General features: G+C 35.6%; 5 non-coding genes across 5 annotated transcripts; 1 reads left to right on the forward strand and 4 right to left on the reverse strand.

The window, feature by feature from the left end:
- Positions 1 to 4,803: 4,803 nt before the first annotated feature.
- On the reverse strand, positions 4,804 to 4,910 carry LOC121210733 (small nucleolar RNA R71). Its single transcript, XR_005905846.1, has one exon. It is a non-coding gene; the product is annotated as a small nucleolar RNA R71 (small nucleolar RNA).
- A 15,911-nt stretch (positions 4,911 to 20,821) lies between these two features.
- On the reverse strand, positions 20,822 to 20,928 carry LOC121210455 (small nucleolar RNA R71). Its single transcript, XR_005905572.1, has one exon. It is a non-coding gene; the product is annotated as a small nucleolar RNA R71 (small nucleolar RNA).
- Positions 20,929 to 24,701: 3,773 nt separating this feature from the next.
- On the reverse strand, positions 24,702 to 24,807 carry LOC121210486 (small nucleolar RNA R71). Its single transcript, XR_005905603.1, has one exon. It is a non-coding gene; the product is annotated as a small nucleolar RNA R71 (small nucleolar RNA).
- Positions 24,808 to 34,033: 9,226 nt separating this feature from the next.
- Positions 34,034 to 34,140, forward strand: LOC121210771 (small nucleolar RNA R71). Its single transcript, XR_005905887.1, has one exon. It is a non-coding gene; the product is annotated as a small nucleolar RNA R71 (small nucleolar RNA).
- A 2,713-nt stretch (positions 34,141 to 36,853) lies between these two features.
- Positions 36,854 to 36,960, reverse strand: LOC121210441 (small nucleolar RNA R71). The gene has a single exon (XR_005905557.1). It is a non-coding gene; the product is annotated as a small nucleolar RNA R71 (small nucleolar RNA).
- Between the last annotated feature and the right edge of the window lie 35,129 nt (positions 36,961 to 72,089).

Consider the following 72,089-nt stretch of genomic DNA (forward strand, 5'->3'; position numbering starts at 1 on the left):
CATTTTACACATATTCTTCGGGAGGGCTATATCAGGATAAGATCACCCGTCTGAGCTAGATCCTTTTTACCGTCAATTCCTTTTCAGATATCCATCGAAATTTCCTTTCATTCAACTGGGATTTCTTCCCCTTTTAATCAAATATATCAATGTTTCATAAATTTTCATACAATGAACTTTCAAATCATATTCACATCAATAACATACATTTCAAGCATTTAAGAATATAATTCAAGTTACACGAACTTACCTCATTGCTTGTTTGTGTTTATAATTTCATTAATTCGATATCTTTTCTTTTCCACGATCAAGTCTCGTATTTGAGTCGTCCAAATTCTTATAAATAAATTTGATAATCATTTTCATTCGTTTCATATTTTAATGCATTTAATTAATACTCTAGGCAAAATTATCATTTTGCCCCTAAACTTTTAATTAATGACGATTTCATCCTTAGGGTTAGGAAAATAAAATTCTTGCAATTTAATCCTTACTTCCAGCTATTATTCTCATACATATTGATAACAGTCCATGAATTCTATAAAATATCAGAATTTTCCATAATTTCAACACTTTTCAATTTAATTCCTAAAATATGTTTTCCCCCGATCTTGAACTAAATTAATAATTTCATTCAATTTTGTAATTTAAATAATAAAATAATCCATTTCATGCAATTTGGTCATTTCTGACATTTTTACAAAATTGCCCATAAAGTTTTACTTTTATTCAATTTAGTCCCTGAGCCTAAAACATGCAAATTAGCCATGCTAGATGAATATTCATACATATTTTTCCTCCTCTCCATTCCACATCCTTAGTGTATATAACACACTTGTAAGTAACATTATCTATAATTTTTATTATTTACTTTTATGAATATTCAAGTTGTCCATCTGTTTCATATTCACTAAATTATTTATATCTGGAGCTATAGAACTCCAATTTAAGATCCAATGATTTTCCCTAAAACTAGACTCATATAAATTCTTACCATAAAATTTTCAGAATTTTTAGTTTAGCCAATAAGTACAGTTTATTCTTTAAAGTTACCCCTGTTTTGCTGTCTGACAGTTCTGACCCTTCTTTACTAAAAATTAATTATCTCATCATACAGGATTCAAATGATGTTCCAATTTTTTATTTAAAATAGACTCATTCAGGATTCTAAAAATATAAATTTAAGCCTATAATTATTTTTATCCAATTTTTTATGATTTTCCAAAGTCAGAATAGGGGAACCCGAAATCATTCTGACCTTGTCTCACAAAATTTATTATATCTCATGTTTTACAATTCCATTTCTTACATAATTTCTTCTATAAGAAACTAGACTCAATAAGATTTAATTTCATATTTTATTCATCCTAAAATTATATTTATAAAATTTTTGATGATTTTTCAAATTTAGACTACTGCTGCTGTCCAAAACTGTATTAGTGCAAGATATTAATTACCATGTTTATAACACCCTTATTTTCTTTTTCTACACTATTTCTCATCACTTTCTCTTATTTTCTCTTCACTAACATATCAAGAACATAGGACCTTATGTAAGAAAACTATACTATAACATTATTTCCATGCTTTCTCAATAATAACAACTTAAAAATATATTAAAATCTTGATGTACTTACCTTTTTCTATTGATTCCAATCTTTAATTTGATTTTCTCTCTCCTCCAGCTTCTATTCCTTGAATCCAATTTGACATTCTAACTCCCCATAGTCTCCTTAACATTTTTCTCTCTTGGTAGCTATAGAAATTCTTTTGATTTCTAGGTGAAAATGGTGAATTTTTGGTGGAAGGACCAATTTGTAAAGAAAAGAAAACTTTTTTTCTTTTCTTCTCTTCTAACGTTTGCATGCATGGAAAGATGATGAGAATTCTTCACCTTTCCTTCCTCATATACTAAATAAATAATAATAATAAAATAATAAATATCTTATTAAAATATTAATAAAATAATATTTATCTAATTAATTAATTTAAAATATCATCAACATAATCATTACATTCTAGAATTCTCTCTCTTACTAATTGACCATTTTGCCCTTCATGATCTTTTAGAATTCCATCCTTGAGCCATCACTTAATTTGGTAAACTTGCCATTTAGTCCCTCATAATTTTTCACCTATTCAATTTGGTCCTAATTCATCCATTTTCCTTAGTTTCTAGATCATTCTACCCTTAAAATATTTACACTATTGGTCCTTCAAATTTTTTATATTTACACTTTAACCCCTTAAATTTTGGATATTTACTCTTGTGCAACAAGACTTTTTTCATCTTTATAATTTAGTCCTTTCTTGAATTAATATATCATAATATACTTCCCAAGGTTGACACAACTCAAAATTTTCCTTTTTGTCACTTTATTTTCTTATTTTACTATATCGAGGATAATATCTTACTGCAAAAATTTTCGGGGTATTACACCTCAAGTCATAGAGACTTGGTCCAAATTAAAAAATTTTCAATTTCAACCTTAAATTTCTTATTATGGGCCTAGGAGCGCCAAATCGACCGTTAAAAACTAATCGAAACCATTCTGGGTCCTTAAACCAACCTTAAGAAATTTGCCTTAAAATAGGGCACAGGCCCGTGTGAAAGGGTAACACGCCTGTGTGACCATTTCGACATGGTCATGCTAGTGGTCCATGTGGCTCACACGGCCTAAGCACCTTGGGGCACGCCCGTGTCCCTGATAAACCGTAATTTATTCATATTTTTATCCCATGCTTAGCACATTTTATGGATGATTTTTCCTTAAAATTGGTGAATTCAATGCTCCTAATGCCTTAATTTCAAGTTTTATACTTAGGTGAGCATAGGAGAGTGAAAGGAACGAGAAACAGGCCAAAAACGGAGAAAATTCGCCAACGTACGAAATCAACACGGCCTGGACCTCCTACACAGGTAGGCCACACGGCCGTGTCAATTTGGCAGAATCAAAGCACGACTCACACAAATGGACCACATGCCCGTGCCTATTTAACAAGCTTGACCACGGCCTGAAGTAATCACACACGGCGTGTCAGACTGGCCTGTCCCTGCTGAGCCCAAGTTTAGTCCAATTCGGAAAAGGCCAATTTTGAGGGTTCTTAGGCATTCTAAAGCCTATAAATACACCTTAGAGGAGGAGGAAAAAGGGACGCACAGGGAAGGAGGCAGGGAACTGCTCAAAGAAAGCCAATTGATCCATCTCAGAAGTCAGATTCATCATCAAAACTAAAGATCTCCCTTCAATTTCCCTTCAGGAGTTTTGGGTTTTTCTTTATGTTTTGTATTCATTATTCTTCTAAGATGTTTACCTTTTTAGTTATGAACTAAAACCCCTAAATACCTAAGATGAATGAAACCTAAGACAGATCTTGTTATTATTATCTGAATTGTATGATAAATATTTGGCTTGTTCTTAATTATGTGTTCTTAATTCTTGTCTTGATATTCTAGGATATTGATTCAAGTTAAGCTCTTATTCAGAGGAGGAATAGACCCTGTCTAAGAGTACATTGTCATAATTAAACGGAGTTGATTGCGCACCTAGAGATAGGGTGACAAGATTTTGCCGGATTAAGGTGAAACCTAATAAGGGGATCCATAGATCGAGTTAATGCAACCCTGGGGAGTTAATTAGAAAGAGATTTCAATTATTCAACCTAGGGTTAGACGTTGTTAGTCTCGAGAGGGATAATAATATAACTTAGGGATTTCTATGGATCAAGTCAAATGAATAAAACGTCAGATTCAGAGTCAAATAAAAAGTGAAGTCTAGGTGGATTTTTCCTTAGGTATTGTCTTGATTCAATCGTTTTTCCAAAAAGTAATTCCCCAATTCTATTTTCTGTGATTTCTTAGTTTAGTTAATTAGTTAGTTAAAACAAAACCCACTATTCTTAGGCTAGATAATAAAAAGATAGTCATTACTAGTACTTTTAGTTCTTTTTGGGTTCGACAATCCAATCTTGCTAAAACTATACTCCTGTTCGATAGGTACACTTGCCTTCATCGGGATAATAGTTAGTTTCAAGAACGATTCATTATAAATATTTAAAACTTGTCACGAATATCACGTATCAAGTTTTTGGCACCGTTGCCGGGGAACTAAGATATTAGGAACACTCAATTTTTATTACTTTAGCCATTTTACTTTTATTGCAATTTAAATTTTTCTTTTCTTTTCTAATTCTTCATTTATTTTCTTCTGGCAGGTTTTTTTATAGTTTATGACTAGAAGAAACCCGTCAGAACCATTACTTTTTGACAGTGAGATCGATCGCACAGTTTACAGAAACCAAACAGAAATAAGGCAAAGCTTAAGATACATAGAGAACGAGCAAGAGGACAATATTCAAACCCCAACCGAGGAGATGGCTAAAAACCAAGAAAATCCGCTATCTCCTGCAATTGCTCTTAATCAAAATCCTGCTCTGCGCACTTTGTATGATTATGCTAAACCTAAATTAATAGGAACTGACTGAAGTATAGTTAGACCTGCTATTTCTGCAAACAATTTTAAATTGAAACCTAACACAATTCAAATGATACAACAGTTTGTTTAGTTTGATGGTTTGCAGGACGAGGATCCCAACACTCACTTGGCAAATTTCCTAGAATTTTGTGATACATTTAAAATCAATGGCGTTTCTGATGATGCTATACGTCTTCGGTTGTTTCCCCTTTCATTAAGGAATAAGGTTAAACAATGGTTGAACTCGTTACCACGAGGGTGAATCACTACGTGGGAACAAATGATCGAAAAATTTTTATTAAAATATTTTCCACCTTCTAAAATAGCCAAATTACGTAATGATATCTCTTCTTTTGTGCAAATGGATTTAGAAACACTCTACGATGCATGGGAGAAATATAAGGACCTTTTGCGAAGATGCCCTCACCATGGGTTACCACTTTGGCTACAGGTTCAAACATTATCCTTCGACTCGGCAAATGATTGATGCAGCCGCCGGAGGAACTATCAATAATAAAACACCTGAGGTGGCTTACGAATTTATTGAGGAAATGTCACTAAATAACTATCAGTGGCAAGTTATGAGAACAAAGCCAACGAAAACAGTTGGTGTTTTCAACCTCAACGCGGTTACTATACTATCTAACCAAGTAGAACTCTTAAATAAAAAGATTGACGGTTTGTATGGTTCTACTCAGGCACATCAGTGATGAGGTGCGGTTCGAATGGAGGAAGAGCATGCACAGAATATCAACCCTTCAACCCTAGCATCAAGGAGGAACAAGTCCAATATGTGGGTAACAATAACTCTAGATCCCAAAATAACCCATATAGTAACACTTATAATGCAGGTTAGAGGAACCATCCCAATTTATCGTGAGACGGTCAAGGAAATCAAAGGCCACAACATCCTCTGGGCTTTCAACAACCACCTTACCAGCAAGAAAAGAAGCCAAACCTTGAGGAGATGTTAACCAAATTCATCTCGGTGTCAGAAACTCGTTTTCAGAATACTGAGACAGCACTCAAAAATCAACAAGCATCGATCCAAGGGCTCGAAACTCAAATTGGACAGCTTGCCAAGTTGATTTCTGAATGACCACAAGGTAGCTTGCCAAGCAATACAGAATCTTACCCAAGGGAGCAACTCAACGTGATTACTGGTCAAGATGAGGAAGGGTTAGTCACACCTGAACCAGAACCAAGGTAAAAAACTGAGATAAGCAAAAGTAAAAGTGAGGTAAACCACAATGAGCAAAAATCGGTAAGTACAGAATACAAACCTCGTGTGCCATACCCTAATGCTACAAGGAAAGACCGTTCAGATGAACAATTCAGTAAATTCCTTAAACTCTTAAAAAAATTACATATTAACTTACCGTTTATTGAAGCTCTATTGCAGATGCCAAGCGCAATGAAATTTTTAAAGGAGCTTTTAGCAAATAAGCGGAAGTTGGAGGAGGCTTCACATGTGAAGCTAAACGCAATTTGCTCAGCTATTCTACAGAATAAACTACCCAACAAATTGAAAGATCCAGGGAGTTTTACAATTCCTTGCTTACTTGGTAGTTTAGATGTTAATAATGCATTAGCTGATTTAGGGGCTAGTATTAACATCATGCCTTACAAAATGTTTAAACAACTAGGTCTTGGGAAACTCAAACAGACTAGGATGAGCATTCAATTAGCAGATAAAACTATAAGATTTCCTAAGGGAATTATTGAAGATGTGCTAGTTAAAATTGATAAATTTATATTTCCCGTTGACTTCATTGTTCTAGACATAGAGGAGGATAACAATACCCCTTTGATTTTAGGAAGACCCTTTTTAGCAACTGCTAGAACGATTATTGATGTTGGCACAGGTGAGCTCACACTTCATGTGGGAGACGAAACAATCACCCTTTAAGCTCACAATTCCGGCAACACATAAAAAATATAAGGTGATTGTCTAAACCATTCTACTAAAACTGACAATATGGTGCAACCTACTTTGCAGGAAATGAGTTTGAAGGAAGTACATGAGCCATTTTCAGGCAATAGTAGAGGACCTATTCGTGAAGAACGAAGGCTACAAATCTAGGAGCTAGATTAATGGCGGACACATAAACCAAGAACACACGATAAACCAAAACTATGCCAGAACAAGTTTAACACCTTTCCAAATCAACTTAAGGTTGGAGATAAAGTTTTATTAGATGCCACAGATCCTCACATTATCACTGCCAAAACGAATGAAGAAATCTCTCTTACGGTACTTAGCATTATCCTATTTGGTACAGTCGAGGTAAATTATCCCAAGTTTGACACTTTTAAGGTAAACAATACCTTCCTAAAACCTTATTTTGATGAGATTCACAGCAGGAATGAGGAGTATAAACTCCTCGAACCACCACGACCATTCAATGGAAAGGTAAGTCGAGCTTAGACTATAAATAAGTGCTTTTCAAGAGGCAACCCGAGCAATAACAATATTAATTTCTTTAAATTTTAGTTTTAACATCTAATATACTAACCGACTCATGGAAATGTAGGCTTTCGAAAGCACACACGGCGAAGAACACGGGCGTACGACACGCCCGTGCCAAGCAATCGTGGGCGAACTTGCCAATTTAACACGGGCGTGCGCCTTCCTAGACGGGCGTGGGAGAAGCGAACGAAGATCAACACAGCTGTGCAACATGGCTGTGTACACCAATGCCCCTAATTTCGAAAAACACGAAACACACGGGCTGAGCTTAGAGCACACGGGCGTTCCCCACGGCCGTGTGCCCCAATTTCTCTATAAACACCTATTTTTTATTTTATTTTATTATTATCTCTATATTTTGAAATTATTCTTTTTTATTTTATTTCCTTTTAATACTATTTCATCCTAAGTTTTTACAATTTCTATTCTCCGGCTATTTCATTACGAGTAATTATGCTTCAGTATACCTCTTAAAGAATTCCTGATTTGCGCACAATCAGAAAGAGCTCCAAAGCTTACTATTATTTAGGAACTTGAAACTCCACTGGGAAAGAACTTATGGACTAATGAACCTCTACCACCGCCGGAGTATCCTCTTCCACCCTCATGCCGATTATTCTCCAAAACTCCGGTTTAAGGAAATTCATTCATCACTTAGGAAGTCTTACTTCTCTCCCTATCTTATATTTATATTCTTTTCTATATATCTATCTTTGTACATTGAGGGCAATGTACATCTTAAGTGTGGGGGGTATTCATTTCACTATCAGAAAAATCCCTGAATGATTGCCTTGTTCTCTTGAAAAGCTCTCATATCATATTTACGATAAATTTTGATTGATTTATGACTTTTATTGATATATCTTGAATTAAAACATAGGCATTTATGCATTGATTGTTTAAACTTTAAGACATTAGGGAATCAAGCATGATAAATTGATTTTTGAAGAATTAAAAACTTTTAGGTTGTTTCCCTAAGTTTAGGTATTATCTTGAGTTGGAATTCACAAGTTTAAACATCAAAAAGCCATAATTTTTGTGAGATCTTGAGCCTTTAGAGCATCTATTATTTCTTTCATGCTCACTTTCATTATGAGTGCGTCGGTATTGCATTGCTATTCTAGAACTTGCTTGATTATGCATGTCAAGACCACACCATTTGATTTGATATCTCAAAATGATAAAGGCACTTAGGTTTAACCCACTCACTCCATAAAAGCCTACCTTCACAATTGACCCTTAGTGAACCCCCTTGAGCCTAACAACCCATTCATTGATTTACCCTCAATATTAACCCATAACTCATTATTGTTGAAACCCCCTAAATTAATTTGATCCATATTTTTTTCGATATTTGAGTTGGAATAATTGCTTAGCTATGTTTTATTATATTTTGTAATTACTTGTTCTAAAAAAAATATACATGTATACATATTAGTAGTAGTGATCTTCTGAGCTAAAGAAGTTAAATTCCATATTCTGAGAAAAAAGGCTCTGTTGTACGCAATTGATGACTAGTCATTTTTCTAGCTAGGCAATTTTTCAATTCAATCTCGATTTTAACCCTTTCTTTCAGCTTGTGACCACATCCTCTAACCAAAGCCGCGTTACAACCCTCTAAAGACCTTTTGATTGATGTTTTATCTCAATTTATAGTGGTGGAGATTTGATTTTCATGCAAGCCTATGGTAATGACTTTTCATTATTGACTATTGAGTGCTTCATTTATTATCCTTAAACACCTTGAGTGATTTGAGTGAATCTTTAGTGAGGATGTGAAACTCTGTGACATTTTGAATCAAAGGTAATTACTTAAATGAGGGGAGACACCTATGTTTTCATGATAAAATGCTCAACTTGGAATGTTTAAAACTTTGATGTTCTTTCAGTTGAATTTTCAATGTATGATTACCTATGGATTATTTTGAGATATTATCGATAAAAATTATAAGTTGAGAAGAATTTATTTTGATTATGAGTTGAGAATTTTGCTTGAGGACAAGCAAATGCTAACCGTAATTCATACATATTTTTATCCCATGCTTAGCACATTTTATGGATGATTTTTCCTTAAAATTGGTGAATTTGAAGCTCCTAATGCTTTAATTTCATGTTTTATACTTAGGTGAGAATAGGAGAGTGATAGGAATGAGAAACGGGCCAAAAATGGAAAAAATGGGCCAACGTACGAAATCAACACGGCCTGGACCTCCTCACACGGGCAGACCACATGGCCGTGTCAATTTGGCAGAATCGAAGCACGACTCACACAGGTGGACCACATACCTGTGCCTATTTAATAGGCTTGACCACGGCCTGAAGTAATCGCACACAGGCGTGTCACACGGGCGTGTCCCTGCCGAGCCCAAGTTTAGTCCAATTCGAAAAAGGCTAATTTTGAGTGTTCTTAGGCATTCCAAAGCCTATAAATACACCCTAGAGGAGGAGGAAAAAGGGACACACAGAGAAGAAGGCAGGGAATTGCTCAAGGAAAGCCAATTGATCCATCTTAGAAAGTCGGATTCATCATCAAGACTAATTTCCCTTCAGGAGTTTTGGGTTTTTCTTTATGTTTTGTATTCATTATTCTTCTGAGATGTTTACCTTTTTAGTTATGAACTAAAACCCCTAAATAGCTAAGGGGAATGAAACCTAAGACAGATCTTGTTATTATTATCTGAATTGTATGATAAATATTTGGCTTGTTCTTAATTATGTGTTCTTAATTCTTGTCTTGATATTTCAGGATATTGATTCAAGTTAAGCTCTTATTCAGATGAGGAATAGACCCTGTCTAAGAGTACATTTGTCATAATTAAGCGGAGTTGATTGCGCGCCTAAAGATAGGGTGACAATATTTTGTCAGATTAGGGTGAAACCTAATAAAGGGATCCATAGATCGAGTTAATGCAACCCTAGGGAGTTAATTAGAAAGAGATTTCAATTATTCAACCTAGGGTTAGACGTTGTTAGTCTCGAGAGGGATAATAATATAACTTAGGGATTTCTACGAATCAAGTCAAATGAATAAATCGTCCGATTCAAAGTCAAATAACAAGTGAAGTCTAGGTGGATTTGTCCTTAGGTATTGTCTTGATTCAATTAATTTTTCAAAAAGTAATTCCTCAATTCTATTTTCTGTGATTTCTTAGTTTTGTTAATTAGTTAGTTAAAACAAACCCCAATATTCTTAGGCTAGATAATAAAAAGACACTCATTACTAGTACTTTTAGTTCTTTTAGGTTTGACAATCCGGTCTTGCTAAAACTATACTACTGTTCGATAGGTACACTTGCCTTCATCATGATAACAGTTAGTTTCAAGAATGATTCATTATAAATATTTAAAACCTGTCATGAATATCACGTATCAGTCCCACACCTGTGTAGAAATAAATTTAAATTCACACCTACAGGGGTTTTCAAACGGCCAAACACACGCCCGTGTCAATATCCCGTGTCCCTCACACGGCCACGACACGCCCATGTCTTAACCCGTGTGCAAAAACTGGGTATTTTGTTTCTAACGTCAGCATTCCTAAATTGTCACACGGCCAAGGCACATGCCCGTGTACTAGACCATGTCCTCCACACGGCCGTGTCTCTGCCCGAATGTTTATTATCATGCATACTGACTTGAAATTTTTACGTGCAGGGGTCACACGGCCGGACCTTACGCCCATTGGGTTGACCGTGTGTCACACACGGCCTAGACACACGCTCGTGTGTCTACCCGTGTGGACAACATAAGGCTATTTACCAAACCTCATTGCCACCATTGCATACCTATTTTCACGTAAATACCAGCCAATACCAAAACAAGCATAATTTCTAAAATCAAATCAGCCACAATAGACATTCATTCAACCATGTAGATGCCACTTTTATAAACTCAAAATAAATATTAGCCATCATTCATGACTTAATACTAAGTGTGGGATCTATCCCAAACCAACACATTTGGCCAAATTTCCAAGACTCAAAAAAATAAGTTCTAATCCTATACATGCCATATTCAAAAATATAAATCCAACTATACCGAATGTTTCGGCTAAAAGTGTGATAGATGTCTCTGACTTTCGATGATTCTTGAACTAGTTAGGCGGCACTAAAAGAAATGGAAAGGAAAGGGAGTAAGCATAAAGCTTAGTAAGTTGCACATAAATAAATATTCAAAAATAAGTCTACAATTTACCAACAACTTATGATACCAAAGTGGGCATAAGCATGACTTACTCTTTACTTCATACAAATCACATAGCATATACATTGAGTTCACATCTTATACATATGTATCACTTAGGTATCTGTAATACTCATAATACGGTTATACTTTTCTCATTAACTTAAATTTATAACTCTTGTCATTGAACCATTCGGAACACTACCGGATATTCCATAGGCCTCAATCATGGGTAAAGTGCCGATGCCATGTCCTAGACATGGTTTTACACTAGCTATCATCTTCGAGGCTGATGCCATGTCCCAGACATGGTCTTACACTGACACATCGCATAGCCAATGCATGTCCCAGACATGTCTTATACTGGCTTACGTCCCGAGGCTGATGCATGTCCGAGACATGTCTTACACAACTCAATACCGATGCCATGTCCCAGACATAGTCTTGCACTGGCTCTTATAATGTGGCCGATGCATGTCCTAGACATGTCTTACACTAGCTCACACAAATGACCCAAGTGATACGACATGAATATACGGTTTACTTCCTAAGGTCCCAACGAGAATTCTACTATCTCAATGATCACTAAACATTCTCCATCTCAAAATTAAGCAATTCATGTCACATCTATTCAATGATAATTTAAATATGGATAGTAGCAATGTAGTTATATTATTTACATACAACTTACCTCGGATTTTAAAATGTAGCGACTATACAATTTAGTCGATTTTCTTGGCTTTCCCCCGGTCTTGGTTTGAATTTGAAATTTTTTATCTATATTAGAAAAATACACTCGTTTAGTCATTAATTACAATTAGGCAATTGAAAATTCACATTTTCGATAAAATGACCATTTTGCCCCTAGACTTTGGCAAAATGACCATTTTTCCCCTATGCCTGAAAATTGATTTTTATCAAATTTCTTCGCCTCTTAAGCTTAGCTGAACTCTTTTTACTCTTATATCAACCTACAATTCCCACTATTTCACACACTTATCACTTATTTTGCAACTTATGCAAAATAGTCCCTTTAGGTGTTTTCATGCTAACACCTTTTACAAAAGTTGTTTATAAGACAACCAAGACTCATTTTCTGTAACACCCCCTACCCGTATCCATTACCGGAATAGGGTACGAGACATTACCGGAGTTTACTGAACATTTTCAGATAATTCTGAGTCATTTATTATTCATATTTTAGAAATAATCATAACGTCTCTCTATTGGGCCCTCGAAGCCCTAAACATACATTAGAAACCAACCGGAATTAAATCGGGATTATAAAAAAAATTTCGCAAAATCTTAAATTTTATTTTCATCTAAGTACTTACTATTTCAATGCTCCTTATAATTAAACATGTTACCATTCAATCAATAGTTTGGCACTTGTCTAAGCGTCAAACAACATCATTGTTAGTATACTTGCACACATTTTATCTAAATTCAACATTAATATACTTATTTTCTCTACATATTGCACTTGAGTTTAATAATAGTCTCAACTTACATAATTTCCTTGTATCAACATATCAAAGATAATCATATATGTACATGTCATGAAACATATCATGCTCTTACCGTTTCTTCATAAGCATATATCATTCATTTCATTATATCAATATTTCATGCTCCATCATTTCCATATATTTTATGTATATTTATTCCGGTAATAGTTTATATCAAACTTGAAATAAATTATATTCCATGTACTTATACTTATTTCGTTTATTTATTTTCATAATTATTTCATACAACTATTTTGTACATATATTTCCATATGACCAGTTCTTGTAAACATTTCACACAACCATTTCATATAACCATTCGTCATCTGATAAGTATTACCTGAATTGTTCAATAGATGTCATAGCGTCTCCCATCCACGGTCTTATTTATCTTTGACATGATGCCATAGTGTCTTTCAACTATGGTCTTACTCATTCATTTTCTGTCATGTTGCCATGGTATCTTTCAACCATGGTCTAATTCTTTTCATGTCACGTTGCCATGGTATCTTTCAACCATGGTCTTACATATTTCATATCAGGTTGCCATGGTATCTTTCAACCATGGTCTTACACATTTCATATCAGAGAGCACACTCCCGCGAACCTCATCCTTACAGTGGGATTACCAGTCCAGGCTAAATCCCCTGTAATATAAACTCATAGAGTATTGTCGGGATTACTAGTCCAGGCTAAATCCCCTGCAATGACAATTACTCTAATGAGCTTGGATCTGAATTACCAGTCCAGGCTAAATTCAGACCCTAATTCGGATTACCTGTCTGGGCTAAATCCATTTTACACGTATTCTTCGGGAGGGCTGTATTAGAATAGGATCACCCGTCCGGGTTAGATCTTTTTTTTTACCGTCAATTCCTTTTCAGAGATCCATCGAATTTTCCTTTCATTCAACCGGGCTTTATTTTCAATTTATATCGAGTATTAGCAATATTTCATCAATTATCATGAATTGAACATTCAAATCATATTTTCATCACATAACCACATATTTCAAGTATTTAAAATACAATTCAAGTTACACAAACTTACCTCATTGCTTGTTTGTGTTTATAATTTCATTAATCCGATATCTTTTATTCTCCACGATCAAGTCTCATTTTTGAGTTGTCCGGATCTTTATAAATAAACTTGATCATCATTTTCATTCATTTCATATTCTAATGCATTTAATTAATGCTCTAGGAAAAATTACCATTTTGCCCCTAAACTTTTAATTAATGACGATTTCATCCTTAGGGTCAGGAAAATAAAATTCTTGCAATTTAATCCTTATCTCTAGATATTATTCTCATACGTATTGATAACAATCCATGAATTCTATAAAATATCAAAATTTTCCATAATTTCAACACTTTTCAATTTAATCCCTAAAACATGTTTTCCCCCAATCTTGAACTAAATTAATAATTTCATTCAATTTTGTAATTTAAATAATAAAATAATCCATTTCATGCAATTTGGTAATTTTTGACATTTTTACAAAATTACCCATAGAGTTTTACTTTTATTCAATTTAGTCTCTGAGCCTAAAACATGCAAATTAGCCATGCTAGATGAATATTCATACATATTTTTCCTCTTCCTCCTCTCCATTCCACATCCTTAGTGTATATAACACACTTGTAAGTAACACTATCTATAATTTTTATTATTTACTTTTATGAATATTCAAGTTGTCCATCTGTATCATAGTCACTAAATTATTTATAACTCGGTCTACGGAACTCCAAATTAAGATCCATTAATTTTTCCTGAAACTAGACTCATATATCTTCTCACCATAAAATTTTCAGAATTTTTAGTTTAGCCATTAGGTACAGTTTATTCTTTAAATTCACCCATATTCTGCTATCTGACAGTTCCGACCCTTCTTCACTAAAAATTAATTATCTCACAGTACAGAACTCGGATAATATTCCCGTTGATTTCTCCTCAAAATAGACTCATTATGAATTCTAAAAATATAACTTTAAGCCTTAATTATTTTTCTTAAATTTTTGGTGATTTTTCAAAGTCAGAATAGGGGAACTCAAATTCATTCTGACCTTGTCTCACAAAATTCATTATATCTCATAATTTACAATTCAATTGCTTACACTGTTTCTTCTATAAGAAACTAGACTCAATAAGATTTAATTCCATATTTTATTAATCCTCTAATTCAGTTTCTAAAATTTTTTGTGATTTTTCAAACTTATACTACTGCTGCTGTCCAAAATAGTCTTAGTGCAAAATGTTGATTTTCTACTTTTAATTTCAATTTAATCCTAACTAAATTCACTTACTTTTCTATCTTAATTCATACTTTATTTCTACTCAAATTTTAACTAAACTCATACTTAACTATTAAATTTCCAGCATATTTTCCTAATTTTGAAATTTCATCAATTTAGTCCCTACAACATAAAACTTATGAATTAATTTACAATTCAATCCTTATTTCATTTCTAACTTGAAATCCTATCAATCTAACCCCTAATTCATCTTTTTATTCAACATGAACAATATTTAAAAATCTAATAACTTTCAAAATATTCACTTAATTTCATCAAAACCTTGTCCCAAAGCTTCCAAAACATCAAAATTAAGTAAAAAGGGCTAAATTGACTTACCTATTTAACTTTCAAGCCTTGAAATCCCAGTTTTTCCCTTTTTCCTTCTTTCTTTTTTTTTCCTTCCTTTTTTCTTTCCCCTGCTCTCTGTTTCGATACTAATCGATAGGGCCTCATTGGTAAGTGCTACAAGATCTCGTGCATTGGAACCCACGGTTATGGACCCGAATCCATTAGTATGGAACATTTTCTTTTCCAAGTGAAATCCCCTAGTATATGAAAGAGTGAAAAAGTGCTTTCGTTGTTGTGGAATAAGAAGCTTTCGTATCTTAATACATGTATTTAATTTATTCGGGGCTATTAGAGTGGGATCCACTTTTTGGGGAATATGAGTCGAAGCAATAACAAGTATATATAATAATAACTTAATAATAGCTATAATAAAATATCTATTTAATATCCAATATCTATTTTATATTTGTATACACATATATTATTACATTTGTCTTTCTTTAATCTATTTATTATATAAATATATTTTACTTAATAATAATATATAATTTAATAATATACTTATATAATAAGTAAATATACATGTATTTTACAAATATATGTATATTAGTATCACACATGTCACTATACATACCATACATTTGTCAACTTTTTATTTATTTATCATATAATATTAATTTAATAATAATAAATACATTAATATTTACTTAAATAATAAGCAAATAAATATATGTATTACAAATGTGTGTATTATATTTATTATACTTGTATTTTATTTTTTCCATACACTTGGCACTCTTTTTGGTTTATTTACTTATTTAGTCCTTTAAATTTTTTTATTCTATAATTAAATTTTCACACTTCATTCAATTTAATCCTTTTATCTAATTATCATTTATTTAAGCTAATTTGCTTCATTAAACTTTAATTAATCACTCTATTAACTTCGTAAATATTTTTAATAAATATTTACAAATCTATTTTTCAGAAACGGAGACCCAAAAATACACTTTTTTGATAACTGTAAAAATTCGGGTCATTACATTTTCTTCCATAAAAACTCAGAAAACAACATAAATTATTTCATGGAAAACCCTAAACTCTTGATCATTTTTCAAGATAGCACCCTCATTTGAAAACTCATGCTTCAAGGGTCTCAAAAGTACAAAAATATTTTAAAAAAGCCGTTAGGATCACTTACTTGAGTGCTTCAAATTGCTGCAAATTTTTGAAGCTTAAAACCCCAAAAATGGCTGATATTTTCAGCTAAGAAGAAATGGTAAATAGGGTGATATCATTTCCTTTTTCTATTTTCTATTTTAGTCAAAATTGGTCACCTTATCCCACCAAAAATTGAAAATTTTGACCACACATGTCTCCTATGGCCGGCCACCCTATTTCTAGGGGTCTAATTGACCTTTAAATGCCCCCAATTTAGTTTCTCTAGCTATTTAACACATTTAGCTATCAATTTAGGACTTTTACACTTTATGCGATTTAGTCCTTTTTTTCACAATCTGGCTCACAAACGCTAAAATTGACTCACCAAATTTTTCATGTACTAATATAAACATGCTATGAATCTAAAATAATAATAAAATAATTTCTCTAACTTTGGATTTGTAGTGCCGAGACTACTATTCCGACTAGGCCCTAAATCAGACTATTACACCAAGTCACACGTTCTTTCAAAACCACCGATACTATGTATTCCACCAGTGATATACGGTGTCTCGAAGCAAGGATATGGCACATTTTAAACATTCATCTGGGGTACAAGATAGCTCATCAAACACGCGGATAGTATTATCAAGCCAGAATTTAGCTCGCTCAGCATAATCATCATCAGTAGCTCTGAATTCTTTATCCCCGTGTTTTTTGATTTTATCAACAGTAGGTATATGTAATCTCAACGAATGACTCACTTGAGGTATAGCAGGTACCGAAGAAGGATTAATGGAGGGTGGAGGTTGTTGTGCATCCGGATTAGTCCGGATATACTAAGTAAACCAGTCGTTCATCATTTGGTAAAGGCTTGTTTAGCCTCACTCCCTTGGTTACTCGAACTCGGTCGAGAATCAACCGGCGTTGTCCCTTGCGTGGGAGTAGGTGCTATACTCTCGACATCATCAACTATGGCTTTATTGGGATCCATTTACTACACGAAAACACATTCTCAAATGTTAGAAGTCGTCACACTATCGCAATATAAAATATGACATGTATAGCTAGACTCACGCGAGCTACGTTAGTCCTAGAATTGACTAAATCGTAGCTTTGATACCAATCAAAAGTAAGACCCCTACCCGTATTTGTCGCCAGAATGGGGTTATGAGATTTTAGCAGTCGAGACACAAATTTCGAAAAATCATATAAATACACTTGCACAAACTTTTAAACCAATCAAATATTAATATAAATAACCGATTTAATTTTTTTGCGAATCATTTCTAAAAGGAAATTCAAAATTCGTATACAAACAACTTCAATACTAATCTTGTTTGACCGAATAATAAACTTATTAATCAATCAACTTATGACCAACATTTAAGGACTAACCTATACACTACTCAACATCCATTTTTAATCAAGTATGACATTTAAACATCACATAAAACTCATATAATCTTCATAATTTACTAATGCACAAGTCACTATTCATTTGGTCATTTTTCAATGCATTAGCCGATTAAAAATATGTATAACAAATATGCTTTAACAATTGTCCACTTTCAATTTTATTCAATCACTATACAAGTCAATGCATTCCAAAGAACTAAACCAATATATATATATATATATCAAACATAATTTGTCTAAAATTTTAACATACCATAACCAAATATAAACATGCTAATATCACCTATCAAGCAATATAACAAAGATCATATATTTGACTAAGTACATAAATATACATATTTCTAAGATTTATGTCATATCAAACTTATTACATCATATACATATATATATGTCGAATCATGTTAAATACATATACTATACATTTACCAAAACACAACTCAAGACCAACTTGCTTCTTATCAATTCGGTAATAATATTAACCATGAAAATCATATAAGTTCTAAATACTTTAAAATAAGCCAATACGTCTCTTATAAAGCCAATATACATATAAACATCATTGTCATTTTACTACATTAGTAAACCAAATCAATAAACCATTCATAAAGACAAATCATACCATATAACATGCACATCAAAATGAACTCCAACCATGTTTGGATATAACCTAATCATCTTTAATACCAATTCAAATAATAATTCCTTAACTAAACATACCAATCAAATTCACATACATGTTTATCTATGCATGAACTATAACTGAATTATCCAAACATAATACCATACCGATTCAATCAAAAATCACCAACCATTCTCAATATGTAAAACACATATAAACTTGACTAAAGTTTCTTATACTCTCATAGCATATTATCCATTTTTGCATGGCTTAATATATACATAACTTCGATCTTAACAAAATATAACCTAGTGATAAACCGTAATTTATACATATTTTTATCCCATGCTTAGCATATTTATGGATGGTTTCTCCTTAGAACAGGTGAATTCGATGCTCCTAATCCTTTAATTTCATGTTTTATACTTAGGTGAGCATAGGAGAGTAAAAAGAGCGAGAAAGGGGCCGAAAACGGAGACAATAGACCCAAGTGGGAAATCAACACAGCCTGGACTTTCTCACACGGGCGTGTCACATGGCTGTGTTCCCTGGCAGGATTGAAGCACGACTTACACGGGTCTACTACACGCCCGTGCCTGTTCAACAGCCTTGGCCACGGGCTGGAGTAATCGCACACGGGCGTGTCACATGAGTGTATCCCTACCGAGCCCAAGTATAACCCTATTCGAAAAAGGCCAATTTTGGGGGCTCTTAGGCATTCTAAAGCATATTTAAACACCTGAGGAGGCACTTAGAAGGGGGACGCAGAGTAGGAAGTAAGGAATTACTCAAGGAAAGCTGATTGATCCATCTCAGAAGCTGGATTCATCATCAAGACTGAATATCTCCCTTCAAGTTCCTTCAGGAGTTTTGGGTTTTCTTATGTTTTGTTATCTTTATGCTTTTGAGATGTTTTCTTCAATAAGTATGAACTAAACCCCCTAAATACCTAGTGGGAATGAAACCTAAGATGGATCTTGTTATTATTATCTAAATTGTATGATAAATATTTGACTTGTTCTTAATTATTTATTCTTAATTCTTGTTTTGATATTCCAGGATATTGATCCAAGTTAAGCTCTTATTTAGAGGAGGAATAGACCCTGTTTAAGAGTAAATTTGTCATAATTAAGCGGACTTGATTGCACGCCTAAAGATAAGGTGATAAGATTTTGCTGGATTAGGGTGAAACCTAATAAAGGAATCCATAGATCGAGTTAATACAATTCTAGGGTGTTAATTAGAAAGAGATTTCAATTATTCAACCTAGGTTAGATGTTATTAGTCTCAAGAGAGATAATAATATAACTTAGGGATTTCTACGGATCAAGTCAAATGAATAAATCGTCTGATTTAAAGTCAAATAACAAGTGAAGTCTAGGAGGATTTTTCCTTAGGTATTGTCTTAATCAATCGAATTTTCCCAAAAGTATTTTCCCAAATTTTCTTTCTGTGCATTCTTAGTTAGTAATTAGTTTAGATAACCAAACCTCTTAATTTTTAGGCTAGATAATAAAAAAGAAGTAACTACTAGTACTCGTAGTTCTTTTGGGTTTGACAATTCGGTCTTGCTGAACTATGCTATTGTTCGATAGGTACACTTGCCTTAATCGTGATAATAAGTTAATCTCAAGAACGATCCTTTCATAAATCTTTAAAACCTGTGATGAATATCACGTACCAAGTTTTTGGCGTCATTGCCGGGGAACTAGGATATTAAGAACACCTGATTTTTATTACTTTAGCCATTTTAATTTTATTGCAATTTAAATTTTTATTTTCTTTTCTAATTCTTCATTTATTTTTCTTCTGACAGGTTTTTCTAGTTTATGACCAGAAAAAACCCGTCAGGACCGTTACTGTTTGATAGTGAGATCAATCACACAGTTTGCAGAAATCGAAGAGAAATAAGGCAAAACTTACAATACACTGAGGAAGAGCACGAGGACGATACTTCAACCACAACCGAGGAGATGGCTGAAAACCAAGAAAATCTGCTACCTCCTGCGATTGTTGTTAATCAAAATCCTACTCCGCGCACTATGTATGATTATGCTAAACCTTCTTTAACAGGAACTGAATCGAGCATAATTAGACCTGCTGTAGCTGCCAATACTTTTGAACTGAAACCTAACACAATTCAAATGATACAAAAATTTGTTCAGTTTGATGGTTTGTAGGATGAAGATCCCAACGCTCACTTGGCAAACTTTTTGGAACTATGTGATACATTTAAAATTAATGGTGTTTCTGATGACGCCATTCTCCTTCAGTTATTCCCTTTTTCGTTGAGGAATAAGGCTAAACAGTGGTTGGATTCATTACCACGGGGGTCAATCACTACTTGGGAACAAATGATCGAGAAATTTTTATTAAAATATTTTTCGCCAGCTAAAATGGCTAAATTACGTAATGATATCTCTTCTTTTGTGCAGATAGATTTAGAAACACTCTACGATGCATGGGAGAGATACAAGGACCTCTTGAGAAGATGCCCTCACCATGGGTTACCACTCTGGCTATAGGTCCAAACGTTTCACAATAGCTTGAACTCTTCGACTCGACAGATGGTTGACGGAACTGCTGGCGGAACCATAAATAATAAGACACCTGAAGATGCCTATGAATTTATAGAGGAGATGTCACTGAATAACTATCAGTGGCAAGTCATGAGGACAAAGCCAACGAAAACAGTCGGCGTTTATAACGTCGATTCAGTCACCATGCTCTCTAATCAGGTAGAACTCTTGAATAAGAAAATTGATGGTTTTCTTAGTTCTTCACAGGTTCACCCAGTAATGTAGTGCGAAGCGAGTGGAGGTGGATCAAGCAGTTCAGAATACATGGGTAACAATTCTCGATCTCAAAACATTTCTTATAGCAATACTTACAATGCAGGTTAGAGGAACCACTCAAATTTTTCATGGGAAGGCCAAGGGAATCAAAGACCACCACCTCAGGCTTCAAACAACCACCCTACCAACAATAGAAAAGGCTGAACCTTGAAGAGATGCTAACAAAATTCATCTCAGTGTTAGAAACTCATTTTTAGAATACCGAGACAGCACTTAAAAATCAACAAGTGTCAATCTAAGGGCTCGAAACTCAGACTAGACAGCTCGCCAAGCTGATTTTCGAATGACCACAAGGTAGCCTGCCAAGTAACACTGAATCTAACCCAATGGAGCAACTCAACCCGATTACCATTCAAGATGAGGAAGGGTTAGTTGAAAAACCAAGGCCAGAAACGGTGGTAAGCAAAGGTAAGAATGAGGTAGGCCAAGATGACCCAAAGCCGATGAGTACAAAATATAAACCTTGTGTGTCATACCCCAATGCGACAAGGAAAGACCGATCAGACGAACAATTTGGTAAATTCCTTAAACTTTTAAAGAAACTACATATTAACTTACCGTTTATTGAAGCCCTTTCCCAGGTGCCAAACGTAGTCAATTTTTTAAAGGAGTTTTTAACAAATAAACGAAAGTTGGATGAGGCGTCGCATGTGGAGTTGAATGCAGTTTGCTCAACCATATTACAGAATAAGCTACCCAACAAATTGAAAGATCCAGGGAGTTTTACGATTCCTTGTTTAATTGGTAGTTTAGATGTTCATCATGTATTGGCTGACTTAGGGGCAAGCATTAATGTTATGCCTTATAAAATGTTTAAACAGCTAGGTCTTGGGAAACCCAAAGAAACTAGGATGAGCATTCAATTGGCTGATAAAACCATTAGATTTCCTAAGGGTATCATTTAAGATGTTCTTGTTAAGATCGATAAATTTATATACCCAGTAGACTTTATTGTTCTAGACATGGAAGAGGATGGTAACGCACCTTTAATTTTAGGATGACCCTTTTTAACGACTGCTAGAACCATTATTGATGTTGGTACAGGTGAACTCACACTTCGTGTGAGAGATGAAACAATCACCCTTCAAGCTCGTAATTCGAGTAACACATCAAAAATTGAAAGTGGTTGTATAAATCATTCTACTAGTACTGATCACGTGGTGAAACCTTCTGTGCAGGAAACAGTTTCGAAGAACGTATATAAGCCGTGTTCAAACAACAACAAGGGACCTATCTATGAAGAACGAAGGCTACAAATTGATGAGCTAGATGAATGGCGGACACAGAAATCGAGAACAACCGATAAGTCAAAACTGAGCCAGGACAAGCTCAATACTTGATAAATCGTAATTTATACATATTTCTATCCCATGCTTAATACATTTTATAGATGATTTTTCCTTAAAATTGGTGAATTCGATGCTCCTAATGTCTTAAATTCATATTTTATACTTAGGTGAGCATAGGAGAGTGAGAGGAATGAGAAACGGGCCAAAAATGGAGAAAATGGGCCAAAGTACGAAATCAACCCAGCCTGGACCTCCTCACACGGGCAGACCACACGACCGTGTCAATTTGACAGAATCAAAGCACGACTCACACGAGTGGACCACATGTCTGTGCCTATTTAACAGGTTTGACCACGGCCTGAAGTAATCGCACACAGGCGTGTTCCTATCGAGCCCAAATTGAGTCCAATTCGGAAAAGGCAAATTTTGAAGGTTCTTAAGCATTCTAAAGCCTATAAATACACCCTAGAGGAGGAGGAATAGACACACAGGGAAGGACGCATGGAATTGCTCAAAGAAAACTGATTGATCCATCTCAGAAGTCAGATTCATCATCAAGACTAAAGATCTCCCCACAATTTTCGTTCAGGAGTTTTGGGTTTTTCTTTATGTTTTGTATTCATTATTCTTCTGAGATGTTTACCTTTTTAGTTATGAACTAAAACCCCTAAATACCTAAGGGGAATGAAACCTAAGACATACCTTGTTATTGTTATCTGAATTGTATGATAAATATTTGACTTGCTCTTAATTATGTGTTCTTAATTCTTGTCTTGATATTCCAGGATATTGATTCAAGTTAAGCTCTTATTCAGAGGAGGAATAGACCCTGTCTAAGAGTACATTTGTCATAATTAAGCGGAGTTGATTGTGAGCCTAGAGATAGGGTGACAAGATTTTTCTAGATTAGGGTGAAACCTAATAAGGGGATCCATAGATCAAGTTAATACAACCTTAGGGAGTTAATCAGAAAGAGATTTCAATTATTCAACCTAGGGTTAGACTTTGTTAGTCTCGAGAGGGATAATAATATAACTTAGGGATTTCTCCAGATCAAGTCAAACGAATAAATCGTCTGATTCAGAGTCAAATAACAAGTGAAGTCTAGGTGGATTTTTCCTTAGGTATTGTCTTAATTCAATCGTTTTTCCAAAAGTAATTCTCCAATTCTATTTCCTGAAAATTCTTAGTTTAGTTAATTAGTTAGTTAAAACAAACCCCATTATTCTTAGGCTAGATAATAAAAAGACAGTCATTACTAGTACTTTTAATTCCTTTGGGTTCGACAATTCGGTCTTGCTCAAGCTATACTACTGTTCGATAGGTACACTTACCTTCATCGTGATAATAGTTAGTTTCAAGAAAGATTCATTATAAATATTTAAAATCTGTCATGAATATCACGTATCAAGTTTTTGGCGCCGTTGCTGGGGAGTTAAGATATTAGGAACACTCGATTTTTATTACTTTAGCCATTTACTTTTACTGTAATTTAAATTTTATTCTAATTTTTATTATTACTAATTCTTCTTTTTCCCTTTTTTCTGGCAGATTTTTATAGTTTATGACTAGAAGAAACCCGTCAGGACCATTACTTTTTGACAGTGAGATCGATCGTACAGTTCGCAGAAACCAAAGAGAAATAAGGCTAAGCTTAAGATACACAGAGAACGAGCAAGAGGACGATCTTCAAACCACAACCGAGGAGATGGCTGAAAACCAAGAAAATTCGCTACCTTCTGTAATTGCTGTTAATCAAAATCCTGCTCCGCGCACTATGTATGATTATGCTAAGCCTAATTTAACAGGAACTGAGTCAAGTATAGTTAGACCTGCTATTGCTGCAAATAATTTTGAACTGAAACCTAACACAATTCAAATGATACAACAGTTTATTCAGTTTGATGGTTTGGAGGACGAGGATCCCAACCCTCATTTGGCAAATTTCCTAGAATTTTACGATACCTTTAAAATTAATAGCGTTTCTGATGACGCCATTCGCCTTCGGTTGTTTCCCTTTTCGTTAAAGAATAAGGCTAAACAATGGTTGAACTCGTTACCACGAGAGTCAATCACTACTTGGGAACAAATGACTGAAAAATTTTTATTAAAATATTTTCCACCGGCTAAAACAACCAAATTACATAATGATATCTCTTCTTTTGTGTAGATGGATTTAGAAACACTCTACGATGCATGGGAGAGATACAAGGACTTTTTAAGAAGGTGCCCTCACCATGGGTTACCGCTTTGGCTACAAGTTCAAATGTTCCATAATGGCCTAAATCCTTCGACTCGACAAATGATTGATGCAGCCACTGGAGGAACTATCAATAATAAGACACCTAAGGCAGCTTACAAATTTATTGAGGAAATGTCACTAAATAACTATCAGTGGCAAGTTATGAGAACAAAACCGACAAAAGCAGCCGGTGTTTTCAACCTCGACGCATACTATACTATCTAACCAAGTAGAACTCTTAAATAAAAAGATTGACAGTTTGTGTACTTCTCCTCAGGTACATCCAGTGATGAGGTGCGATTCGAATGGAGGAGGAGCATGCACAGAATATCAACCCTTCAACCCTAGCATCGAGTAGGAACAAGTCCAATATATAGGTAACAATAAATCTAGATCCCAAAATAACCCATATAGTAACACTTATAATGCAGGTTGGAGGAACCATCCCAATTTCTCGTGGGGCAGTCAAGGATCAAAGGCCACAACATCCTCCGGGTTTTCAACAACCACCCTACCAACAGGAGAAGAAGCCGAACCTTGAATAGATGCTCTCAAAGTTTCTATCGGTGCCAGAAACTCGTTTTCAGAATTCTGAGACATCACTTAAGAATCAACAAACTTCGATCCAAGGGCTCAAAACTTAGATTTGACAGCTCGCTAAGTTAATTTCCGAACGACCACAAGGTAGCCTGCTGATCGCGTGATTTCATGATAGGTTTTAAATATTTATAATTAATCGTTCTTGAAACTAACTATTATCGTGATGCAGGAAAGTGTGCATATCGAACAGTAGTATAGTTTTAGCAAGACCGGATTGTCGAACCCAAATGAACTAAAAGTACTAGTAATGATTGTCTTTTTATTATCTAGCCTAAGAATAAAGAAGTTTTGTTTTAACTAACTAATTATCTAAACTAAGAATACACAGAGAATAGAATCGGGGGATTACATTTGGAAAGCGATTGAATTGAGATAATACCTAAGGAAAAATCCACTTAGATTGTACTTGTTATTTTGGCTCTGAATCAGACGATTTATTCATTTAACTTGTTCCATAGAGATCCCTAAGTTATGTTATTATCCCTATTCAAGACTAATAATGTCTAATCCCTAGATTGAATGATTGAAACTTTTCTCTAATCAACACCCTAGGGTTGCATTAACTCGATCTACGGATCCCCTTATTAGGTTTCATCCTAATCTGGCAAAATCTTGTCACCCTATGTCTAGGCGCGCAAACAACTCCTCTTAATTATGACAAATGTACTCTTAGACAGGGTCTATTCCTCCTCTAAATAAGAGCTTATCTTGAATCAGTATCATGGGATATCAAAACAAGAATTAAGAAGACATAATTAAGAATAAGTTAAATATTTATCATACAATTTAGAAAATAATAACAAGATTCGTCTTAGGTTTCATCCCCCTTAGGTATTTAGGGGATTTAGTTCATAACTAAAAAGGAAAACATCTCAGAAGAATAACGAATACAAAACATAAAGAAAACCCAAAACTCCTGAAGGGAAATTGAGGGGAGATCTTCAGTCTTGATGGAGACTACGACTTCTGAGATGGATCAATCGGCTTCCTTCAAGTAATTCATTCCTTCCTCTTCGTGTCTTCCTTTACTTTCCTCCTCTAGGGTGTATTTATAGGCTTTAGAATGCCAAGAAACCCTCAAAATTGGTCTTTTCTAAATTGGACTCAACTTGGGCTCGGCAGGGACACGCCCGTGTGACACGCCCGTGAGAGTCGTGCTTCGAATCTGCCAAATTGACACGGCCGTGTAGTCTACCCGTGTGAGGAGGTCCAGGCCGTGTTGAATTCGTACTTTGGCCCATTTTTCTCTATTTTTGGCCCGTTTCTCATTCCTTTCACTCTCCTATGCTCTTCTAAGTATAAAACATGAAATTAAAGCATTCGGAGCATCGAATTCACCGATTCTAATGCGAAATCATCCATAAAATGCGTTAACATGGGGTGAAAATATGTATAAATTACGGTTTATCAAATACCCCCACACTTAAGCATTTACTTCTCCTTAAGCAAAATTCTCAACTCATAATCAACATAAATCTTTCTCAACTTATAATCTCTATCTAAAATATCTCAAAATAATCCATAGGTAATCATACATTGAGAATTCAACTAAAAGATCATAAAAGTTTCAAACATTCCAAGTTGAGTATTTAATCATGCAAACATAGGTGTCTCCCCTCCTCTAAGTAATTACCTTTGATTCAGAATAATACAGAGTTTTACATCCTCACTAATGATTCACTCAAATCACTCGAGGTGTTTAAGGACAATAAATGAAGCACTCAATAGTCAATAATGAAAAATTATTACCATAGGCTTGCATGAAAATCAAATCTCCACCACTATAAATTGAGATGATACATCAATCAAAAGGTCTTTAGAGGATTGTAACGAGGCTTGGTTAGGGGGTGTGGTCTCAAGCTGAAAGAAAAGGTTAGAATCGAGATTGAATTAAAAATTTGCCTAACTAGAAAAATAGCTGGTCATCAATTGCGTACAACAGAACTTTTCTTAGAATATGGAATTTTAACTTCTTTAGCTCAGAAGATTACTACTATTAAGATGTATACACTTTTTTTTTAAGAACAAGTTAAATACAAAGTAGAATAAAACTTAGCTAAGCAACTATTTCAAGTCCAATCTCGATAAAAAATTGGGGACCAAATTAATTTAAGGGATTTCAACAATAATGGGTTAAGGGTTAATATTAAGGGTAATACAAGAACTAGCTTGTTAGCTCAACGGGGTTTACTAAGGGTTAATCGTGGAGGTAGGCTTTTCATGGCATGAGTGGGTTAATCCTAAGTGCCTTAATCATTTTGACATATCATATCAAATCAAATGGTGTAGTCTTGACATGCATAATCAAGCAAGTTCTAGAATAACAGTTCAATACTGACGCACTCAAAGCAATAATAAAAGTGAGCATGAAAGAATTAATAGATGCTCAAAAGGCTTAAAAATCTCACAAAAATTTTGGCTTTTTGATGTTTAGAACTTGTGAATTCCAAATCAAAGTAATACCTAAACTTTGGGGAAACAACCTAAGGTTTTAAATTCTTAAAAATCAACTTATCATGCTTGATTCTCTAATGTCTTAAAGTTTAAACAATCAATGCATAAATGCCTATGTTTTAATTCAAGATATATCAATCAAAATCATAGATCAATCAACATTTATCCTAAGTATGATATGAGAGCTTTTCAAGAGAACAAGGTAGTCATTCAAGGATTTTTCTGATATTGAATAAATACCCCCACACTTAAGATGTACATTGCCCTCAATGTACAAAGATAGATATAAGAATATAAAAATAAGATAGGGAGAGAAGTGAAACTTCCTGAGTGAAAAATGGATGAAATTCCTGGATTAGCGAGAGTGAGTTGTTGGAAATAAAGCTGGAGGACAAACATGATTCTGAAGAACAAAAGGAGAATTGGGGGAATAATTTGGTAGTAATCATAAAGATAAGTCGTGTTTAAAAACAAAAGAATCTTCAAAAATTAATGAAGAAAAATAAAAGAAGATAGATAATTTAATTTTTTCAAGTGGCACGGCCAGTTCACACGCCCGTGTGGATTGTGTCCAGCCCGTGTTTGTCACGAAGTGAGATATCGTCACATGGCCTTCGGGCACGCCTGTGTGTCTAGGCCGTGTGGCTATATGATCATGTTACATGACCGTGTGTGATGTGGTTCACTTCTCCCACGGTCGTGTAGCTATGCGCATACCCATGTTATTTTCCACAAAGTGGTGACGAAAGGTATAACTTGTACAAATCTTTCCAGTTTGAAATTTGATCGAATGGGTCAACAGAATCGTTTGATTAGTTCTGCTAATGATTCCAACCAAAATCTGGTTTTTTGGCACAACAATAACTTGTATTCTCAAATGATAGCGGCAAGATTTGCAGTCATTGTGGAAATTCCATTTTCCTTACGATTAATATCTTACTCACAAGGGGCAGAAGTCGTAAAATCTCATAATTTACAATCAACTCATTCAATATTTCCTTATTCGAACCCTCAGTAAACAAGATTCTACATAGCAGTTCCAATGCTACGTCTTGAACCACTCGGCCATCTCTCCTACATAATTATTATGGTCGATACCCCGAGCGAATAGCGAGTTATTTATATTAGATTGTTCGATAGGTACGAACAATATCAATTCTAACTAGGAAACTTGCTATAAAAATAGAAAAATTTTCATCACTTTTTTTTATCCCTTTTTCTCACGGGTGGTAGACAAGGGCGTGTCGCACGCCCGTGTGCATTTGGCAGATTTGATCATGGCCAGGTCGCACGTTCGTGGCCACTTATCACATCCCGTGTTGGGTAAGATAACTTTTACCCTGTTTTTGTATGGCTGTATCGCACGGTCGTGTTTTCGTCCGTGTTGATCCCCCGACCTTAAGCACGGCCGTGTGATCGGCCGTGTGGAGTTGGGAACCTGTGCTTCAAAGACTCTGTTAGTGACCTAAATGTTTAAAATTTGAACTTTAAATAATTTAAAACTGTTAGTACTCGGGTTGCCTCCCGAGAAGCACTTGTTTATAGTCTAAGCTCGACTATTACCTTGTTGGTTTATTCATGGCGATTTGTGGAGTCGTAGATCCTTTCCATCTTTTTTAAAATTCTCATCGTTATAAAGTTTGAGACGATGTCCATTTACTTTGAAAGTACCGTGTGATGTGTGACTTACCTCTATTGTGCCATATGGCAGAACAGATTGAATTATGAAAAGTCCTGACCATCGTGATTTATGTTTCCCAGGAAACAATATGAGTCTTAAGTTGTATAGGAGGACAAGATCTCCAACTTCAAATTGTTTTCGTTGCTTTAAACGAGTGTCATGGTGCCGCTTTGTGCTTCCTTGTATAGGCATGAGTTTTCATATGCATTGGCTCGCCACTCATCAAGTTCATTCAGCTGCATCAACCTATTTTTTCCTACAAGTTCGGGATCAAGGTTTAAAAATTTAATAGCCCAAAAAGCTTTATGCTCTAGTTCGAATGGTAGATGACAATTTTTCCATAAACAAGTCTGTACGGTGATGTCCCTATGGGGGTCTTAAAAGCAGTTTTGTAAGCCCATAAGGGATCATCTACTTTCATTGCCCAATCTTTTCTATTTGATTCTACTATTTTTTCAAGGGTCCGTTTGATTTCTCGGTTTGCCACTTCAACTTGCTCAGTAGTTTGAGGATGGTATGGGGTGGCTGTTCTATGATGAACTCCGTATTTCTTAAGAGTTTTTTCAAATTGGGTATTACAAAAATGAGTGCTCCTGTCACTGATAATTGTTCTAGGCATTCCAAATCTCGAGAATAGTTTCTTAAGGGAACGTACTACCACTCTAGCATCATTAGTAGGTAGAGCTTGGGCTTCCACCCATTTGGACATATAATCAATTGCTACTAGGATGTATTTATTCCCAAATGAACTGGGGAATGGGCCCATGAAATTGATACCCCAAACGTCAAATATTTCACATGAAAGCATACAGTTTTGAGGCATTTCATCACGTTTAGATATGTTACCTATCCGTTGGCATTTGTCACAGGAAGTAACGTACCTGTTAGCGTATTTGAATGATGAGGGCCAGTAAAAACCTGATTCAAGTATTTTATGTGCGGTTTAGTTCCACTATAGTGTCCTCCAGTTGGCTCTAAGTGACAATGTTCCAGTATTTTTTATGTTTCTGATCTTGTAACGCATCTTCTAATGACTTGATCTGCACATCTGCGAAAAATAAAGGGGTCGTCCCAAAAGTAGCTTTTCACATCATTAAAGAATCGCTTCTTTTACTGGTGTGTTAACCCGTTTGGGATAATGTTAGCGGCTAAAAAATTCGCGATGTCTGCAAACCAAGGTACCTCGAAGTCAGATATAGTGAAAAATTGTTCTTCAGGAAACGAATCACTTATTTCAACTTCATCTAGTTTTTTGGTATTGAGTTCTCAAGCCTGGACAGATGATCAGCCGCAAGATTTTCAGCTCCTTTCTTATCCTGAATTTCCAAGTCAAATTCCTGCAATAGGAGAATCCATCGAATGAGTCGAGGTTTTGCATCAGTTTTAGTTAAAAGGTAACGAAGGGCAGAATGGTCAGTGAAAACAACAACTTTAGACGATATGAGATATGATCGAAATTTATCAAATGCAAAAACCACAGCTAGCAATTCTTTTTCTATAGTAGTATAATTCTCTTATGCAACTGTCAAAGTTTTGCTAGCATAATAGATCAGTTGAAAATGCTTGTCTCTTCGCTGTCCCAATACTGCACCTACTGCAAAATCACTCGCATTACACATTAATTCAAATGGTAAGTTCCAATCAGGTGCAATTATGATTGGAGCATTAATTAATTTATCCTTTAAAGTATTAAATGCTTCTAAACATTCCTGATTGAAATTAAAAGGTATATCTTTTTCTAGCAATTTAGTCAAAGGCTTAGTTATTTTAGAAAAGTCTTTAATAAATCTTCTATAAAAAAAACATGTCCTAAAAAGCTTCTAATAGACTTAACCGAACTAGGAGACGGTAATTTTTCGATTGTTTCTATTTTAGATTTGCCCACTTCAATCCCTTTACTGGAAATTTTATGCCCTAATACAATACCTTATTGAACCATGGAGTGACATTTCTCCCAGTTAAGGACAAGGTTCGTTTCCTTACATCTTACTAAAACTCGTTTTAAATTTTTAAGACAGAGATGGAAAGAGTTACCCAATACCGAGAAATCATCCATAAATACTTCCATGATATCTTCTACGAGTTCGTCAAATATGGCCATCATACAATGCTGAAAAGTGGCAGGAGCATTACATAATCCAAAAGGCATTCTACGATAAGCAAACGTACTATATGGGCATGTGAATGTCATTTTTTTTTATCTTCAGGAGCTATTGGGATCTGGAAGTAACTAGAGAGTCCGTCTAGAAAGCAGTAGTACATTTGCCCGGATAATCTTCCCAACATTTGGTCAATGAATGGCAAGGGGAAGTGATCTTTTCTTGTGGCATCATTCAGTTTCTTGTAGTCAATGCAAACTCTCCATCCTGTGACTGTCCTTGTTGGGATTAATTCATTCTTCTCGTTGGTCACAACCGTCATGCCTCCTTTCTTAGGGACAACCTGCACTGGACTTACCCAAAAACTGTCAGAAATAGGGTAAATAATTCCAGCATCTAGAAGTTTTATTACCTCAGCTTCAACAACTTCCTTCATGTTGGGGTTCAGTCGTCTTTGAGCTTGCACACACGGTTTGTATTCATCTTCCATCAAAATTTTGTGGGTGCAAAAAGAAGGGCTGATTCCTTTAATGTTAGAAATTTTCCAAGCTATGGCCTTTTTATGTTCTTTTAATACTTGGATTAATTCCTCTTTCTCCTTGGGTTGCAAGTTAGAAGCAATAATAATTGGTAATGTAGAATTATTTCCAAGGAATGCGTATTCCAAGTGGTTTGGTAATTGTTTAAGTTCCATTTGAGAGGCTCCTCAATAGAGGGTTTTTGCTTAAGTTCATCATTTATCTTAATGCCCTTATATTCTACTTGTCTTGAAGAATAGTCATTAGGTTCATCATCTGTCTCCTCTTCTTGAGCTGGATACAGTTCTATCGTCTCCTTCTGTACAATTTCTTGAAAAGAGTCTTGAGTAGTATGATCAATAGAGTCAATAAAATAACATGACTGATCCTGTTCCCTAGAGAACCTCATAGCATCATAAATTTTAAAGATAATCTCCTCGTTAACTACTCTAAGTACCAATTTACTGTCACCCACATCGATTACAGCCCTAGCAGTGGCTAAAAATGGGCGCCCTAAAATTAAGGGTACTTCCACATCTTCATCTAGGTCAAGCACAACAAAATCAACAGGAAATATGAATTTATATACTTTCACAAATACGTTTTCTATAATACCCCTAGGATATTTAACAGATCTATCGGCTAATTGAATACTCATCCTAGTAGGTTTAGGTTCCCCAAGACCAAGTTGTTTGAACATTTTATATGGCATCAAATTAATGCTAGCGCCTAAATCAGCTAGTGCTTTCTCAACATTCAGACTACCAATTAAGCAAGGGATAGTAAAACTTCCTGGATCTTTCAGTTTGGTTGGCAGCTTGTTTTAGAGTATGGGTGAGCACTCCTCGTTGAGTTCTACTATAGATAAGACCTCAAAATTCGTTTTATTTGTTAGAAGCTTCTTCAAAAATTTTGCATATGTAGGCATCTGCGAAATGGCTTCAACAAAAGGTAAGTTGATATGTAATTACTTAAAAAGTTCAAGAAACTTACCGAATTGTGCATCAATGAGATCTTTTTTCAATTTTGCTAGGTATGGAACTGGTGGTTTATATTCCTTCAGCACTGGTTTGTCACTATTTTCAGGTTTTTCTTCCCCACTTTCGCTTACTACGGCTTCTTGTGCTAGCTTCTTTTCAGATTCCGCTAACACTTTCCCACTCCTTAGTGTAACTGCTTTTACATGCTCTTTTGATTTGGTGTCACTAATTCCGAAATCAATTTGGACAGCTGGCCTATCTGAGTTTCGAGCCCTTGGATCGACGATTGTTGATTTTTAAGTGCTGTCTCGGTGTTCTGGAAACGAGTTCCTGACATCGATATAAACTTTGAGAGCATCTCTTCAAGGTTCGGCTTCTTTTCCTGATAGTAGGGTGGTTATTGGTAGACTGGAGGTGGTCTCTGATTTCCTTGGCCTCCCCATGAGAAATTTGGATGGTTCCTCTAACCTGCATTATAAGTGTTACCATATGGATTGTTTTAAGATCGAAAATTATTACCCATGTAATTTAACTAGTTATTCGTGTTGTGGCCATAAGGTTGGTATTCTGAATTGCTTGATCCACCTCTACTTGCTTTGCACTGCATTACTGGGTGAACCTGTGAAGAACTAAGAAAATCATCAATTTTCTTATTCAAGAGTTCTACCGGATTAGAAAGCATGGTGAGCAAATCGACGTTATAAACACCGGTTGTTTTCGTTGGTTTTGTCCTCATGACTTGCCACTGATAGTTATTTAGTGACATCTCCTCTATAAACTCATAAGCATCTTCAGGTGTTTTATTATTGATGGTTCTGCCAGCAGCGGCGTCAACCATTTGCCGAGTCGAAAGATTCAGGCCATTATGGAATGTTTGAACCTGAAGCCAAAGCGGTAACCCATGGTGAGGGCACCTTCTCAGTAAGTCCTTGTATCTCTCTCATGCATCGTAAAGAGTTTTTAAGTCCATCTGCACAAATGAAGAGATATCATTACGTAATTTGGCCGTTTTAGCTGAAGGGAAATATTTTAATAGAAATTTTTCGGTCATTTGTTCCCAAGTAGTGATTGACACTCGTGGTAATGAGTTCAACCACTGTTTAGCTTTGTTCCTCAATGAAAAAAGGAATAACCGAAGACAAATGGCATCATCAGAAACACCATTAATTTTAAATGTATCGCATAGTTCCAAAAAGATTTCTAAGTGAGCGTTGGGATCCTCATCCTGCAAACCATCAAACTGAACAAATTGTTGTATCATTTAAATAGTGTTAGGTTTTAGTTCAAAAGTATTTGCATCTACAGTAGGTCTAACTATGCTCGATTTAGTTCCTGTTAAAGAAGGTTTAGCATAATCATACATAGTACGTGGAATAGGATTTTGATTAACCACAATTACAAGAGGTAGCTGATTGTCTTGGTTTTAAGCCATCTCTTCGGTTGGGGGTTGAGTATCGTCCTCTTGCTCATTCTCTGTGTATCTTAATCTTTTCCTTATTTCTCTTTGGTTTCTGCTAACTGTGCGATCGATTTCTTCGTCAAAAAGTAGTGGTCCTGATGAGTGATAAACGCCAAATTATACATATTTTTACCCCAAATACCTAGCATATTTATGGATGTTTATTACTAGATTTGTGGATTTTGGTTCTCTTAATCTGGTTATTTCATGTTTTGTACTCAAGAGCACACCAAGAGTCAAAAGGAGCCAAAAACGAGCCAAAAAGAGACAAAACGGACTAAATCGAGAAGATGACACGGCCTAAGCCTTGCCACACGGGTATCTCACATACCCGTGTCTTTCTAGGGTGTCAACCAAGGCTTTCACGATTCACACGGCTTGGCCATTGACCCACACGGCCGTGTGCAATTTAATAGATCGAACACAGCCTGGCAATCAAGTCACACGGCCGTGGCACAAGGGCGTGTCCCTTTTTCAAGGAGTTGTATTTTACACGGAAAAGGATACTTCGGGAGGAAGAAAGCCAATCCAAAACCTATATAAACACCCTAAGTATGACTTAGTAAGGGGTCCCTCTAGAACTTTTTTGGAGTACAGAACCACACGCCGAGAATTACTTGAAGGAAGCTAGACGATCCATCCCAAAAGCTGAGCTACTTCAAGACTGAAGATCTCTCTTAGAATACCTTCAAGGGTTTTAGATTTTTCTTTATGTTTTGTTATTTTCATACTTTTGTGATGTACTCTTATTTTATTATGAGCTAAACCCCTTAGATACCTAGGGAGGTTGAAACCTATGATGGATCTTGTTATTATTATCTGAGCTGTATGATAAAACTTGATTTTTTTTCTTAATTATGTGTTCTTAATGCTTGAGTTAATATTCCGGGTATTAATTCATGATTTGATGTGCTTATGCAGATGAGCAAAAGTCCCTGTCTAAGAGTAGATTCAGCATAATTAAGCAGAGTTGATCGAACGCCTAGAAATAGGGTTACGAGATTTTGCCGGATTAGGGTGAAACCTAATATGGGAGTCCATAGATCGATTTACTGCTTCCCTTGGGGTTTTACTTAAGAAAGAGATTTCAATTAATTCAACTAAGGGTTAGACGTTATTAGTCTCAAAAGAGATAATAATATAGGTTAGGGAGTCTCACGAATCAAGTCAAGTGAGTAAATCATCTGGTTCAGAGTTAGATAACAAGCGAAATCTAGGTGGATTCCTCCTTGGGTGTCGTCTTTATCAATTACTTTTCTTCAAGTCTTTTTTCAAACTTTCTCTTTGCTTTAGTTTAATTAGTTAATTAGTTTAGTTAATTAGTTTAATAAACAACCCATCTTTATTTCTAGGTTAAATAATAAAAAGATAGTTATTACTAGTACTTTTGGTTCCCTTGGGTACGATATCCCGGTCTTGCCATTACTATACTATTGTTCGATAGGTGCACTTGCCTTTTCTCCGTGATAATAGTTAGTCTAGGTTTGATCTTCATTATAAATATTTATTACTTGTTACAAATCACGCGATCAAGTTTTGGCGCCGTTGCCAAGGAACTAAGATATTAGGAACGCTTAATTTTTATTACTTTAACCATTTATTTTTCTTGCAAGTTAATTTTATTTCATTATTATTATTATTTATTAATTTACTTTTTCTTTCTCTTGGCAGGTTTTTATAGTTTATGACTAGAAGAAACCTGTCGGGACCATTACTTTTTGACGAAGAAATCAATCGTATAGTTCGTAGAAACCAAAGAGAAATAAGGCGCAGCATAACATACACGGAGAACGAGCAAGAAGACAATACTCAACCCCCAACCGACGAGATGGCTGAAAACCAAGGCAATCAGCTACCTCCTGCAATTGCGGCTAATCAAAATCTTACTCCACGCACTATGTATGATTATGCTAAACCTTCTCTAACAGGAACTAAATCTAGCATAGTTAAATCGGCTGTAGCTGCAAATACTTTTGAACTGAAACCTAACACAATTCAAATGATACAGCAATTTGTTCAATTTGATGGTTTGTAGAATAAAGATCCCAACGCTCACTTAGCAAACTTTTTGGAATTTTGTGACACATTTAAAATCAATGGCGTTTCTAATGATGCCATTTGTCTTCGGTTATTTCCTTTTTCACTAAGAAACAAAGCTAAATAGTGGTTAAACTCGTTACCATGAGGGTCTATCACTACTTGGGAACAAATGATCGAAAAATTTTTACTAAAATATTTTTCGCCGGCTAAAACGGCTAAATTACGTAATGATATCTCTTCTTTTGTGCAGATGGATTTAGAAACACATTACGATGCATGGGAGAGATACAAGGACTTACTGAGAAGGTGCCCTCACCATGGGTTACCACTTTGGCTTCAAGTACATACATTCCACAATGGTCTGAATCCTTCGACTCGGCAAATGGTTGACGCAGCTGCTGGCGAAACCATCAATAATAAAACACCGGAAGATATCTATGAGTTTATAGAGGAGATGTCACTGAATAACTATCAGTGGCAAGTTATGGGGACAAAGCCAACGAAAACAGCTGGTGTTTTTAACGTCGACTCAGTTACTATGCTGTCAAATCAGGTAGAACTTCTCAATAAAAAGATTGATGGTTTACTTGGTTCTATACAGGTACATCAAGTAATGAGGTGTGACTCAAGTAGAGGAGATGTGCATACGGAATATCAATCCTTCAATCCCACAACCGAAGAGGAACAAGTCAACTATATGGGTAACAATAACTTTAGGTCTCAAAATAACCCATACAGTAATACTTATAATGCAGGTTGGAGGAACCACCCAAATTTCGCCTGGGTGGACAAGGAAATCAAAAGCCACAAAATCCTCAGGTTTTTCAATTACCACCTTATCAACAAGAGAAGAAACTGAACCTTGAGGAGATTCTCTCAAAATTCATATCAATGTCAGAAACCCGTTTCCAAAATACCGAGACAGCACTTAAAAATCAACAAGCATCGATTCAAGAACTCGAAACTTAGATAGGCCAGCTATCCAAACTAATCTCCGAACGACCACAAGATAGTTTACCAAGTAATACTGAACCTAATCCAAGAGAAAACCTCAGCGCAATTAGTACTCAAGGTAAGGAAGGATTCTTTGCGCCTGACCCAGAATTGATGCAAGAAACTGTGGTGAGCAAAGGTAAAAGTGAGGTCAGTCATAACAAAATGGTGAATAAAGAATATAGACCTCGTGTGCCATATCCCAACGCGATAAGGCAAGATCACTCAGACGAACAATTCGGTAAATTCCTTAAACTTTTGAAAAAATTACATATTAACTTACCGCTTATTGAAGCTTTGTCGCAGATGCCAAATGCAATGAAATTTTTAAAAGATCTTTTAGTAAACAAGCGAAAGTTGGACGAAGCATCGTATGTGGAGCTAAACGCAGTCTACTCAGCTATTCTACAGAATAAGCTACCCCACAAATTGAAAGATCCAGGGAGTTTTACAATTCCTTGCCTAATTGGTATTTTAGATATAAGTCATGCATTAGCTAATTTAGGGGCTAGTATTAACGTAATGCCTTACAAAATGTTTAAGCAACTAGGTCTTGGGAAACCTAAACAAACTAGGATGAGCATTCGATTGGAAAATAAAACAATAACATTTCCTAGGGGTATTATTGAAGATGTACTAGTAAAAGTAGATAAGTTCATATTCCCCGTTGATTTCGTTGTTCTAGACATAGAGGAGGATAATAACACCCCTTTGATTTTAGGAAGGCCCATTTTAGCAACTGCTAAAATAATTATTGATGTTGGCACAGGTGAACTTACACTTCTTGTGGGAGACGAAACGATCACCCTTCAAGCTCGTAATTCTGGCATCACATCGAACATTGAAGGTAATAGTCCACACCAATCTACTAAAACTGACAATATGACTTTGCAAAAATTAAGCTTCAAAGAAGTTCATGAGCCATGTTCCAGAAATGATACAGGACACAATCATGAAGAACGAAGGCTACGGATAGAGGAGCTAGACGAATGGCGAGCACACAAACCCAGAACACATGATAAACTGAAACTATGCCAAAACAAGCCCGATACCTCTCCTAATCAACTTAAGGTCGGTGATAGAGTCTTACTAGATGCCACAAATCCTCACATTGTCACTACCACACCGAATGAGGAAATCCCTCTTACGGTACTCAGTATTTTTGCATTTGGTACGGTGGAGGTGAGTCACCCCAAGTTCGGCACTTTTAAGGTAAACAACACCCAATTAAAACCCTATTTTGATGAGATTGATAACAAGAATGAGGAGTATAAACTCCTTGAACCACTCTGACCATTCACTAGAGAGGTAAGTCGAGCTTAGACTACAAATAAGTGCTTCTCGGGAGGTAACCCGAGCACTAGCATATTTTGATTTCTTTATTTTTAATTACTAACACTTTAAATCATTAACTTTATCTTTAAATTGCAAAGTTTTTTAGCACACACGGCCATGCACACGGGCGTGCCTAAAGCCGTGGCCAAGCAGGGGAAGAGACACGGCCGTACAATACGGCCATGTGGAAGCAGGACATGATTTCCCAAAAACACGGGATGTGATAAATCCCCATGGCTGTGCGACATGGCCGTGGGTGAACTTGATAGGTGAACACGGGCGTGGAAATGGAAAAACACAGGCGTACCAAGGGTAAGGCTCGATTTTGTTTCTTCAACACGGGCGTGAGACACGCCCGTGCCATTAAGCCATGGACAACAATACACGGGCGTGGTACCTTAACACACGAGCGTGGGAGAAGCGAACAAAGCTAGGCACGACCGTGCGACATGGCCGTGTACCACACATGCCCCAAACACACGGGCGTGGGATAGTAGTCGGGCACGACCTAAATTGCAAAATTTGAAAAACATGGGCTCACCTTCAGAGTACACCGGTGTGGCCCTACACCGTGTGCACCTCCCCTATATAAGTAAATCACTATTCATTTTCTTCTCCCTTTCAAAACCCTAGCCGAAATCTCCCCTTCTCTACTCCCTAATCCTTATTTCGTCCACCATTCCCCAGATTCTCACTTCCTCAACCCCCAAACCACCTTAAACTCCACTCCCCCTGCATTAATCCTCACTTTCCCCTCTCTTTTCCCTTCATTTTTCCTCCACACAGCTGTATCCCCAAGCCATACGCCCGTGCTCGCCTCCAACACGCCCGTGCGCCACCCTACAGTAGCTTTTGGTTCACTTTCTCGACCTTGTTTTTCCAATTTGCATTACTACATTGGTATTCTATATGCCTTACAAATATATTGTTACTGTTGCCAATTTGTTCTGAATAAGTTAGGAATTTGCTTTAGTATTTTCTATATTTTAATTGTTTAAGCTACTAAATAGCATATACTAGTTTTAGGATTCCTGCTTAACTGATGATGCAACTTTGATTCCAGTAAATGTTTTTGAATAATCATATAAATTTTTCACCTCTCGCTTGATATCGTTAAATGTTAACACATCTTGGACCTACTATATCAATGCTCATACATTTTCAGGTACATTATGTCATCATCGAGAGGCAAGAAGGCCGCGGTCCCATCCTCAAAGAGACGTAGGGGATCGGGTTCTTCCTCGGTACGGGCTACAGTCGAAGTTCGGCACCCATTCTTTGAGTTTCCGCAAGCTTCGCAGGAAGAGCTATTTCAGATACTACGCGCGCGACCTCTCACTACAGGTCGCTGCATCGGCTAGGCTGCCTAGAGCAAGTCCAACTAGCTGATACCATTCGTGCCCTCCTGTCCATAGACCCATGGGAATGATTCTTTTCTATTACCGAACAAACTTATTTAGAGCTAACTTTAGAATTATGCTCTACTTTTTATTTACAAGTGGTGATGACGAACAATGACGACCCCGGCACCATTCACTTCCGATTAGGCGGTCTAGTTCGTGCAAAGAGTGTCCTAGAGTTTGGAGTCGCTCTGGAACTTTACACCAATGAGTTTATGGAGGAGGAGGACATGAATGCACTACCATGCAATATCCACATTTCTCCCTCCTTGTGCCGGAAGGCTTTGCACCACTCTCTTCCACCTACGACCCCAGCCGCTCAAAGGCCTCAGCTCTCGCCCCTTTCATACGATATCTCCATGCCATATTAGCACACACCTTGACCCAAAGGAGAGAGAGCACTGGCGTCGTCAACACCTACGATGCCTACTATTATGGTGCATGGCGAATGCACACGTGACTAACTTGGCATACTTTATCGCTTTCGCCATTTGCCATCAGACCGAGCGGTATCGGAAGGGAGTAATCTCTACCGGCCCTTACGTGACGTTCCTTGCCAGACACTTTGGCCTCCTCAACACCGTGGCCCAGTCATCAGCACTTACACTGATAGGTCAGATGTCCATACAGGGCATTACGACTATGTTACACATGAGGATGATCGAGCACCAACGTGGGACCGATCCTTCTCAGTACCATCTCACTCACGCCATTGACGAGGAGGATCTTGAGGATATTCCTGATGATGTCCCCTTACAGCACGAGAAGCCTTCTACCACGCCACCTACGGAACGACCAGTTCATGCGGCTGCTTCATTGGCACACCTTTTTGACCGACTCGCTCACTTTGAGCAGTATTGCACTACACAGTTCAAGATAATTCACGAGCGAGATCGGTGACGTGATAAACAGATGGACGACATGCAGGCCATGATGCAGCAGTTGTGCTAGCACTTTCACATCGCCACTCCAACGCCACCACCTGAGGGCCCCACCGACGAGGATCATTGAATCCTCCTATTATTTTTATTTTTATTTTTATTTTGAAAGACATATCTATATTAAAAAATTTTACTTTTTTCATTTTTTTGGTATTTCTAACAAGTAATCCCACTACGCTCTCTTCCACACCAACTCTTAATAAGCTCTTCATGATTCTACAGACTTCCAAGCAAAGCTACTAGGAATATTTTACGGAATGAGGAAACAAATAGGGAACAATACCCAATGAGTGCCATGTTCAACGACCCAATTCCTTCATCTAGCCAAGAACAGTAGCAGCTACCACTTTCCCCAAACACTCCAGCCTCAGAATCAAGCTCCGCATCCATATAACAGGGAGTTTCATCTCTTTCCCTCTTATGATTTTCTTTATTCTGAATATTCTATCTTTGTACATTGAGGGCAATATACATCTTAAGTGTGGGGGGTGAACATGAACATGATACCTAAATTTTTGCATTATTCTTAAATCCCTGAATTTGTTCTTATGCTTAACTGATTCTCTCATAATCTTGATCGAATAAATTCTGATTGATCTATAATTATTGTTGATATGTCATGAATTAGACCATGGGAATTATGCATGATTATTTGATTATAGGACATTAGAGAATCGAGCATGATAAGTTGATATTTTGAGAACTAAAATTTTTAGACTATTTTCCTAAATTGAGGTATTATCTTGAGATTAGTATACAGGAATGACATCACAAACCCAAATTTTTGGTGAGATTTTTTAGCCTTTTGAGCATATAGCTTTCTTTCTTGCTCACTTCTTTTGAAGTTTGAGTACGTCAACATTGAACTGTTATTCTAGAACTTGCTTCGATTATACATGTCGAGATCACACGTATGATTTGATATACTGAGATGATAAAGGCACTTAAGATTTAACCTACTACTCCATAAAAAGCCTTCCCACATAATTAAACCCTTAGTGAACCCCCTTTGAGCCTACTAACCTTTTTTATTGATTAACCCTCATCATTAACCCATTAACCCATTATTGTTAAAATCCTTTTACTTAATTTACCCTTTTTTATTGAGATAAAATTTAACATTGTTACCTCACTATGTTTACCATTTTTTGTTACTGAATCATGAAGTATGATTTCTATATTGCATTGACTTGATTTGTTCTTAAAAAAAAAGAGCTTATGTAATATAGTTCTAGATATTTGTTTTTGATTCAGTAATTAAGTTTTTTATGGTGGGGTAATATATTGAAATTATCTCAATTCTAACCTTTTTCTTTTCAGTCTGTATCCATACCCGTAACCTAAACCTCGTTACAACCATGCAAAGACCTTTTGATTTGTGTATCATATCATTTACAAGTGGTGGAGATTTGATTTTCATGCAAGCCTATGGTAATAACTTCTCATGTTAGACAATCGAGTGCTTAATCTTGAACCTTAAACACTTTGAGTGATATGAGTGAATCTTTAGCGAGGATGTCATCTCTTATATATTTAGGACTAAAGTTAATTATTTAAAGGAAGGAGATTACCTATGATTTTATTATCAAAATATTCGATTTAGATTGTTTGAGGCTTTTAATGCTCCTATAGTTGAATTATAACTGTATCATTTTCCGTGGAATAGTTTGTAACATTATTAGTAATGATTATGTGATTGAAAGGAATGAATTCTAGCAGTAAATGAGAGTTTTGCTTAAGGACAAACAAATGCTTAATTGTGGGGGTATTTGATAAACGCCAAATTATACATATTTTTACCCTAAATACCTAGCATATTTATGGATGTTTATTACTAGATTTGTGGATTTTGGTGCTCTTAACCAGTTATTTCATGTTTTGTACTCAAGAGCGCACCAAGAGCCAAAAGGAGCCAAAAAGAGACAAAACGGACCAAATCGAGAAGATGACACGACCTAAGCCTTGCCACACGGGTATCTCACATACCCGTGTCTTTCTAGGGTGTCGACTAAGGCTTTCACGATTCACACGGCCTGGCCATTGACCCACACGGCTGTGTGCAATTTAATAGATCGAACACAGCCTGGCAATCAAGTCACACGGCCGTGGCACAAGGGCGTGTCCCTTTTTCAAGGAGTTGTATTTTACACGGAAAAGGATACTTCGGGAGGAAGAAAGCCAATCCAAAGCCTATATAAACACCCTAAGTATGACTTAGTAAGGGGTCCCCTCCAGAACTTTTCTGGAGTACAGAACCACACGCCGAGAATTACTTGAAGGAAGCCAGACGATCCATCCCAAAAGCCGAGCTACTTCAAGACTGAAGATCTCTCTTAGAATACCTTCAGGGGTTTTAGATTTTTCTTTATGTTTTGTTATTTTCATACTTTTGAGATGTACTCTTATTTTATTATGAGCTAAACCCCTTAGATACCTAGGGGGTTGAAACCTATGATGGATCTTATTATTATTATCTGAACTGTATGATAAATACTTGATTTTTTTCTTAATTATGTGTTCTTAATGCTTGAGTTAATATTCCGGGTATTAATTCATGATTTGATGTGCTTATGCAGATGAGCAAAAGTCCCTGTCTAAGAGTAGATTCGGCATAATTAAGCGGAGTTGATCGAACGCCTAGAAATAGGGTTACGAGATTTTGCTGGATTAGGGTGAAACCTAATATGGGAGCCCATAGATCGATTTACTGCTTCCCTAGGGGTTTTAATTAAGAAAGAGATTTCAATTAATTCAACTATGGGTTAGATGTTATTAGTCTCGAAAGAGATAATAATATAGGTTAGGGAGTCTCACGAATCAAGTCAAGTGAATAAATCATCTGGTTCAGAGTTAGATAACAAGCGAAATCTAGGTGGATTCCTCCTTAGGTGTCGCCTTTATCAATTACTTTTCTTCAAGTGTTTTTTCAAACTTTCTCTTTGCTTTAGTTTAATTAGTTAATTAGTTTAGTTAATTAGTTTAATAAACAACCCATCTTTATTTCTAGGTTAAATAATAAAAACATAGTTATTACAAGTACTTTTGGTTCCCTTGGGTACGATATCCCGGTCTTGCCATTACTATACTATTGTTCGATAGGTGCGCTTTCCTTTTCGTCGTGATAATAGTTAGTCTAGGTTTGATCTTCATTATAAATATTTATTACTTGTTACAAATCACGGGATCAACGGGTTTCTTCTAGTCATAAACTATAAAAATGTTCCAATAGAATGAAAAAGTAAATTAATAAATAATAATAATAATTAAATTGCAAGAAAAATAAATGGCTAAAGTTATAAAAATTGAGCGTTCCTAATATCTTAGTTTCCCGGCAACGGCGCCAAAAACTTCATCACGTGATTTCGTGATAGATTTTTAATATTTATAATTAATCATTCTTGAAACTAACTATTATCACGATACAGGCAAGTGTACCTATCGAACAATAGTATAGTTTTAGCAAGACCAGATTGTCAAACCCAAAGGAACTAGAAGTACTAGTAATGACTGTTTTAACTACCCTAAGAATAAAGAGGTTTTGTTTTAACTAACTAATTATCTAGACTAAGAATTCACAGAGAATAGAATTGGGGCATTACTTTTGGAAAACAATTAAATTGAGACAATACCTAAGGAAAAATCCACCTAGACTGTACTTGTTATTCTGGCTCCGAATCGGATGATTTATTTATTTAACTTGTCCCGTAGAGATCCCTAAGTTATGTTATTATCCCTATTCAAGACTAATAACGTCAAATCTCTAGATTGAATAATTGAGACTTTTCTCTAATCAACACCGTAGGGTTGCATTAACTCGATCTATGGTTCCCCTTATTAGGTTTCACCCTAATCCGAAAAATCTTGAATGTCTAGGCACGCAAACAACACCGCTTAATTATGACAAATGTACTCTTAGACAGGGTCTATTCCTCCTCTGAATAAGAGCTTATCTTGAATCAGTATCCTGGGATATCAAAACAAGAATTAAGAACACATAATTAAGAACAAGTTAAATATTTATCATACAATTCAGAAAATAATAACAAGATTCGTCTTAGGTTTCATCCCTCTTAGGTATTTAGGGGATTTAGTTCATAACTAAAAAGGAAAACATCTCAAAAGAATAACGAATACAAAACATAAAGAAAACGACGTGGCACCTTCCCTCCTCAGTACCGTCTCGCCCAATCCACCAAGGAGTAGGCCCCCGAGAACATTACTGATGATGTCCCTCCACGTCACGAGGACCCACCGTCTCAGCCACCACCTCTTTCTCGTCCAGTTCATGCGGCGGCTTCATACACTGACATCTCTAAGTGCCTTACCCTATTCAAGCAACAGTGTTTTTAGCGTTTCGATAACATTGATGCTACTCTGCAGCAGATTTGTCAGCACTTCCACATCTTATCGCCATCCCCACCTCGCGAACCATCTAGCGATGAAAATGTTTAAAAGCTTTTATTTATTATTTTATGTTTTTACTTTTATTTTATTTTATTTTAAGACTACTTTTTATTTTTCTTTCGCCTTATTTTTATTAGGACTTATAATTATTATTTTACAATTTTTAATTTCGGCTAATTCATATTGAGTACTTAGTCTTCCTTATATATTTCCTAAAAGAGTTCCTGATTCTATCACAATTATAAAGAGCTTCAAAGCTCACTATTACTCAAGAACTTGAAACTCCACCGGGAAAGGTTCTCAACGACTGTCATGTCCTGCAAGACCACAACCATAGCTACCACCAGATATAATATTCTTTTGGCGCAGGACTTATGGACTAATGAACCTCCACCACCATCAGAGTATCCTCCTCCACTCTCAACCCGATTACTCTCCAAAACTCCAGTTCGAGGAATTCATTCATCATTCAGGAAGTTTCACTTCTCTCCCTATTTTATGATTATAAATATATCTTTATCAATATATCTACCTTTGTACATTGAGGGCAATGTACATCTTAAGTGTCGGGGGGTCTTTTATATCAGAAAAATCCCTGAATTTTGTTTGATTCTCATGTGATCTTCTCATATCATTATTAGAATGAATTCCAATTAGTCTATAATGTTTATTGATATATCTTGAATTAAAACATAGGCATTTATGCATTGATTGTTTAAAATTTAAGACACTAGGGAATCAAGCATGATAAGTTGATTTTTGAAGAATTAAAAACTTTTAGGTTGTTCCCCCAAGTTTAGGTATTTTTTTATTTAGAATTCACAAGTTTAAACATCAAAAAGCCATAATTTTTGTGAGATCTTGAGCCTTCAAGAGCATCTATTAATTCTTTCATGCTCGCTTTCATTATGAGTGCGTCAGTATCGAATTGCTATTCTAGAACTTGCTTGATTATGCATGTCAAAACCACGCCATTTGATTTGATATGTCAAAATGAAAAAGGCACATAGGTTTAACCCACTCACTCCATAAAAGCCTACCTTCACAATTAACCCTTAGTGAACCCCCTTGAGCTTAACAACTCATTCATTAATTTACTCTCAATATTAACCCATAACTCATTATTATTGAAATCCCCTAAATTAATATGATCCATATTTTTGTCGAGATTTGAGTTGGAATAGTTGCTTAGCTATGTTTTATTCAATTTTGTAATTTAACTTGTTCTGAAAAAAAAATAATATATGTATACATATTAGTAGTAGTGATCTTCTGAGCTAAAGAAGTTAAATTCCATATTCTGAGAAAAAGCTCTGTTGTACGCAATTGATGACTAGTCATTTTTCTAGTTAGACAATTTTTCAACTCAATCTCGATTCTAACCTTTTTCTTTCAATTTGTGACCACACCCTCTAACCAAATCCACGTAACAACCCTCTAAAGACCTTTTGATTAATGTTTCATCTCAATTTATAGTGGTGGGGATTTGATTTTCATGTAAGCCTATGGTAATGACTTTTCATTATTGACTATTGAGTGCTTCATTTATTGTCCTTAAACACCTCGAGTGATTTGAGTGAATCTTTAGCGAGGATGTGAAACTCTGTGATATTTTGAATCAAATGTAATTACATAGATGAGGGGAGACACCTATGATTTCATGATAAAATACTCAACTTGGAATGTTTGAAACTTTGATGTTCTTTCGGTTGAATTTTCAATGTATGATTACCTATGGATTATTTTGTGATATTATCGATAGAAATTATAAGTTGAGAAGAATTTATTTTAATTATGAGTTGAGGATTTTGCTTGAGGACAAGCAAATGCTTAAGTGTGGGGGTATTCGATAAACCGTAATTTATACATATTTCTATCCCATACTTAGTACATTTTATAGATGATTTTTCCTTAAAATTAGTGAATTTTATGCTCCTAATGTCTTAAATTCATATTTTATACTTAGGTGAGCATAGGAGAGTGAAAGGAATGAGAAACGGGCCAAAAATGGAGAAAATGAGCCAACGTACGAAATCAACACGGCCTGGACCTCCTCACACGGGGAGACCACACGGCCATGTCAATTTAGAAGAATCGAAGCACGACTCACACGGGTAGACCACACACCCATGCCTATTTAACAGGTTTGACCACGGCCTGAAGTAATCCCACACAGGCGTGTCACACAAGCGTGTCCCTGTCGAGCCCAAATTGAGTCCAATTCGAAAAAGGCCAATTTTGAGGGTTCTTAGGCATTTTAAAGCCTATAAATACACCCTAGAGGAGGAAGAATAGACACACAGGGAAGGAAGCAGGGAACTACTCAAAGAAAGCCGATTGATCCATCTTAGAAGCCAGATTCATCATCAAGACTGAAGATCTCTCCTCAATTTCCCTTCAGGATTTTTTGGTTTTTCTTTATGTTTTGTATTCATTATTCTTCTGAGATGTTTACCTTTTAGTTATGAACTAAAACCCCTAAATACCTAAGGGGAATGAAACCTAAGGCAGATCTTGTTATTATTATCTGAATTGTATGATAAATATTTGACTTGTTCTTAATTATATGTTCTTAATTCTTCTCTTGATATTCCAGGATATTGATTCAAGTTAAGCTCTTATTCAGAGGAGGAATATACCCTGTCTAAGAGTACATTTGTCATAATTAAGCGGAGTTGATTGCGGGCCTAGAGATAGGGTGACAAGCTTTTTTCGGATTAGAGTGAAACCTAATAAGGGGATCCATAGATCGTGTTAATGCAACCTTAGGGAGTTAATTAGAAAGAGATTTCAATTATTAAACCTAGGGTTGGACATTGCTAGTCTCGAGAGGGATAATAATATAACTTAGGGATTTCGACGGATCAAGTCAAATGAATAAATCGTCCGATTCAGAGTCAAATAACAAGTGAAGTCTAGGTGGATTTTTCCTTAGGTATTGTCTTAATTCAATCGTTTTTTCAAAAGTAATTCCCCAATTCTATTTTCTGTGAATTCTTAGTTTAGTTAATTAGTTAGTTAAAAAAACCCCATTATTCTTAGGCTAGATAATAAAAATACAGTCATTACTAGTACTTTTAGTTCCTTTAGGTTTGACAATCCTGTCTTGCTAAAGCTATACTACTGTTCGATAAGTACACTTGCCTTCATTGTGATAATAGTTAGTTTTAAGAACGATTCATTATAAATATTTAAAACCTGTCACGAATATCACATATAAATACCTCACCAAATCAACTTAAGGTTGGAGACAACGTACTACTAGATGCAGCAGATCCTCGCATTACCACTTTTGAACCTAATGAAGAAATTCCTCTTACGGTACCCAGTATTTTCCCATATGGTACAGTTAAGGTAAATCATCCCAAATTCGGCACATTTAAGGTAAATAATACTCGTCTTAAACCTTATGTTGATAAAGTTTATAGGAAGGATGAGGAGTGTAAACTCCTCGCTCCACCTTAACCATGTAAAAGTGAGGTAAGTCGAGCTTAGACTATAAATAAGCGCTTCTCGGGAGGCAACCCGAGCCTAACAGTGCCAATTTCTTTAAATTTTAGTTTTTACCATCTAACATACTTTCAAAACACCACACGGCCAAGCACACGGGCGTGCATTAGGAATTGTGAAAACAGGGCAAGATTTTTTCCCAACACGGGATACGATAAGTTGCCACGACCGTACGACATGGCCGTGGGTGAAACTGCCAAAACAACACGAGCGTGCGGCACGCCCATGCCTCGAGACCGTGGTTGAAACTGAGAATGTAACACGGGCGTACGACACGCTCGTGCCATCCACTCGTGGTCGACACTGTAAAAACGAACACGGGCATGGACCTATGTACATGGGCGTGGGAGAAGCGAACGAAGCAAGACACGACTTTTCGACAAGGTCGTGTGCACCCACAGGCCCAAAAAACACGGGCGTGGGTCAAATGTCAGACGTGCCCAAATTCAAAATTCGCAAAACACACGGGCAAAAATTAGGCCACACGAGCGTGTCCCACGGCCGTGTACCCCAAAATCTATATAAACCCCTCACTATTCATCATCTTCCACCCTAAAAATCCCTAACCCTAGCCGTTGCAACTCCATACGCCCTTCCCCCACGCCCATGCGTTGCCTACAACACCGATTTTGACACCCCAAGCTCCTTCCTTTTGCATTTGTTTACTCTTTTCTCTCTATTTTCTCTAAATATGCTGCTTATTTCATGATTTCTCCGCTCTATTGAACTATTTTGAATGAATATTCATAGTTAGAATATTAAAACACTCATTCTTGTTTATAAAAATTTTGTCATTTTAGTTACTCCATTATGCTTTACTTTTTCATTTTTCCTAGTTCCATGAAATTTATGCATACCCACATGCATTCATTCATATTCTCGTTACATTATTCCCATAACACTATAACTTGATATTTTTAGTAGTTTTGTTTACTTCATCCATTACATAAGTCCCATGAAATCTTCCTATTTAGTTTTGTGCTTCCGTGCTATTCTTGGGGCATATTGGTTGAACTTTGATTTTTTAATGCAGGTACAATGTCGTCCTCACGTGGTAAAAAGATCGATGTTCCCTCCTCGAAAAAGAGGAAATGAGCAGCGTCATCCTCGGGTCCTACCACGGAGATTAGGCACCCATTCCTCCAGGTTCCCTTGGGACCCCAGGAGGAATTATATCAGATATTATAGGCCAGACCCCTAGGTGTGGCCACTGTATTGACTGGACCGCACTCGAGCAGATTCAATTGGCTGACGAGGTCCGAGCCCTCCTAACAACTGACCCGTGGGGGCTCTTCTTTCAGATTGTCGAGCCGACGTATCTCGAGTTTACATTGGAACTCTGCTCGACGTTCCATCTTCAGACCGTCATGACAAACTTAAACAATTTTGGAACAATCCAGTTCCGCCTTGGTGGTCTAGTACGCTAGTTGAGCGTGCCCGAGTTCGGGATTACACTAGGGCTATACACGGAGGAATTCATGAACGATAATAAACTCAACACCCTCCACCACCACATCCACTAGTCCCCCTCAAAATGTTGGAGAGACCTCGTCCCTGCCTCGGCCACCCACGACCCTAGCCACTCCAAGGCATCGGCTCTCCCTCCATCCTTGAGGTATCTACAAGCCATCTTGGCTCATACTCTGACAAGGAGACGAGAGAGCACCGATGTTGTCACCACACACGACGCCTATTTCTTATGGAGTATGGCGAATGGACACGTCATCGACCTCGCCTACTTTATTGCCTTCGCCATTCACCACCAGACAGAGCGGCACAGGAGAGGGGTCATCTCTATCGGACCCTATGTGACTCGACTGGCTCGGCACTTTAGGCTTCTCAACACAGCAACCCAATTATCCTTCATCACTCTCATCGTCCAGATGTCCCCACAGGGCATCTCGAGCATGCTAAATATGAGGATGATCGAGAAACGACATGGCACCTACCCTCTTGAGTACCGCCTCGCCCAGTCCATGAGGAGGAGGATCCAGATGACATTGCTGATGATGTCCCTCCACGTCATGAGGACCCACCATCTTAGCCACCACCCCCCTCTCGTCCAGCTCATGCGACGGCTTCATACACTGACATCTCTGAGCGCCTTACTTGATCTGAGCAGTAGTGTTTTCAGCGCTTCGATAACATTGACACTACTCTACAGCAGATTTGTCAGCACTTCCACATCTCATCGCCACCCCCACCTCGCGAACTATCTAGCGATGAAGATGTTTAAAAACTTTTAGTTATTATTTTATGTTGTTACTTTTATTTTATTTTAAGACTACTTTTTATTTTTCTTTAAGCTTATTTTTATTAGGTTTTATAATTATTATTTTACAATTTTTAATTTCGGCTATTTCATTACGAGTAATTATTCTTCAATATATATTTCCTAAAAAATTTCCTGATTCTATCATAATTATAAAGAGCTCCAAAACTCACTATTACTCAGGAACTTGAAACTCCACTAGGAAAGGTTCTCCACGACTGCCATGCCCTGCTCGACTACGACCATAGACAACTTGAGATATAATATTCTTTTGGCGCAGCATTTGTAAAACCCAACCTCTACCACCACCGGAGTATCCTCCTCCAACCTCATCATTACTTTCGCCATTTATTCTCCATGGCTCCAATTCAAGGAGTCCATACATCATTCAAGAAGTTTCACTTCTCTCCCTATCTCATGATTATATATCTATCTTTGTCAATATATGTCTCTCTGTATATTGAGGGCAATGTACATCTTAAGTGTGGGCGGGTCTTTCATATCATTATTAGAGATCCTCGAATTTTATCTTATTCTCACGTGAATCACTCATATCACTATTAGAATGAATTTTGATTAATTTATGATTTTTATTGATATGTCTTGAATTAAAACATAGGTATTTATGCATTGATTGTTTAAACTTTAGGACATTAGGGAATCAAACATGATAAGTTGATTTTTGAAGAATTAAAAACTTTTAGGTTGTTTCCCAAAGCTTAAGTATTATCTTGAGTTGAAATTCACAAGTTTGAACATCAAAAAGCCATAATTTTTGTGAGATCTTGAGCCTTTAGAGCATATTTCATTCCTTTCATGCTCACTTTCATTATGAGTGCGTCAGTTTTGATTTGTTATTCTAGAACTTTCTTGATTATGCATGTTAAGACCACACCATTTGATTTGATATGTCAAGATGATAAAGGCACTTAGGTTTAACCCACTCACTCCACAAAAGCCTACCTTCATAATTAACCCTTAGTGAAGCCCCTTGAGCCTAACAAGCCATTAATTGATTCACCCTCAATATTAACCCATAACCCATTATTGTTGAAATCCCCTAATTTGATCCCTATTTTGGTCGAGATTTGATTTGAACTAATTGCTTAGTTTTGTTTTTCTCTTCTATGTATTTGACTTGTTCTTAAAAAAATGAATGTACTTCAATACATATTAGTTGTAATGCGTCGTTTTTGAGCTTGAATGTTAATTTCATATTCAGGGAAGAAGCTCAATTGTATTCAATTGATGACTAGTTATTTTTCTAGCTAAGTGATTTTTCAATTCAATTTCGATTCTAACCTTTTCTTTCAGCTTATGACCACACCCCCTAACCAAAGCCACGTTACAACCCTCTAAAAAGACCTTTTTGATTGACGTATCAGCTCAATAGATAGTGGTGGAGATTTGATTATCACGCAAGCCTATGGTAATAACTTTTCATATTGACTAATGAGTGCTTTTATTAGTGTCCTTAAACACCTTGAGTGATTTGAGTGAATCTTTAGTAAGGATGTTAAACTCTCTGATATTTTGATCAAAGGTAATCACTTAGATGAGGGGAGACACATATGTTTTCGCGATAAAATGCTCAACTTGGAATGTTTGAAACTTTGATGAACTTTTAGTTGAATTTTTAATGTATGAGTACTTATGGATTATTTTGAGATATTATTGATAGGGATTATAAATTGAGAAGAATTTATTTTGATTATGAGTTGAGGATTTTTGCTTGAGGACAAGCAAATGCTTAAGTGTGAGGGTATTTGATAAACCGTAATTTATACATATTTTTATCCCATGCTTAGCACATTTATGGATGGTTTCTCCTTAGAATTGGTGAATTCGATGCTCCTAATCTTTTAATTCCATGTTTTATACTTAGGTGAGCATAGAAGAGTAAAAAGAGTGAGAAACAGGTCAAAAACGGAGAAAATAGACCCACGTGGGAAATCAACACGGCCTGTACTTTCTCACACGGACGTGTCACACGGCCGTGTCCCCTGGCAGGATTGAAGCATGACTTACATGGGTATACTACATGCCCGTGCCTATTCAACAGCCTTAGCCGCGGGCTGGAGTAATCGCACACGGGCGTGTCCCTGTCGAGCCCAAGTATAACCCTATTCGAAAAAGGCCAACTTGGGGGGCTCTTAGGAATTTTAAAGTCTATTTAAACACCTGAGGAGACACTTAAAAGGGGGACGCAGAGTAGGAAGTAAGGAATTACTCAAGGAAAGCTGATTGATCCATCTCAGAAGCTGGATTCATCATCAAGACTGAAGATCTCCCTTCAAGTTCCTTCAGGAGTTTTGGCTTTTCTTATGTTTTGTTATCTTTATGCTTTTGAGATATTTTCTTCAATAAGTATGAACTAAACCCCCTAAATACTTAAGGGGAATGAAACCTAAGACGGATCTTGTTATTATTATCTAAATTGTATGATAAATATTTGACTTGTTCTTAATTATGTGTTCTTAATTCTTGTTTCAATATTCCAAGATATTGATCCAAGTTAAGCTCTTATTCAGAGAAGGAATAGACCCTGTCTAAGAGTATATTTGTCATAATTAAGCGGAGTTTATTGCATGCCTAGAGATAAGGTAATAAGATTTTGCCAGATTAGGGTGAAACCTAATAAGGGAATCCATAGATTGAGTTAATGCAATTCTAGGGTGTTAATTAGAAAGAGATTTCAATTATTCAACTAAGGTTAGACGTTATTAGTCTCGAGAGAGATAATAATATAACTTAGGGATTTCTACTGATCAAGTCAAATGAATAAATCGTTTGATTCAGAGTCAAATAACAAGTGAAGTCTAGGTGGATTTTTCCTTAGGTATTGTCTTAATCAATCGAATTTTCCCAAATTTTCTTTCTGTGCATTCTTAGTTAGTAATTAGTTTAGATAACCAAACCTCTTAATTTTTAGGCTAGATAATAAAAAGAAAGTAACTACTAGTACTCGTAGTTCCTTTAGGTTCGACAATCCGGTCTTGCTAAACTATACTACTGTTCGATAGGTGCACTTGCCTTAATCGTGATAATAAGTTAGTCTCAAGAACGATCCTTTCATAAATCTTTAAAACCTGTCACGAATATCACGTACCACCTAGCTTATACATGCCATAGGTTCGAGTTTAACTTATCAAATACCAAAAACAATCGATAGTGTGATGGACTTTGCTGACGATCCCCAAGCTCGTAACTAATCTCCAATATCTATAAAATAGAGGTAAACATACACACACAAAGTAAGCAATCATAGCTTAGTAAGTCATAAGCAAATAAACAACTCAATAACATAATCAACTCATTTAAACCAAACCAAACTATACTATCATAATCATATTAAATCTCAAACTTAAGATTTCATGAATATCATATATTTTCACATATAAACTTATTTGTGGCTGAATGTATATATATAACAAAGTATCTTTCAATTTCAAAGCCAAGATATTATTATAACCAAGTACATTTATACACATACTCATGAGTCAAATATAACATTACATGCATATACATAGCATATGGCCGAATATACCTCACAAATGCACATAAGTTCACATTAGTCACTTATATAATTTGCATCAAATATCTAATGGTCAACTTACCTTATTTTCAAATAGGTAATAAACTAACTCATATCTGATCATTTTAGCTTGTTTTACACCTTCGATCACAACTTATCATTTCCCGTTGAACTATTCGAAATTGGATAGGATACTCGGATAATCACATATATCGTACAATGCTAACGTCCCAGACGTGGTCTTACATGCTATTTCATATCGATGTCACTGTCCTAGACAGGGTCTAACACGAATCAAATACGATGCCAATGTCCCAGACATGGTCTTACACGTAACCACGTATATCGATGCCAAATCCCAGACATGGTCTTACACGAAAACACATATCGAAATTCCTATGTCATGACATATGACATAGCTCCCAAGCTTATTTACATTCGGCTAACACATATATATTTCCACATAGTTCCTTTCAGCATATAACCCGTATTTCATAAAATAAATAACATTTATTTTCTTATTAACTTACCTCGGACGATGAAAATCGGAACGGCACAACTAATCGACAACTTTAATTTTCCCCCGATCCAAATCCAATTTCTTTGGTTCTTGATATAAACATATTCAAATTAAACTCATTCAAACATATTTTTACTCATTTTAGTCCAAAAACACATAAATGGGAAAATTACAATTTTACCCCTCACATTTTACACATTTTACAATTTAGTCCAAATTGCACAAAACACAAAACATGCAAAATTTGCATATACCATGCTTAGGCCTAATGTACCATGTGTTCAAACAAGTCCATAAATTTCATTTATTTCACACTTTAGTCCCTCAATTTATCATTTTTATAATTTAGTCCTAATTACTCAAAATCATCAAAAATTCCAATACAAAACAGGTTAATCTAAAACATATCTTTCATATTTCATCAAATATCATCACAAAGCTCAAATATTCATCAATGTAATAACTCAAAATATTCATCAAAATCAAAAATTCAAGCATGGGCTTTGTACATTACACTATAAAAATCTCAAAAACGTAAAAATTATCAAAAACCGAGCTAGTTACATACCTTGATTAAGCTATCAAATGGCCGAACCCTTAAAAGCTTTCTTTTCTTTTCTTTTTTCTTTAGTTTCGGTCACCAAGAACAAAATATGAATGCATTATAATTATTTTATGTTTTATGATATATTAACATATTAATAAATTTACATATTTAACCTTTATTATAAAATATAAAACAATTATAAATCATAGTCATTATTGTCCACTACATATAATTATGGTTTAATTGCATTATAAATGCTTCATATTAACAAGACAAGTTCAATTTGGCCACTACATATTAAAACATCAAATTTTCATTTTACACGATTAAGCCCTTTTATTAAATCGAGCACTCAAACGATAAAATTAAAACACGAAAATTTCACACATATAAATTCACACATAATAAACATAGAAAATAATTTTAAAAACATTTTTTTGACTCGGATTTGTGGTCCTGAAACCACCTTTTCAAATAGGGTCTAAATCGGGTTGTTACACTGCAAACTTATACAACAAGCAATTCAACTACCAATCTTTCAACCAATCTAAAACAAAATTAGATATACTCAAGACATGTTAAAACAACCAATCTAATGACCTAACCAATTTACTCTCATAAATACTTCAAATATAACATTCTAATCAATCCATTATTATCACTATTTGAACCAAATCTAATATCATACTAATTTCAACCATAACTTACCATTTAATAGCCATAACATAATGATCACAAGGTTTCGTGACAGGTTTTAAATATTTATAATTACTCATTCTTGAACTAACTATTATCGCAATGTAGGCAAGTGTACCTATCGAACAGTAGTATAGTTTTAGCAAGACCGGGTTGTCGAACCCAAAGGAACTAAAACTACTAGTAATGACTGTCTTTTTATTATCTAGCCTAAGAATAAAGAGGTTTTGTTTTAATTAAATCTAAACTAAGAACTCATAGAGAAAAGAATTGCGGAATTGCTTTTGGAAAAATCGATTGAATGAAGACAATACCTAAGGAAAAATCCACCTAGACTTTACTTGTTATTTTGGCTTCGAATCGGACAATTTATTCATTCAACTTGTTCCGTAGAGATCCCTAAGTTATGTTATATCCTTATTCAAGACTAATAATGTCTAATCCCTAGATTGAATAACTAAGTTTTTTCTCTAATTAACACTCTAGGGTTGCATTAACTCGATCTATGGATCCCCTTATTAGGTTTCACCCTAATCCGGCAAAATCTTGTCGCCCTATTTCTAGGCGCACAATCAACTCCACTTAATTATGACAAAAGTACTCTTAGACAGGCTCTATTCCTCCTCTGAATAAGAGCATGTCTTGAATTAGTATCCTGGGATATCAAAATAAGAATTAAGAACACATAATTAAGAACAAGTTAAATATTTATCATATGATTCAGAAAAAAATAACAAGATTCGTCTTAGGTTTCATTCCCCTTAGGTATTTAAGGGTTTTAGTTCATAACTAAATCAGAAAACATCTCAGAAGAATAAAAAATACAAAACATAAAGAAAACCCAAAACTCCTGAAGGGAAATTGAGGAGAGATCTTCAGTCTTGATGATGAATCCAGCTTCCGAGATGGATCAATCGGCTTCCTTCGAGTAATTCCTTATGCCCTCTTCTCCCTCTTCTTTTCTTCCTCCTCTAGGGTGTATTTATAGGCTTTGGAATGCCTAGAAGCCCTCAAAAGTGGCCTTTTCCAAATTGGACTTAATCTGGGCTCGACAGGGACTCGCCCGTGTGCGATTACTTCAGGCCGTCTTCAAGCCTGTTAGAATGGCACGAGCGTGTGCTATACCCGTATGAGGAGGTCCAAGCCGTGTTGATCTCGTACTTTGGCCCATTTTCTCCGTTTTTGGCCAGTTTCTCTTTCCTTTCGCTCTTCTATTCTCTCTTAAGTATAAAACATGAAATTAAAGCATTAGGAGCATCGAATTCACCAATTCTTATGGAAAATCATCCATAAAATGCATTAAACATAGGGTAAAAATATGTATAATTTACGGTTTATCAAATACCCCCACACTTAAGTATTTACTTGTCATCAAGCAAAATTCTCAACTCATAATCAAAATAAATTCTCCTCAACTTACAATTCCTATCGATAATATTCAAAATAATCCGTAGGTAATCATACATTGAGAATTCAACTAAAAGGACACAAAAGTTTCAGACATTCCAAGTTGAGTATTTAATCATGCAAACATAGGTGTCTCTCCGCATCTAAGTAATTACCTTTGATTTAGAATGTCACAGAGTTTCCCATCCTCACTAAAGATTCACTCAAATCACTCGAGGTGTTTAAAGACAATAAATGAAGCACTCAATAGTCAATAATGAAAAGTCATTACCATAGGCTTGTATGAAAATCAAATCTCCACCACTATAATTTAAGATGATACATCAATCAAAAGGTCTTTAGAGGGTTGTAGTGAGGCTTGGTTAGGGGGGTGTGGTCACAAGCTGAAAGAAAGGGTTAGAATCGAGATTGAATTGAAAAATTGTCTAACTAGAAGAAGAGTGTAACAGCCTAATTTTCAGTGGTGTCGGAAAAGTGATTCGAGATCACTAAATCCGAAAAATGAGTAGGAAATATTATTAATTTAGTGAGTATAAGTTAAATGTGAAGTTGGGAAAAATTTTGAAATAGTGAATAGTGTACTAAAAATAAATATTAAAATAATTAGAATAAAAAATGAGGTATCGAGACCTCGAGAATTTTAAATCGAGCCATAAATATTTTTATAAATATTTATGGAGTGTTAATAAGTTAGTATTAAAGTTTCGTCAAAAAATTTTAAAGTTCTGATAGTTAATTGAACAAAAAGGACTAAATTGTATCAAATGCAAAATTGTGGAAAATGATTAAATAGCTTAAATGATAAAAGAAAGAGGGTTTAAAAGAAAAATAGACCCAAGTTCTCTTTGGGATGGACAGAAAGGGCATGAAATCAGCAAGAAAATAAGGAGAATTAAGGGTAAAATTGGAAAATTGTAAAATTTACTTAATAAAGCTAGGACTAAAGTGGAATTATGTAGATTTCTCTTTATTTTTCTGAATTCTCATCAGCAAAAACACCATTGAAGAGTTCCCTTAAACTGGTTTTCATATTTTTCCTTCAAGTAAGTTAAATTCTTGATTATTTCTTAAAATTTTTGTGTTTTTGTGACTTTTACAACTAGGTCCACTTGTTGAATTCATTAGTTTTTTATTCTATGAAAGAAATTGAAAGTTGCTATGAATATCTACTGGAAGAATATGATGATTTGGCATGGAATTAGAGCTTTAAATTGTTTATATGTTGATTTTATTGAAAGAATTGAATAGAAAATGAATGTTTGGGACCTAATTGTAAAAGAGTTTGAAGTTAGAGTTTTATGTGGAAATAATGAATTTAAATAGCTATGAAATAACTTATAATGTCTAGGAAAAGTATTAATTGAGAAAATTATCTTAATTGAGGGGTTAATTAAGCAAGGACTGAATTGTATGAATTGTGAAATTTGGGGCAAAATGGAAATCAACATTTTGCACTAAAACTGTTTTGGACAGCAGCAGTAGTCTAAATTTAAAAAATCACCAAAAATTGTAGAAATGGAATTAGAGGATGAATAAAATATGAAATTAAAGCTTATTGAGTCTAGTTTCGTATAGAAGAAATGATGTAAGCAATGGAATTGTAAATCATGAGATATGATAAATTTTGTGAGATAAGGTTAGAATGATTTCGGGTTCCCCCGTTTTGACTTTGTAAAATCATCAAAAATTGGATAAAAATAATTAAGAGCTTAAATTTATATGTTTAGAGTCCTGAATGAGTCTATTTTCAATAGAAACAAATGTAAACATCATTCCAATCCTGTACGAGGAGATAATTATTTTTTTGTAAATAAGGGTCGGAACTGTCAGACAGCAGAACAGGGGAGACTTCAATGAATAAACTGTATTAATTGGCCCAACCAAAAATTATGAAATTTTTATGGTAAGAATATATATGAGTCTAGTTTTAGGTAAAATTAGTGGATCTTAATTTGGAGTTCTGTATCTTTAGATATAAATAATTTATTGACTATGACACGGGTGGATAGCTTGAATATTCACATAAGTAATTAGTGAAAATTATGGATAAGGTTACTTACAAGTGTGTTGTTTATACCAAGGATGTGGATGGAGGGGTGGAGGAGGAGGAAAAATATATGAATAAATCATGAATAAATTGATCACATGCCCGATTATAATCGATAAGTGTTGGATTAGAAATGATATAATGTTTTATTTGGAATATTTATTATGAAATTATGATTATCGTTATAATACAAAAATTGAACTTGTGAGATTATATGGCTAAATTTTAGTGATTATTTGTTAATTTTATGAATTTCATGATGTGTTATTTCATATTTATTGATGTTAAAATCGTGAATAATGTAAAATCATAAAAATTGAATAAATGATCAAATTGAGCATTTCAGTTCAATGACAAGATGAATTGAAGGAAAAGACCATGATTGGACTATGGCAACAAGTGATAAGTGATAGCTTCGGCTACACTTATCTGATCAAGGACAAATGAAAGTGATAAGTAATAGCTTCGGCTACACTTATCTGATCAAGGACAAGTGAAAGTGATAAGTGATAGCTTCGGCTACACTTATCTGATCAATGACAAATGACAAGTGAAAAGTGGTAGCTTCAGCTACCTGATTAGTGAAAAATGGTAGCTCCGGCTACCTGATCAGTGAATAGTGGTAGCTTCGGCTACAAGTGACAAGTGATTTTCGTATAAGACCATATCTGGGATATGGCATCAGTGAGATATGTGATTCATGTAAGACCATAGCTGGGCTATGGCATCGATCTGTGATATGTGATTACGTGTAAGACCATAGCTGGGCTATGGCATCGATATATGAATATGTGTAAGGCCATAGCTGGGCTATGGAATCATTATGTGAAGATGTGTAAAACCATAGTTGAACTATGGCATCGAGAAAATGAAATACTCAATTCCGTAAGACGTTCACTAATTTGACAAAGTTTGGTAAGTGTTACATGGAATTATGTGATACAAGGAAGTACGAGTTGATAAGATATGAGTATAGAACTTGGTTGATAAATGAATTCATTTGTGATTATATAATTGTTCATCTTGAATGTACTGTCCATATGTATTGATAATTCAAATGTTTTAATGAATAAAGTTCCTACATGGAATAAATTGAACACGAGACAAATAATTATGAAATTGAACTCGGAATTCATGAAAATGACGGTTATTGATATATGGAGACATGAGATATTGATATATGAATATGGAAAATTTTTGATAAATGTGTTTATTCATAATTATGGAATTATATACCTCATGTGTATTATTTGCATAAAGATGATATTTCAAATACTTTGGTTATTTAAGCTTAAATATGAAATAGTATGAAATCAAGATAAGTTGTTATGAAAATATATTTAGATTACAGAGATATGACTGATATATGTTGTATGATTATATAACGTGAAATTGTGTATATATATGAGAAATTTAATGAGAATTGAGTTCATACACGTTTCTTGCTATTTATATGAAGTGTAAGACTGACAAAGGTGATGAAGTTATAAACAGAGAGTTACACGGGTTGAAAACACGGGCGTGTGACTCTCCAAAGTGTGAAAATTTTCTAAGTGTTGCAAAAGTTTCATATGTTTACGGTTAGGTCCCGAACCAACCTGAATGTATGTTTTGGGCCCCGTAGGCCCATATAAGGGACGTTAAACATATGTATGAAAGTTTTTAATTTAGAAGAAATTTTATGGCTGATTTTTACATGATTGATCATATTAAGTTCGATAATGCCTCGTACCCTATTCTAGGCTCGGAATACGGGTAGGGGTATTACAAAGAGTTAATCTTCACTTGCGTACAACAGAGCTTCTCTTAGAAAATGAAAGTACAGATATGTATACATAGTGTTTTTTTTTAAGAACAAGTTAAAATAATATAGACTAACTATTAAGAACAAAACATAGCTAGGCAGTCCATTCAACACAAATCTCGACAAAAATAGGGATTAATTTAAGGGATTTCAACAATAATAGGTTAAAGGTTAATATTAAGGGTAATACAAGAAATGGTTTGTTAGGCTCAAGGGGGGTTTACTAGGGGTTAACAGTGGAGGTAGGCTTTTCATAGCATGAGTAGGTTAATCCTAAGTGCCTTAATCATTTTGACATATCAAATCAAATGGTGTGGTCTCGACATGCATTATCAAGCAAGTTCTAGAATAACAATTCAATACTGGCGCACTCAAAGCAATAATAAAAGTGAGCATGAAAGGATTAATAGATGTTCAAAAGGCTTAAAAATCTCACAAAAATTATGGCTTTTTGATGTTTAGACTCGTGAATTCCAATTCAAAGTAATACCTAGACTTGGGGAAATAACCTATAATTTTAAATTCTTAAAAATCAACTTATCATGCTTGATTCTCTAATGTCTTAAAGTTTAAATAATCAATGCATAAATCCCTACGTTTTAATTCAAGATATATCAATCAAAATCATAAATTAATTAAAATTTATCCTAAATATGATATGAGAGTTTTTCATGAGAAAAAGATGATTATTCAGGGATTTTTCTGATAATGAAATAAATACCCCCCACACTTAAGTTGTACATTGCCCTCAATGTACAAACATAGATATTAAAGTATAAAAATAAGATAGGGAGAGAAGTGAAACTTCCTGTATGATGAATTCCTCAAACTGAAGTTTTGAAGAGTGGTCGATTCGAGAGTGAAGGAGGATACTCCGGCTGTCATAGAGGTTCATTAGGCCATAAGTCCTGCGCCAAAAGAATATTATATCTAGTGGTAGCTATGGTCGTGGTCGAGCAGGACATGGTAGTCGTAGAGAACCTTTCCCGGTGGAGTTTTAGTTCCTATGTGATGATGAGCTTAAGAGCTCTATATAACTGTGATAAAATCAGGAACTTTTTAGGGGACATTAGGAAGAATAAGTACTCGAAAAGAAATAACCGAAATTAATAATTAAAAAAATAAAATTCCAAAATCTAACAAAAATAAAAAGTAGTTTCAATAAAAATTAAAAATATTAAATAATAAATAAATATTTCTACACATCTTCATCGATGGATGGTTCGCGATGTGGGACTGGTGATGAGATGTGGAGGTGCTGACAAATCTGTTGTAGAGTAATATCAATGTTGTCAAATTGTTGAAAACACTGCTGCTCGAATCGGGTGAAGCGCTTAGAGATGTCAGCATATGAAGCCGCCACATGAACTGGACGAGAAGGTGGTGGTGGCTGAGTCGGTGGGTCCTCGTGCTGTGGGGGGACATTATCAGAAATGTCCTCGTAGGCCTCCTCCTCGGTAGATTGGGCGAGACGATACTGGGCAAGGTAGGTTCCTCGGCGCCTCTCGATCATCCTCATGCTAAGCATGCCCGAGATGCCTTGTGGAGACATTTGGCCGATAAGAGTGAGGGATGATTCTTGGGCCGCGATGTTGAGGAGCCCGAAATGTCGTGCCAACCTAGTCACGTAGGGGCCAATGGAGATGACCCCCTTCCGATGCCACTCTGTTTGGTGCTGAATCGCAAGGGCGATAAAAGAGGCAAGGTCAATGGCGTGCCCTTACTACATGCACCATAAGAAGTAGCGGTCGTGGGTGTTGACGACGCCAGTGCTCTCTCACCTCCCTGTAATCGTGTGAGCTAAAATAGCGTGTAAGTACCTCAGGGATGGTTGGAGAACTGATGCCTTGGAGCGGCTAGAATTGTAAGAGGCCGTGCTAGGGGCCAATGTGTGCCAGCACTTCGAGGGAGAGAAATGTATGTGGCAACTAAGAGCATGTAGTTCATTCACCTCTCAAAACTCCTCCGTATATAGGCCTAGAGCAGCACCGAACTCTGAGACGCTTAGCTAGAGGATTAATTTGCCTAGGCAAAACTGGACCGTGCCGGGATCATCATACCTTGTCATTACGGTCTGCAGATGGAACGTTGAGCATAGTTCCATCGTGAGCTCAAAGTATGTCAGCTTGATAATCTCGAAGAACAACTCCCAAGGGTCGATGGTTAGGAGAGCTTGAGTCGCGTCAGCCATCTGGACTTGTTCTACGGCAGCCCAGTCGATGCAGCGGCCCGTAATTAAGGGTTGGGCTAGAAGTATTTGGAATAGTTCTTCTAGGGGCCCTCGGGGAAACTGTAGGAGAGGGTGACTGTAACACCTCCTAACCCCAAACCGTTACCGGAACGAGGTTATGAGGCATTACCGGACATATCAGACAACTTACTAATAATTTACAATTAATATAACTTTTATGGTATAATATAATAATTGAGTCCCTATCTTGAACTCTCAAAGTTCAAGCACGTGTTAAAAGTAGAACGGAACTTGTTCGAATATTCTGAATTTTTTTTTATAAAAATTTCGGTCTGCTTATTTTTACCTAAAACCTTCTGCAAATTCAAACTAAAACAACCAGCACCAATTTTTCACATTCATATAACTAATATTTATATCATTAACATAATTTCAACTTAATAACTATCATAGCATCATTCAAAATTGATTAAAAACTTCATTCATTTAACAACTTAATGTTCATCTATCAAAATATCATATACTTTTCTTACCATTTCAGTTAACCATCTAAATCTTATAATTCAACCTTCACTACCCAAAGTAATATGCATATTCAAGTGACTATATAACACCTATGTACATGCCACCTTTACCCAAAAGAAAAATATACATCACCAAATTTGTGTTGGAGTCAGGAATGTTCTGGATGCTAAACCGGGACACTTGACTTCTACTAACCTGCGCACGGAAACAACCGTACGCTGAGTATGGATATACTCAGTGATATTACCATAATTCAAATTATATCAACAATAGTAAAAACATAAATATTAAAATACCTAACAATTAATGTCATATGTACTAATTCATAAATCAATGTATTTTCTCAAACTTAAATTTATATCACTTATGAATATACATTTCATACTTTTCTCTTATTATCACAATTCCAATTTCAATTCGTAATTCAATTTATTTTTCTCGTTTCAATGCCTCAAATTCACATTTCAATTTTTCACCCTATTAACGTAAGTCGGACTTTGGCGGATACACGGATCCAACCAAACACACCAATATGGCACCCAGTGCCTCATCGGATAGTTCGAAGTAATAGTTGACACCCAGTGTCTCATCGGCCTAGCCGAAGTAAAGTTGGTACCCAGTACCTCATCGAATCTATCCGAAGAAATATAGTGACACCCAGTGTCTCATCGACTCGAGGTCGAAGTATCCCTGAACACTTCCAATCCTATGGCATGCCAACTATATCCGACTCAGCCCGACTAGTTAATAGGGTATTCAATTCACTTTCTCAATCCTATATCACTTTCAATTCACAATTCAAATCACCAATCATTTTTCAATCAATACGCTTTTCAAATAATTACATCTTCCATAATTCACTTATTCAATTCAATTTGATTCAATTTACATCACTTTCATTTTCACTCAATATTCATATCAATTTCACATACTTACCTCAAGTCTTACTTACCATACATAACAATAAAAAAAATTCAGCAATCAATAATAATTAAAATTCGAATTATAGTAATACACACCATAATTTTCCCGTTTTAGTACTCGATGACTTTCTCCTTTCCTTTCGATGCTGATGCTTCAGGTTCTTTGTTGGCTACGAAAATAATAATTTATAATCATCAATACAACATGATTCAATTTAATTCATGAGCCTAAACATGCAAATTTAACCATTTTTAATGTATATATATAATTTCACCATTAAGCTGTCTACTTGAGTCATTGTTACTAAATTATTTATATCTTGAGCTACAATACTCCAAATTAATATCCATAAATTTTTCTTAAAACTAGACTCATATATCTTCTAATCATAAAATTTCCAGAATTTTTGGTCTATCCATTTAATACAGTTTATTCGTTAAATACTCCCCTGTTATTTCATTTGACAGTTCTGACCTCTCTCTACTAAAACTAAATTATCTCATTGTACAGAACTCGAATAAGGTTCTTGTTTATTTATTTTGAAACTAGATTCATTAAGGAGTTCACATATATAAATTACACTCCATAATAATTTTTGTACAATTTTTAGTGATTTTCCAAAGTTAAAACAGGGCATCTCGAAATCACCCTGAACCAGTATTACAAAATTTCAAATATCGCTTGATTCAACAATTAATTGCTTACACTGCTTCTACTATAAGAAACTAGACTCAATAAGCTTTAATTCCATATTTTGTTCATCCTCTAGTTCAATTTATAAAATTTTTAGTGAATTTTCAAAGTCAGACCATTTCTACTTCCCAAAACTGTTTTGATGAAAAATGTTAATAACCAAATTTATAACACCAATTCACACCTTATTCCTATTCAAATTTCATTTAAACTCAAATTTAACTATTAAATTTTCAACATATTTTCTTAATTCTGAATTTTCCTCAATCTAGTCCCTAAAACACAAAACTTATAGCTTACTTTGCAATTCAATCCTTATATCTATTCTAACTTGAATTTCGTTCAATTAAACCCCTATTTCATCATTTTATTCAACATGAACTTTGTTTAAAAACCTAAGAACTTCCAAACTAACAACTTAATTTCATCAAAAACTTGTTTTAAGACTTCTAAAATATCAAAATTATGAGAAAAGGACTTGATTGAGCTTACCAATTAACTCCAAGCTTCATAAACCTTATTTCCCCTTTTCTTTCTTCTTTCCTTTCTTTCTCCCCTGTTCTTCTCTGTTTCGTTTGCTTTCATTCTGTTTCTTTTAACTGATTTGTTTCTTTTATATATAATAATATAATATAATATAATATACTTAATTATTAAATAAATATATATTTTTTTAATCAATAAAATCTTTGATATTTTCCACGTTAAACCGCCTCAGCTAAAGGAAATGGTTTAATTTCCTCTTAAGTCCTTCTAATTTTTCTTTAATCTATAATTAAACTTTTACTCTTATTCAATTTAATCCTTTTTACTAATTACTCTAAATTAAGCTAAATTTACTTAATTAAAACCTAATTAAACACACTACTAGACTCATAAATATTTTTAATAATTATTTTCGAACTTATTTCACTAAGACGGAGGCCCGATAACACACTTTTCTGGTGCCCACGGATTTTGGGTTGTTACAATGACGGATTTCTGCGGTTGGGCCCGAGGAAGAGGACGCTCCCTTCCTCTTCTTCAAAGCAGGTACGGTGGTTTTCTTTCCTCTTGACGATGACATGGTACCTGCAATTAGAATCATCAAGTCATCTTGATGAGTGGTCAAAGTAAAAGGAATACAATTTTCAACTAAAAAGCAGACTTTTAGCCACTACCAAACATAACTAATATAATAATTTCGTGACTTTGTAATTGTATGTAGTAATGGCATATGTAAAAGAATGAAGCTTTCCTAACAACATGAAATGTATAAGAAATAATTGAATAATGCAAATTACATGAGAGATATTGGCATGGGAAGATCATGAGAATGAACATGGTAAAATCGTGGGTATGAAGTTTCCTAATCTATTGATTTAACATGCAATGTATAATAACTAACTAAAAATGCAAACTAAATGATAAAGTAATGAACAGAAATGGAAGATAGTTCAAAAGAAATGGAAATTATTGTAATAATAAGCATTAGTAATAAGCAAAATAGAAGTGAAGAAAATAAACAAATTCTAAGGGAGAGAGATTAGGCGTCAAAAACGAAATTGAAGGCGGCGCACGAGCGTGGCAGGGGGTCGTGTGGAGTTGCAATGGCTAAGGTTAGGGTTTTTTGAATGGGGAAGAAAATGAATAGTGCAGGGTATTTATAGATTTTGGGGCACACGGCCATGGCACACGCCCATGTCCCCCAATTTCAGCCCGTGTGATTCGCAAATTTCAAATTTGGACACGTCTGACATTTAATACACGCCCGTGTTCCTCGAGCCTATGGGTTCACACAGCCGTGTTGCACGACCGTGTCTAGCTTCGTTCGCTTCTCCCACGCCCGTGTGTTCAAGCTCCACGCCCGTGTTAATTTAATAGGTTCGACCACGAGTTTTAGACACGGGCGTGTCGCACGCCCGTGCTAGTTTCTCAGTTTCAACCATGGGTTTTCCACACGGGCGTGTCGCACGCCTGTGTTGTTTTGGCAGGCTCGACCACGGCCGTATTGCACAGTTGTGGCGTTTAATCGTAGCCCATGTTGGGGAAATCTTTTACCCTGTTTTCACACAGCCTTAAGCACACTCGTGTGCTTGGCCGTGTCTCTGTGGAAACATCTGTATTCAAGATTTCTATTTGTAAGTTAGGAGTTAAATACCAAAATTCAAAGAAATTAATATTTTTAGTGTTCGGGTTGCCTCCCGAGAAGCGCTTATTTATAGTCTAAGCTCGACTTACCTCTCCGTTGTATGATCATGGTGGTTCGAGGAGTTTATACTCCTCATTCTTGCTATCAGTCTCATCAAAATAAGGTTTTAAACGGGTGTTGTTTACCTTCAAAGTGCCAAACCTGGGATGACTCACCTCCACCATATCGAATGGAAAAATACTGAGTACCGTAAGTGGGATTTCCTCATTCAGTGTGGTAGTGAAAATGTGGGGATCTACGGTATATAGTAAGACTTTATCACCAACCTTAAGTTGATTTAGAGAGGTATCGGGCTCGTTTTGGCGTAGTTTCGGTTTATCATGTGTTATCGGTTTATCTGCTTGCCATTCGTCTAGCTCATCTATCCGTAGCCTTCGTTCTTCATGAATGTGTCCTCTATCATTTCTGGAACATGGCTCTTGAACTTCTTTGAAGCTCAATTTCTGCAAAGTCATATTGTCAGTTTTAGTAGCTTGGTGTGGACCATTACCTTCAATGTTCGATGTGATGCCAGAATTACGAGCTTGAAGGGTGATCATTTCGTCTCCCACATGAAGTGTAAGCTTACCTGTGCCAACATCAATAATTGTTTTAGCAGTTGCTAAAAAGGGCCTCCCTAAAATCAAAGGGGTGTTATTATCTTCCTCTATATCTAGAACAACGAAATCAACGGGAAATATGAACTTATCTACTTTCACTAGTACATCTTCAATAATACCTCTAGGAAATCTTATAGTTTTATCTGCCAATTGAATGCTCATCCTAGTTTGTTTAGGTTTCCCAAGACCTAGTTGCTTAAACATTTTGTAAGGCATGACGTTAATACTAGCCCCTAAATCAGCTAATGTATGATTTATATCTAAACTACCAATTAAGTAAGGACTTGTAAAACTCCCTGGATCTTTCAATTTGTGGGGTACCTTATTCTGTAGAATAGCTGAGTAGACTGTGTTTAGCTCCACATGCGACGCTTCGTCCAACTTCCGCTTATTTACTAAAAGCTTTTTTAAAAATTTCATTGCATTCGGCATCTGCAACAGAGCTTCAATAAACGGTAAGTTAATATGTAATTTATTCAAAAGTTTAAGGAATTTACCGAATAGTTCGTCTGAGCGGTCTTTCCTTGTCGCATTAGGATATGGGACACGAGGTTTATATTCTTCATTCACCGTTTTGTTATGACTTACCTCACTTTTACCTTTGCTCACCACAGTTTCTTGCATCAATCCTGGCTCAGGCGCAATGAATCCTTTCTTATCTTGAGTACTAATTGCGTTGAGGTGTTCCCTTGGGTTAGGTTCAGTATTACTTGGTAAGCTACCTTGTGGTCGTTCGGAGATTAGTTTGGATAGCTGGCCTATCTGAGTTTCGAGTCTTTAGATCGGTGCTTGTTGATTTTTAAGTGTTGTCTCGGTATTTTGGAAATGGGTTTCTGACGCTGATATGAATTTTGAGAGCATCTCCTCAAGGTTCGGTTTCTTCTCTTGTTGATAAGGTGGCTGTTGAAAACCCTGAAGATTTTGTGGCTTTTGATTCCCTTGACCATCCCAGGAGAAATTTGAGTGGTTCCTCCAACCTGCATTATAAGTATTACTGTATGGGTTATTTTGAGATCTAAAGTTATTGTTACCCATATAGTTGACTTGTTCCTCTTCGGTTGTAGGATTAAAGGATTGATATTCTGTATGCATACCTCCTCCACTTGAGTCACACCTCATTACTAGATGTACCTGCGTAGAACCAAGTAAACCATCAATCTTTTTATTGAGAAGTTCTACCTGATTTGACAGCATAGTAACTGAGTCGACGTTATAAATGCCGACTATTTTTGTTGGCTTAGTCCTCATGACTTACCATTGATAATTATTCAGTGACATTTCTTCAATGAATTCATAAGCCTCTTCAGGTGTTTTGTTGTTGATGGTTCCTCCAGCAGCTGCGTCAATCATCTGTCATGTCGAGGGATTCACACCATTGTAAAATGTTTGAACTTGCAGCTATAGAGATAACCCATGGAGAGGGCACCTTTGAAATAGATCGTTGTATCTCTCCCATGTATCGTAAAGTGTGTCTAAGTCTATCTGCACAAAAAAAAGAGATATCATTACGTAACTTAGCCGTTTTAGCCGGCAAAAAATATTTTTGTAGAAATTTTTCGGTCATTTGTTCCCAAGTAGTGATAGACCCTCGTGGTAACGAGTTTAACCACTGTTTAGCTTTGTTTCTCAGTGAAAAAGGGAATAACCGAAGGCAAATGGCATCATCAGAAACGCCATTAATTTTGAAAGTGTAGCAAAATTCCAGAAAATTCGCCAAGTGAGTGTTGGGATCCTCATCCTGCAAACCATCAAATTGAAGAAACTGTTATATCATCTGAATTGTGTTAGGTTTCAGTTCGAAATTATTCGCAGCGATAGCAGGTCTAACTATACTTGATTCAGTTCCTGTTAAAGAAGGTTTAGCATAGTCATACCTAGTACGTGGAACAGGATTTTGATTAACCGTAATTGCAGGAGGCAGCTGATTGCGTTGGTTTTCAGCCATCTCTTCGGTTGGGGGTTGAGTATCGTTTTCTTGCTCGTTCTCCATGTATCTTAAGTTTCGCCTTATTTCTCTTTGGTTTCTACGAACTATGCGATCGATTTCTTCGTCAAACAGTAATGGTCCCGACAGGTTTCTTCTAGTCATAAACTATGAAAACCTGCCATGAGAAGGAAAAATGAAGTTAATAAATAATAATAAAATTAAATTCAATTGCAAGAAAAATAAATGGCTAAAGTAATAAAAATTGAGTATTCCTAATATTTCAGTTCCCGGTAACGGTGCCAAAAACTTGATCGCGAGGTTTCGTGATAGGTTTTAAATATTTATAATTACTCGTTCTTGAACTAACTATTATCGCGATGTAGGCAAGTGTACCTATCGAACAGTAGTATAGTTTTAGCAAGATCGGATTGTCGAACCCAAAAGAACTAAAAGTACTAGTAATGACTGTCTTTTTATTATCTAGCCTAAGAGTAAAGAGGTTTTGTTTTAATTAACTAATTATCTAAACTAAGAACTCACAGAGAAAAGAATTGGGGAATTGCTTTTGGGAAAATCGATTGAATTAAGACAATACCTAAGGAAAAATCCACCTAGACTTTACTTGTTATTCTGGCTCCAAATCGGACGATTTATTCATTCAACTTGTTTCATAGAGATCCCTAAGTTATGTTATTATCCCTATTCAACACTAATAACGTCAAATCCCTAGATTGAATAATTGAGACTTTTCTCTAATTAACACTCTAGTGTTGCATTAAATCGATCTATGGATCCCCTTATTAGGTTTCACCCTAATCCGGCAAAATCTTGTCACCCTATTTCTAGGCGCGTAATCAACTCCGCTTAATTATGACAAAAGTACTATTAGACAGGGTCTATTCCTCCTCTGAATAAGAGCATGTCTTGAATCAGTATCCTGGGATATCAAAACAAGAATTAAGAACACATAATTAAGAACAAGTTAAATATTT

The sequence above is a fragment of the Gossypium hirsutum genome, chromosome A11 (assembly GCF_007990345.1).
Source record: "Gossypium hirsutum isolate 1008001.06 chromosome A11, Gossypium_hirsutum_v2.1, whole genome shotgun sequence".
NCBI classification, from domain to species: domain Eukaryota; kingdom Viridiplantae; phylum Streptophyta; class Magnoliopsida; order Malvales; family Malvaceae; genus Gossypium; species Gossypium hirsutum.